Source organism: Pseudophryne corroboree, chromosome 6 (genome assembly GCF_028390025.1).
Source record: "Pseudophryne corroboree isolate aPseCor3 chromosome 6, aPseCor3.hap2, whole genome shotgun sequence".
In the NCBI taxonomy this organism is placed as follows: Eukaryota; Metazoa; Chordata; class Amphibia; order Anura; family Myobatrachidae; genus Pseudophryne; species Pseudophryne corroboree.
In genome coordinates, this window is record NC_086449.1 from 201,871,603 (window position 1) to 201,943,691 (window position 72,089).

The 72,089-nt window shown below is 47.5% G+C and overlaps 1 protein-coding gene across 1 annotated transcript; it reads right to left on the bottom strand.

Moving 5' to 3' along the window:
• Positions 1-814: 814 nt before the first annotated feature.
• PDCD7 (programmed cell death 7) lies at positions 815-52,106 on the bottom strand. Its single transcript, XM_063925636.1, has 5 exons — positions 49,886-52,106; positions 24,609-24,747; positions 16,945-17,181; positions 2,845-2,932; positions 815-1,121 (listed from the first exon to the last, which is right to left on the bottom strand). The coding sequence occupies exons 1-5, from the start codon at positions 52,052-52,054 to the stop codon at positions 995-997; spliced, it is 2,760 nt and encodes a 919-aa protein (XP_063781706.1). The 5' UTR covers positions 52,055-52,106; the 3' UTR covers positions 815-994.
• Positions 52,107-72,089: the final 19,983 nt, after the last annotated feature.

The window sequence follows — 72,089 nt, forward strand, 5'->3', positions numbered from 1 at the left end:
CTCTCCTGAGGGCACTTTTTTCTAAACTGACCTGTAGGAGGCGGTATAGAGGGGAGGAGCCAGCACACCCAGTTGAAGAAATTTAAAGTGCACTGGCACCTTTGGACCCGTCCATACCCCATAGTACTAATCTGCCCCAGTATCCCTTACGGATGCTAGAGAAATGAAGTTTCTTCAGTCTCCCCTTCACCCGGCCCCTTAGCCCTGCATGCTAATATGGATGATATTGTCCATATTGGCTTGCATGCATAAACGAGCCGGAACCAGCGATGAACGAGCGCGGGGCAGCGCATCGCTCATCGTTGGTGCATACACACTGAAAGATATGAACAATGGGGGTAATTCCAAGTTGATCGCAGCAGGAATTTTTTTTTAGCAGTTGGGCAAAACCATGTGCACTGCAGGGGGGGGGGGCAGATATAACATTTGCAGAGTTAGATTTGGGTGGGTTATTTTGTTTCTGTGCAGGGTAAATACTGGCTGCTTTATTTTTACACTGCAATTTAGATTTCAGATTGAACTCACCCCACACAAATCTCTCTCTCTCTGCACATGTTATATCTGCCTCCCTGCAGTGCACATGGTTTTGCCCAACTGCTATCAAAGTTCCTGCTGCGATCAACTCAGAATTACCCCCAATATCTCGTTCATTAATGAACAAGATCGTTCATATCCGTCAGTGTAATTGGCCAGTGTGTAGGGCCCATTAGCTGTGATAGTTGAAATGAACAAACACTTGATCTTGAAAGATTTAAATTTGTGACTGTAATAAAAGAAAACAGGTTGAAAAAAAAAAAAAGAAAAGAAACAGGAGCATTAGAAAAATTTTATTTTTTCAAAATAAATATAAATTCAATAATTACATTTTATCTGTCATAATGTTTAGAAGAGGCTCTACAGCGCAGCTGGACTGATGGTTGGTAAATATAAGCCGGACAGGCTGCCTCCTTTCCAGCTTTGTAATACAGACTCATTACTATCCGCTACAGCTCAGTCACTCCGCTTGCTTCAGCGCTGTGGCCCAGATGTCACTTGATGGTAATGTGGGACCTACCCATCCGCGAGGGATACTGCTGGCATCGGGATGCTCTGGCGGTGCCAAGAACTGATCCCACATGTGTCTGGAAAAGGAACATGTCAGAGTGAGTGACAGAACACATTGCTCAAATTTACTCATTTTCTTCAGCACAAAATTGAAACTGCAATTTTGGAAGTAATACCGCAAGTTCTCTCATCCCATTCCAGGAGCCTAATTACCTGAGGTCTGGTGGGTTCCCGATATCTAAATCCAGCACCGCTCTCTCACTCTAACAGGCAACATGCTGCAGGAGGGCAATAAGCTACTGGTATGAAATAACACTGGATGGCAGGAACACAGAGAAGTCTCCTGCGCTCCTCCTGCTAACCCAGGAATATTTCATACCGGCAGTGTGAGGACCCCCATGAAACGTTGCAAAAGTGAAGACTACCATGAAACATTGCCAAAATTAGCCCTACATGCAACTAGGAATGGCCACTGTGGTTTAAGCATCGATGGTACCACTGATGGTTAACCTTGATGGTGTAAAACATACATAGTTTCCCACCAAATGGTTACCCCAGCTTTACCATTCAGAGCCCAGGGGTTGACCTTCATGGGTACTTTGGCACTGTGACCAGATACCTTTGAGAGAAAAAAAAAAAAAAGTCAGTGCTTCGTTATCATCTATGGCGAGAGACCATGTGGTTCCTCCACCGATGGTAAAAGTATTCTACATCTGGCATAGACCATTAATTATTTAAATCATCAATGGTTGATGGCCATCCCTACATGCAACAATAAAAAAAAAGTCTGCACTCAAAAGTATTAGCAATCTTACTTAAAACATGAGGTGTACACAAGGCACTAATGCCCTCATTTATCAATGTATTTCGGTCTTAAAATATAAAGTGATAATTAGGTTTTTTTGTTTTTGTTTTGTTTGTTATTAAACCCCACAGCACTGTTTTTCATTTGTGCTATTTTTTGCTCACTGGCATACTCCCTCTGTTTGTAGCTATGGTAAGCTTTATCAATCAACTTTTTTGGATACGCTTTAGTGCTTGCTGCGCTGTTCTTACCTCGTCGGCTGTTTTCATCTGTTAAATAGGGCTGACGGCGCTATGTTGCGTGTCTCCATGGAAACTTATGGCTCGGCTCCCACAATCCCCCGCTCCTCCCAAATCACCATAGCAACCCTCTGTGAGGGCAGACACAGGAAACGGCTGCGTCGTAAGAAGTTCTTACTGCGCATGTGCCGATAATTGCTGAGGATTGCGCATGCGCACTAGGCAGTGATATTCTTCATTCGTCAGCGCTGCTGGAAAGTAAACAACAGCACTGACAAAGGAAATAACAATAATGCTCACCGTGGTATGACCTCATGTTAAATAGATGAGCTTAACATCAAAATACCACGGGGAAGTGAAAACGAAAAATATCACTTCACTGGAGGCAGAATGATAAATAAGGGCATAAATGTGCTCTGGAGACATTACTGTTATAATGCTTTGTTACATGATCACAAGAACAGATCACACATAGTCCTAGATAATGGTCTTCTTAGAGCAGTAGCCTACATCATCCCCCCTTCATACCATGGCTACTAGTTGGAGGAATATCGTGCAATACAATAAGCTAATGGATTCCACTTGATTTAATGAGTGCTACAGTCATCCAATCAACTGCCACTGGTCACAGTGTAACCCTGCCACAGAAGCAGAAATCCCTTAAAACGGAATACGGAGCCCTGAAGTCTCAATGTGGCTGCTCTTATGGGAGAAAAATGCATTAAAAACTTTTTTTGGTTATTGTGCCAGCCTTACCGAATTTGGACGAGTGACACAACCGAGTGTTCAGCTTGCAGGTAATACTGACGGAACGGCTGTAGAGGGTGCAGATTTGGCAGAGGGTCTAAGATTAGGAGTATAAAAGAAAAGGAAAAAAAAGGGAAGGGGTGAAAAAAAAAAAAATGGAACATGATTAACATTACCAAGACAGTAGTTGTTAATGAGCAAGAGTAAGATGAATGTTTCTGTACACAATGTTGTTAAGTATATATAGTAGGTGTGAATATGTTCTGATACCAACCAAATCTAGCATTATTAGCTGGTTTTTCTCTGCTGGCCCTTCTCTACAACTCCCTGCAAGTGCCTTATAAAGTGCTTTCCAATATTACCGCACTATCATTTCCAAATAATTCCCATGGTCCTGTTTGCTCATGTAACGGGCTCCATTGGCCTTCATCATATTCGCTCCTTTCCACTACCTTTAATAATCACAATGTCTCCCATTTCTCCACATATATTGTCGCAAAGCTCGCTACATGCAAACTTATTACCATACTGCCTGGCTCATACCATAACTGCTTGACTCTGCCCACAAATACATATTCTTTGCCATTCTTCTCCTACTCATTGGTTGCCTCCATCCCTCTGAGGTGGTAAGAATCCTGTATTTGAGGTGATGTAGTCTGTCGCCTCTGCAAGTCTCTGTACCCATTTATAATTACTTCTGTCTTTCACAATATGCTGATCATTTAGAAATAAAATATAACTTAAATAAGATAGATACAAAAGGTATTGATTTCATTATTGACTGTAGCCCAAGTATCAGAATTACAGAAAAAGAACATTCTACTCAAAGTACAGATTCTAGTAGTCTATCACATAAAGGGGCACATGACTATTGATTTAGTGCCATCTATCAATATACATACACCAGAGCTCGACAAATTTTTAAAAAATCTAGGAGCCAGACTATCCCCTGCACCCAAAATATATAAACATTTCTATAGAACACCACTCATGCCCCTTGGGCTTCCACACATGCCATCAAATCCCAATACATAGTATGCCATACCACAGTGTCCTTAATACATAGTATGCCACCACACCAAACATTGTTACTGAGCTGGAGCAGTACTGAGGGGCAAGGAGAGTGTTCTGGGTAGGCTGCACTAGGGATAGGGAGGTGGTAAGGGTAGACAGCAGCTGGAGCAGTACCGGGGACAAGGTGGGGCTTAGGGGTAGGCATTGCTGGGCATAGGGAGGGGGTAAGGGTAGATAGCAGCTGTGGATGTACAGAGGGCAAATAGGAAGATTTTGGTACTTACCAATAAATCCCTTTTTCAGAAGCCATAGGGGACACTGGGACGACTTCAAGACCGTCCGGGGACGGTCAGGCACCTCTCTCCCTGCAGCGCCTCCCCCCCCCCCCCCCCCCCCGCAGCCAGCTCCCCCCGTCGGCCGCCGATCACTGCGCCCCCCGCTGCACCGCTACTCTCACCTCAATCTGACTTGTTTTCAAGTCGGATTGAGTGTGTCAGAAAGGGGGCCAAAACCTGTCAGATTTGGCCCCATTTCCGTCAGAAGCACGTGGATCGGCGTCTATTCTGCCGATCCACGTGTTTTCCGACAAGTCGGTAATTCCCGACTTGTCGAAAAAAAACAGCCCCTATTGAATAGGTCGGAACCTGTTAGCTGCTATCTTTCCGACAAGACGGCACTTCCGACAGTTATTGAATTTATTGAATATACCCCCCCCCCCCCCCCCCGTGTTCTGGAGATGTGTCGAGGAAGCTGATGATTGAGTCGGGACGCCACGAGATACACCTCTGGACACCCCCAGCGTTGTGTCAGGGCGTCGAACACCTCTGGGTGTAGTGCCCATTCTCCCGGATGTAGATCCTGACGGCTGAGGTAGTCTGCTTCCCAATTGTCCACTCCTGGAATGAATACTGCAGAGAGGATTACAGCGTTGTGCTCTGCCAACTGGAGAATGCGTGTCACCTCTCACATCACCTAGCGACTGCGAGTTCCTCCTTGTTTGTTTACGTAAGCTACAGCAGTCGCGTTATCCGATTGAACCTTTATCGCCTTGAACTGAAGAATGTGAGCAGCTTGTACAAGCGCATTGCAGATCGCTCTCAGTTCCAACACATTTATTGGCAATAGTGATTCCTGTGGAGAACAGTGGCCAACACAACCGTGCCTCATCCCGAGGCTGGCATCTGTCGGTAGGAGGGTCCAGTTCCATACTCCAAAACGCTTGCCCGCAGTGAGATTCTGCAGCTGGAGCCACCAAAGAAGCGAAAGTCGTGTCTCTGGAGATAGATGAACTAACTGTTAAAGGTAGAGATGCAACCCCGACCATTGATGTAACAGGTCCAGCTGGAAAGGACGTGAATGAAAACGCCCCAACCCCAGAGTTTCGAAGGCAGCTATCATTTTGCCAAGCAAGCGAATGCATAGATGGACTGATACCTGTCGTGGCTTGAGAACAGCTTGGACCAGTTTCTGTATACTGAGAGCTTTGCTTTGTGGCAGAAAAACTTTCTGTACGTTGGTGTCCAAGATCACACCGAGAAACTGGATACGCTGTGACGGTTGAAGGTTGGACTTTCGAAAATTGATTATCCATCCATGATCTACCAACACATTGTATGTTAATAGAGCATGCTCCTTGAAAGGCTAACCATTTGTCCAGAAGAATTGGAAGACTTGTCGTACTATATTTCTTTGGCGGTAAAACTTCAAAATCTAACTTGGACCCTCGGGAGATGACTTTGCTTATCCATGCATTGTCTGATATTTTGAACCAGGCAGTTTGAAAATTTAGAAGCAACGCTCCCACCGTATTTGGGTCCCGGTGTGAAGGGAGATCGTCATGCCACAGTCTTTTCTGTAGGCTTTGGGTCCGGATGACGAGCAACAACTGGTTGCTTGCCGCGACCTCTGCCTCGCAAGGATGAATTTCTGCCACGTCCTCTAAAAGATTGAGTGGGACAAACGGACCGAAAAGATATTCCAGAATAAGAGCATTTAGGTTGTGGTGGAAGGGTCAGTAAAAAGGTAGATTTACCCCCCGCAGCTTGTGAAATTAACGTATCCAGTTATTTTCCAAAAAGAATGTCACCTGTAAAGGGCAGTGCCTCCCCTGCTCTCTTGGACTCCGTACCTACCTGCCATGACCTTAGGACTCTTCTGGCAGCAATAGCCGAAGCGGAGGTTCTTGAATTCACTTGGTCGATATCTCTAGCCGCTTTCCCTAAATATACGTCCGACTCCTTAATGTGTTTCGCTAGGATAACTACTACTTCTATCGGAGCTCCATTCTGTAAATCCATAATTAACTTAGTGGCCCAATGCTCCACTGCTTTGTTCACTCAAAAGCTCACCAAGGCTGGTCGAAGGGATACACCTGCAGCCGAATAAATGAATTTCAGCATGGTGTCCAGTTTCCGCTCAGACGGGTCTTTCAAAGAAGTTGCGCCCGGAACAGGTAATGCCATCTTCTTTGCCAGCCTGGAGAGAGAGAGAGGAGTCCACCCAAGGGGACTTTTCCCAGTTATCCGTCGTGGACGATGGAAACGGATAAATACTGAGGAATCTTTTAGGCATTTGAAACAGTTTGCCTGTGTTTTTCCATGCCTCAGTCAGCTGTTTTGAAAAAGGGTAAGTGGCTGATGATCGTTGTTTTCTACCAAATAAAGCAGTATCTGGTGAATCCGGTGCCGTAGTCTCGGAGATGTTCAAAACCTGTTTTATTGCTAAAATAATAGGCTCAACCCCTTGGGAAGATTCCGGAGAAACTTTGTCGACTGCGTCAGTAAACTCGCCCAAATCCAGTTGGTCTTCTTCAGCTTCATCCTGAGAGAGAAGTTCTTTTCCTGATCCATCGGACTGCAGAAGTAATGGTACTGGACGCTTCTTAGCCTTAGACACTGTCTGCGGCTGTTTACTGGACATGTCCAAGCGCTTTGCGAGACCCTCAACTGACTTGGCTAGCCCTGCCACCCAGTTCGGTCCCGTAGCAATAGAGGGAACATAATTTTGAGGGAAGTCCGTAACCGCCTCACAAATCTTCTGTAAAGCAGCCAAATCAGAATGTAATTGCGAAATAGTTCCTGTGAGCGCTACCGCCGAGGGGTAAAAATCAGCGTCTTGGGACGGATTAACTAATGTAGCCTCTGAAGCACATGCTTCACATAGGGAGGAGTCATCTGTGTGAGCTTTTTTGTTACACTTCGCACAGACAAATAATTTTTGTGACGCCTTGTTCGCTGGTCACCTGCCATGGTGACGGACAGCGTAGAGACGCATATAATTTACACCAGAACTCTCAATGAGAGAGAGAGAGAGAGAGAGAGAGAGAGAGAGAGAGAGAGAGAGATCAGAAGGATAGAAGGGGGTATATCAATGCATTACTCCCCTATACTAAACTCGGCCACCAGCCTGTATTCTATGTGCAGGCTTTAATATTCTGGTAGTTTGAAGAAGTGTGCACCTGTCTCTGTACACTGTGAAGAGAGAATAAACACTGTTGCCCGTGAAAGAACGGACTAGCTGAGGAGAGCTCCTTTTGGAGTGATTGACAGGCTGAAAAGCTAGCCAACTCCACCCCCATGTATTTGCACCAATCTCAACTATGTCCCTAAGCACCATCTTGAGTGGGTGATAATAATCAGTTTTAACTGCTGAAACAAACACATAATTGTACTCAATGGACACCAGTGGTACATTTGAATTAAGCATGCCTGCGCTTTAGCCTTCTAGGCTATGCAGCCTAAGGACTGGCGATCACTACGCAGGCTACTCATCTGCCGCCGCTCAACGCGGCTATCAGAGTCTCCCCACCACCTTTGCGCTGGGAGTCCACCTGCTCTCCCTCGAGACCGTGCCGCTGCGCAGCGCCGCCACAATCTCTCAAGCCACTTGCACCGGGGAACACGCCACTACAGCGCTAAACCGCAGCCTAATAGCAGAGGGTGGACGGACGGACACAAAGCCGTCGCGCAGAATGCAGGTGCTGTAAGGGATGATCACACTCACCCAAATGCTTCTGGACCTCAGGAGGATGCAGCCTCTGTGGACCTGTTTTCCTGTGCAGCGTGATGCTGCACCCGGACCTCACTTCTCTTACCTAAGTGGCAACGGGTCTCCTGAGGTCTAAGGAAACTAAGCCCCTTAAAATAATAAAATAAAATATAAAACTGAGCTGGAGTTCAGTAGGCTGTGATCGGCTCCCTCGGCACAAATTCAAAACTGAGGGATTATGGGGTATAGAGGAGAGGAGCCTGTTTCACTTCTTAGATTATTCAAAGTGCCAGCTCCCTGTAAACCACCATCATCAACCCACAGTCTTGAAATCGTGCCAGTGTGGCTGACAGAAAAATAGGTTTAGGGGCAGGAAGTACTGGTGTCATTTTCACTGTTACTACACAGGAACAAGTGGTAGTATAGCGGTCTCTATCTTCCCTACTGCATGCTATCAAAGTCCAGATGGTGCATTCTCCTCCAAGTCCCCTATGGATGCATCGGGTGCTGGTGGGTGCTGTGGTACAGTATGTGGAGAGAGTCCGGAACCGCAGAGCCAGTCAGATGTATCAGGTTTCGGCTCACCTCTTTCCTGTCTCAGATGGTACCAGGCGGTGTAGTGTGAGGAAGGAACCGTATATGCAGTGCTGGTGTTAAATGCGGCTCCTCTTCCCAACTTCCTGTGGGCGGAGAGCTGCCCATAGCTACACAGTAAGCGCTGGCAGGAGAGGGGGCAGGGGGGTTGGGCATTAATGCCCGAAGCTAAATTCTAGGCTCCAAGCTGGGGTGCTGGGGGGGGGATGGGGTCTTGGACACTGCTGCCTGTGGCTGGAACGTAAGCAGAAGTGTGTGTGTGGGGGGGGGAATCGAGCATACCTGCCCACGACTACAATGTAAGCAGGAGGGGGGGTAATAAGTTGGGCTGCAGCAAAATGGGTGTGGTATAGCTCATAGACAGTTAAAGATAGACAGTCATTAGACACCATATGGTCGACAATCAAAAGTCCATCAGACAGGGTCAAAAGTCAAACAATTTTTTTTTTTACTTTTTTTTGTGTGTTTTTAAACATTAACCCAAATTTGGTGAAATTTGTCCACTCGCCACAACTTTGCTAAAAGGTAATAGTTTGTGACATGGAGAGTAAATGAGGCAAAAGTTCTAAAAAGCACAGAAAAAAAAAACAAAAAAATAAGAATTTACTTACCGATAATTCTATTTCTCGTAGTCCGTAGTGGATGCTGGGAACTCCGTAAGGACCATGGGGAATAGCGGCTCCGCAGGAGACTGGGCACAAAAGTAAATCTTTAGGACTACCTGGTGTGCACTGGCTCCTCCCCCTATGACCCTCCTCCAAGCCTCAGTTAGGATACTGTGCCCGGACGAGCGTACACAATAAGGAAGAATTTTGAATCCCGGGTAAGACTCATACCAGCCACACCAATCATACCGTACAACCTGTGATCTGAACCCAGTTAACAGCATGATAACAGAGGAGCCTCTGAAAAGATGGCTCACAACAATAATAACCCGATTTTTGTAACAATAACTATGTACAAGTATTGCAGACAATCCGCACTTGGGATGGGCGCCCAGCATCCACTACGGACTACGAGAAATAGAATTATCGGTAAGTAAATTCTTATTTTCTCTGACGTCCTAGTGGATGCTGGGAACTCCGTAAGGACCATGGGGATTATACCAAAGCTCCCAAACGGGCGGGAGAGTGCGGATGACTCTGCAGCACCGAATGAGAGAACTCCAGGTCCTCCTCAGCCAGGGTATCTAATTTGTAGAATTTAGCAAACGTGTTTGCCCCTGACCTAGTAGCTGTTCGGCAAAGTTGTAACGCCGAGACCCCTCGGGCAGCCGCCCAAGATGAGCCCACCTTCCTTGTGGAATGGGCTTTTACAGATTTTGGCTGTGGCAGGCCTGCCACAGAATGTGCAAGCTGAATTGTACTACAAATCCAACGAGCAATAGTCTGCTTAGAAGCAGGAGCACCCAGCCTGTTGGGTGCATACAGGATAAACAGCGAGTCAGATTTCCTGACTCCAGCCGTCCTGGAAACATATATTTTCAAGGCCCTGACTACGTCCAACAACTTGGAGTCCTCCAAGTCACTAGTAGCCGCAGGTACCACAATAGGTTGGTTCAGATGAAACACTGAAAACACCTTAGGGAGAAAATGAGGACGAGTCCTCAATTCCGCCCTGTCTGAATGGAAGATCAGATAAGGGCTTTTACAGGATAAAGCCCGCCAATTCTGACACGTGCCTGGCCGAGGCCAGGGCCAACAACATGACCACTTTCCATGTGAGATATTTTAACTCCACAGATTCAAGTGGTTCAAACCAATGTGACTTTAGGAACCCCAAAACTACATTGAGGTCCCAAGGTGCCACTGGAGGCACAAAAGGAGGCTGTATATGCAGTACCCCTTTTACAGACGTCTGAACTTCAGGTAGTGAAGCTAGTTCTTTCTGGAAGAAAATTGACAGGGCCGAAATTTGAACCTTAATGGACCCCAATTTTAGGCCCATAGACACTCCTGTTTACAGGAAATGCAGGAATCGACCTAGTTGAAATTCCTCCATCGGGGCCTTACTGGCCTCGCACCACGCAACATATTTTCGCCAAATGCGGTGATAATGCTTTGCGGTTACATCCTTCCTGGCTTGACCAGGGTAGGGATGACTTCATCCGGAATGCCTTTTTCCTTCAGGATCCGGCGTTCAACCGCCCTGCCGTCAAACGCAGCCGCGGTAAGTCTTGGAATAGACAGGGTCCTTGCTGGAGCAGGTCCCTTCTTAGAGGTAGAGGCCACGGGTCCTCCGTGAGCATCTCTTGAAGTTCCGGGTACCAAGTCCTTCTTGGCCAATCCGGAGCCACGAGTATAGTTCTTACTCCCCTCCGTCTTATAATTCTCAGTACTTTTGGTATGAGAGGAAGAGGAGGGAACACATACACTGACTGGTACACCCACGGTGTTACCAGAGCGTCCACAGCTATTGCCTGAGGGTCCCTTGACCTGGCGCAATACCTGTCCAATTTTTTGTTTAGGCGGGACGCCATCATGTCCACCTTTGGTTTTTCCCAATGGTTTACAATCATGTGGAAGACTTCTGGGTGAAGTCCCCACTCTCCCGGGTGGAGGTCGTGCCTGCTGAGGAAGTCTGCTTCCCAGTTGTCCACTCCCGGAATGAATACTGCTGACAGTGCTATCACATGATTTTCCGCCCAGCGAAAAATCCTTGCAGCTTCTGCCATTGCCCTCCTGCTTCTTGTGCCGCCCTGTCTGTTTACGTGGGCGACTGCCGTGATGTTGTCCGACTGGATCAGCACCGGCTGACCTTGAAGCAGAGGTCTTGCTTGGCTTAGGGCATTGTAAATGGCCCTTAGCTCCAAAATATTTATGTGAAGTGATGTCTCCAGGCTTGACCACAAGCCCTGGAAATTTCTTCCCTGTGTGACTGCTCCCCAGCCTCGCAGGCTGGCATCCGTGGTCACCAGGACCCAGTCCTGAATGCCGAATCTGCGGCCCTCTAGAAGATGAGCACTCTGCAACCACCACAGGAGAGACACCCTTGTCTTTGGTGACAGGGTTATCCGCCGATGCATCTGAAGATGCGATCCGGACCATTTTTCCAGCAGGTCCCACTGGAAAGTTCTTGCGTGGAATCTGCCGAATGGAATTGCTTCGTAGGAAGCCACCATTTTTCCCAGGACCCTTGGCACTGATGCACTGACACCTGGCCTGGTTTTAGGAGGTTTCTGACTAGTTCGGATAACTCCCTGGCTTTCTCCTCCGGGAGAAAACACCTTTTTCTGGACTGTGTCCAGGATCATCCCTAGGAATAGAAGGCGTGTCGACGGGATCAGCTGCGATTTTGGAATATTGAGAATCCAACCGTGCTGCCGCAGCACTATCTGAGATAGTGCTACCCCGACTTCCAACTGTTCCCTGGATCTTGCCCTTATCAGGAGATCGTCCAAGTAAGGGATAACTAAAACTCCCTTCTTCCGAAGGAGTATCATCATTTCGGCCATTACCTTGGTAAAGACCCGGGGTGCCGTGGACAATCCAAACGGCAGCGTCTGAAACTGATAGTGACAGTTCTGTACCACAAACCTGAGGTACCCTTGGAGAAGGGTAAATTGGGACATGTAGGTAAGCATCTTTGATGTCCAGAGAGACCATATAGTCCCCTTCTTCCAGGTTTGCAATCACTGCTCTGAGTGACTCCATCTTGAATTTGAACCTTTGTATGTAAGTGTTCAAGGATTTTAGATTTAAAATTGGTCTCACCGAGCCGTCCGGCTTCGGTACCACAAATAGTGTGGAATAGTACCCCTTTCCCTGTTGCAGGAGGGGTACCTTGATTATCACCTGCTGGGAATACAGCCTGTGAATGGCTTGCAATACTGTCTCCCTGTCTGAGGGAGACGTCGGTAAAGCAGACTTTATGAAACGGCGAGGGGGAGACGTCTCGAATTTCTTGAGACGGGCCCCCACCGTGCCTGAGACCGCTTGTAAAGCCCCAGCGTCATGCTGAGGACTTTGCGGAGGCGGGAGAGGGCTTTTGTTCCTGGGAATTGGCTGTTTGCTGCAGCCTTTTTCCTCTCCCTCTGCCACGGGGCAGAAATGAGGCGCCTTTTGCCCGCTTGCCCTTATGGGGCCGAAAGGACTGCGCCTGATAATACGGCGTCTTCTTAGGTTGAGAAGCTACCTGGGGTAAAAATGTGGATTTTCCAGCCGTTGCCACCAGGTCTGTTAGACCTACCCCAAATAACTCCTCCCTTTTATAAGGCGATACTTCCATATGCCTTTTGGAATCAGCATCACCTGACCACTGTCTTGTCCATAACCCTCTTCTGGCAGAAATGGACAGCGCACTTACTCTTGATGCCAGTCGGCAAATATCCCTCTGTGCATCACGCATATATAGAAATGCATCTTTTAAATGCTCTATAGTTAGTATTATACTGTCCCTATCTAGGGTATCAATATTGTCAGTCAGGGAATCCGACCAAGCTACCCCAGCACTGCACATCCAGGCTGAGGCGATTGCTGGTCGCAGTATCACACCCGTGTGAGTGTATATACATTTTAGGATATTTTACTGCTTTCTGTCAGCAGGTTCCTTAAGGGCGGCCGTATCCGGGGACGGTAGTGCCACCTGTTTAGACAAGCGTGTGAGCGCTTTATTCACCCTAAGGGGTGTTTCCCAACGTGCCCTATCCTCTGGCGGGAAGGGGTATGATGCTAATAACTTTTTAGGAATTAACAGTTTTTATCGGGGGAAACCCACGCATCATCACACACTTCATTTAATTCCTCAGATGCAGGAAAAACTACAGGCAGTTTTTTCTCACCCAACATAATACCCTTTTTAGTGGTACTGGTATTATCAGAAATGTGTAAAAACATTTTCCATAGCCTCAATCATGTAACGTGTGGCCCTACTGGAAATCACATTCGTCTCTTAATCGTCGACACTGGAGTCAGTATCCGTGTCGGCGTCTGTATCTGCCATCTGCGGTAACGGGCGTTTTAGAGCCCCAGATGGCTTTTGAGACACCTGGACAGGCACAGGCTGAGTCGCCGGCTGTCTCATGTCATCAATCTTTTGTAAAGAGCTGACACTGTCACATAATTCCTTCCATAAGCTCATCCACTCAGGTGTCGACTCCCTAGGGGGTGACATCTCTGTTACAGGCAATTGCTCCGCCTCCACCTCATTTTCCTCCTCATACATGTCGACACAACGTACCGACATACCGCACACACACAGGGAATGCTCTGATAGAGGACAGGACCCCACTAGCCCTTTGGGGAGACAGAGGGAGAGTATGCCAGCACACACCAGAGCGCTATATATATATATATATATATATATATATATATATATATATATATATATATATATATATATATATATATATATACAGGGATAACCTTATATAAGTGTTTTTCCCCTTATAGCTGCTGTATTGTTATACTGCGCCTAATTAGTGCCCCCCTCTCTTTTTTAACCCCTTTCTGTAGTGTAGTAACTGCAGGGGAGAGCCAGGGAGCTTCCCTCCAACGGAGCTGTGAGAGAAAATGGCGCCAGTGTGCTGAGGAGATAGGCTTCGCCCCCTTCTCGGCGGCCTTTTCTCCCGTTTTTCTGTGGAATCTGGCAGGGGTTAAAATTCATCCATATAGCCCTGGGGGCTATATGTGATGTATTTTCGCCAGCCAAGGTGTTTTTATTGCTGCTCAGGGCGCCCCCCCCTAGCGCCCTGCACCCTCAGTGACCGAAGTGTGAAGTGTGCTGAGGAGCAATGGCGCACAGCTGCAGTGCTGTGCGCTACCTTGGTGAAGACAGGATGTCTTCTGCCGCCGATTTTTCCGGACCTCTTCTTGCTTCTGGCTCTGTAAGGGGGCCGGCGGCGCGGCTCTGGGACCGAGCTCCGAGGCTGGGCCTGTGTTCGGTCCCTCTGGAGCTAATGGTGTCCAGTAGCCTAAGAAGCCCAATCCACTCTGCACGCAGGTGAGTTCGCTTCTTCTCCCCTTAGTCCCTCGATGCAGTGAGCCTGTTGCCAGCAGGTCTTACTGAAAATAAAAAACCTAAAACTAAACTTTCACTAAGAAGCTCAGGAGAGCCCCTAGTGTGCACCCTTCTCGGCCGGGCACAAAAATCTAACTGAGGCTTGGAGGAGGGTCATAGGGGAGGAGCCAGTGCACACCAGGTAGTCCTAAAGCTTTACTTTTGTGCCCAGTCTCCTGCGGAGCCGCTATTCCCCATGGTCCTTACGGAGTTCCCAGCATCCACTAGGACGTCAGAGAAAAAAAACTTTTTTTTTTAATGTGTCTGACTGTTGACCATATAGTGTCTAACTAATGACTATCTTTTAACTGTCTGTCCCAGCAAAATACCCCCCCCCCCCCCCCCCCTTCCGCTTCCCACTGCCACACAACTAGTGACGTAAACCAAGCCACCAAAATCCACCGCCACCACTGGGCACAACACACAACTCCCCCAGCAATACTCGGCCATGCATAGACCTTCTTATTACAGAGCTCTATACGGTTGGAGTTGGGAAATAGGCCAGGACGGACAGGGTTCACAGCGGGCCAAGCAGTCACCACATGCACTCTTGTGCATGAAATGGCCGCTGCAAACATGCTCACGAGCTGGCTCTGCTTCATCCCTCACTGCATAATATCTGATTGCCAGGAAGCAGAATGTGGTCGCCATGCCGACCTGGCCCCCAGGATTTGTCGAGTGCTGCAGTACACTGTGATATGACTTATGTAGCTACATGTCTAAGAGACTGATAAAAAGGAACCTACATTATACTTTGTAGCGTCCCTGATACCTTCATCCTTCCTGCTCAGAACATGCCTATATACTTCACTAATACAGACATACACTTAGTTTCAGCGCATAGTCCATGGGATCTCCCTCCTTCTCTCTTCTGTTGTACCCCAATGCTAGTATTTTACATTTTAAAACAGAAAAAAGCTCAGAAATAGTGTGGGTTTTTTTTTAAATTTAATTAAGATCATATTTCTAAAAATTTATTTAAAGATGTTGTGCCTACCGGATTTCCTCTTTAACAACTGATGGGTGCAGCGGGATGGCATAGTCACATGGGGCCATGCCCTCCTTGAACCCATGGCAGTTAAATGGTCAAAGAGCGTGGACAATTAATATTATCTTCAATTTTTTTTTAGCTGTAAAAATAGTAGGCGTTGGAATCCTCTTGTCTGTAGTCAGGGTTTGATTCAGACCAGGAGCTATCTGTTTGCAGTTTATATGTTCTCTCCATGTTTGCCTGGGTTTCTTCTAGGTGTGGCAGGTTAATTCCTCATAACCAAATGAATGTGTGTATATGTAGGTTAGGTACTATCCATTTTAAAGCTTCTCTGGACTGATATAAAAAATGTAATATTCTTTGAAGAACGCTGAGCTATGTACAGACCCCATCTAAATAAAGGTTTCTAATCATAACAGAATAGGGGTCTGTTTACTAAGCCTTCGAGAGAGATTATCTCCGTCCACTTTCTCTCTCTCCAAGCCTCAGAAAATAGACCCCTAAAGTTGAGCATACACTATACCACAGGTTCTCAAACTCGGTCCTCAGGACCCCACACAGCGCATGTTTTGCAGGTCTCCTCACAAAATCACAAGTGAAATAATTAGCTCCACCTGTGGACCTTTTAAAAAGTGTCAGTGCGTAATTAATACACCTGTGCACCTACTCGGTTACCTGCAAAACATGCACTGTGTGGGGTCCTGAGGACCGAGTTTGAGAACCCCTGCACTATACAATTATCTGCCAGACCATCTGGTTGGAATGAAAATCTGGTAATGGATGGAAGCAAATGACCATTTGGTCCCAAACACTGGATAACAGACAAAAACTGTCGTGCAGACAAACTGGTTAAATCACGGATCAATTTGTCCGAACAACAGTTTTTGTCTGTTATCCAGTATTTGGGAACAAATGGTCGATGGCTCTTATCTATTACCAGATTTTCATTCCAACCAGCCAGATCTGACAGATAATTGTATAGTGTCTGCCCAGCTTAAGTCCAGTATCACATTTACTTTTGTAAATTAAGTTTTCTCCCAGCAACTGCAACTCACAGCCTATGAGAACAGAAAGCATCCTGAGCTATGGGACTGTACAGCATAACATATGTGGTACTGTAAGTATTGGCCATAACATTTTTTAAATAATTTTTACAAAGGCTTTTTAGATCATACGGACAGCTTTATATCATAAGTCACAGCTCAGTTCTGCACCAAATACAACTGTATCAACACAGCAGTTATCCCATTCTAGATGCTATAAAAGTTTTGGTGAAAAATATAGGCATAATCTGGTTTCTCATGGAACCCTAGCCGTGCGTGTTGTCAAGGTATCATCAGGAATAATTAGTGTCATCTGTAGATCTATTGTGTTAGCCAATTAACACAGCCTCAGCTAAATGATCTGGAAAACATGCACTGTTAGGGTCCCATGAGGACCGATCTAGACTGAGAGAGCAATATATGTAATAAATACTGCAATAGAGCAATTGAAAACCCTCTGTATGATGCATATAAGACACACACCTGGGTCTCCAAACAATATGGCGTCTAGTTCCCGTTGCTTTTGCAGGACCTTTTCTCTTTCCTTTTTCAGTCTCTTGTCTTTATCTCGCTGTCTTTCTTCTTCTTGCTCGCCTTCCAGTATAACTCTAAGGGCTCTCTCCTCCGCATCGTACAATGCCACGCGCTTGTGGACCATTGTTCTGAGCCTGTTGATGTGATTCTTGAATGTTTCATCTGCAGACGCTGGTGGAAATACACCTGTAAACAAGAAGATTAACAAATGTTCATTTACAGCAAAGACTTGTGCTAGGGTCCACCAGTCCTGCTTCCCTGGCATCACTGTGGTCCAGCAACATCTGCAGCGCCAAATGCTGCACAATACAACTAAACGCCATGCTTACGCGTCAGTTTAGAGATCACATATCCACTATCTTTATAATGTCATTCTGTGCAGACCATTAGCAAAGTCAAGGCGCAGTACCTACTACACTCATGCTTTCTATTACTCATATTTCCACACCTTTCCTAGCTTGGCCATGCTCACAATGATGTCACCTATATACCTAGCCACTAGGCTACCACAAGGTATTGTAATGTGGGGGTTAATACTGTATTTCTTTTCAATAAGAATAATAAAAAAAATAAGAATTTACTTACCGATAATTCTATTTCTCGGAGTCCGTAGTGGATGCTGGGGTTCCTGAAAGGACCATGGGGAATAGCGGCTCCGCAGGAGACAGGGCACAAAAAGTAAAGCTTTAGGATCAGGTGGTGTGCACTGGCTCCTCCCCCTATGACCCTCCTCCAAGCCTCAGTTAGGTACTGTGCTCGGACGAGCGTACACAATAAGGAAGGATTTATGAATCCCGGGTAAGACTCATACCAGCCACACCAATCACACTGTACAACCTGTGATCTGAACCCAGTTAACAGTATGATAACAGCGGAGCCTCTGAAAAGATGGCTCACAACAATAATAACCCGATTTTTGTAACTATGTACAAGTAATGCAGATAATCCGCACTTGGGATGGGCGCCCAGCATCCACTACGGACTCCGAGAAATAGAATTATCGGTTAGTAAATTCTTATTTTCTCTATCGTCCTAGTGGATGCTGGGGTTCCTGAAAGGACCATGGGGATAATACCAAAGCTCCCAAACGGGCGGGAGAGTGCGGATGACTCTGCAGCACCGAATGAGAGAACTCCAGGTCCTCCTTAGCCAGGGTATCAAATTTGTAGGATTTTACAAACGTGTTTGCCCCTGACTAAATAGCCGCTCGGCAAAGTTGTAAAGCCGAGACCCCTCGGGCAGCCGCCCAAGATGAGCCCACCTTCCTTGTGGAATGGGCATTTACATATTTTGGCTGTGGCAGGCCTGCCACAGAATGTGCAAGCTAAATTGTATTACACATCCAACTAGCAATAGTCTGCTTAGAAGCAAGAGCACCCAGTTTTTTGGGTGCATACAGGATAACAGCAAGTCAGTTTTCCTGACTCCAGCCGTCCTGGAAACATATTTTCAGGGCCCTGACAACATCTAGCAACTTGGAGTCCTCCAAGTCCCTAGTAGGTGCAAGGCACCACAATAAGCTGGTTCAGGTGAAACACTGACACCACCTTAGGGAGAGAACTGGGGACGAGTCCGCAGCTCTGCCCTGTCCGAATGGACAAACAGATATGGCTTTTTTGAGAAAAAAACCACCAATTTGACACTTGCCTGGTCCAGGCCAGGGCCAAGAGCATGGTCACTTTTCATGTGAGATGCTTCAAATCCACAGATTTGACTGGTTTTAAACCAATGTGTTTTGAGGAATCCCAGAACTACGTTGAGATCCCACAGTGCCACTGGAGGCACAAAAGGGGGTTGTATATGCAATACTCCCTTGACAAACTTCTGGACTTCAGGAACTGAAGCCAATTCTTTCTGGAAGAAAAATCGACAGGGCCGAAAGTTGAACCTTAATGGACCCCAATTTGAGGCCCATAGACACTCCTGTTTGCAAGAAATGCAGGAATCGACCGAGTTGAAATTTCTTCGTGGGGCCTTCCTGGCCTCACACCACGCAACATATTTTTGCCACATGTGGTGATAATGTTGTGCGGTCACCTCCTTTCTGGCTTTGACCAGGGTAGGAATGACCTCTTCCTGAATGCCTTTTCCCTTAGGATCCGGCGTTCCACCGCCATGCCGTCAAACGCAGCTGCGGTAAGTCTTGGAACAGACATGGTACTTGTTGAAACAAGTCCCTTCTTAGCGGCAGAGACCATAAGTCCTCTGTGAGCATCTCTTGAAGTTCCGGGTACCAAGTCCTTCTTGGCCAATCCGGAGCCATGAGTATAGTTCTTACTCCTCTACGTCTTATAATTCTCAGTACCTTAGGTATGAAAAGCAGAGGATGGAACACATACACCGACTGGTACACCCACGGTGTTACCAGAACGTCCACAGCTATTGCCTGAGGGTCTCTTAACCTGGCGCAATACCTGTCCCGTTTTTTGTTCAGTCGGGACGCCATCATGTCCACCTTTGGTAATTCCCAACGGTTTACAATTATGTGGAAAACTTCCCCATGAAGTTCCCACTCTGCCGGGTGGAGGTCGTGCCTACTGAGGAAGTCTGCTTCCCAGTTTCCATTCCCGGAATGAAACACTGCTGACAGTGCTATCACATGATTTTCCGCCCAGCGAAAAGTCCTTGCAGTTTTTGCCACTGCCCTCCTGCTTCTTGTGCCGCCCTGTCTATTTACGTGGGCGACTGCCGTGATGTTTTATCCCACTGGATCAATACCGGCTGACCTTGAAGCAGAGGTCTTGCTAAGCTTAGAGCATTATAAATTTACCCTTAGCTATATTTATGTGGAGAAAAATCTCCAGACTTGATCACACTCCCTGGAAATTTTTTCCTTGTGTGACTGCTCCCCAGCCTCTCGGGCTGGCCTCCGTGGTCACCAACATCCAAAACTGAATGCCGAATCTGCGGCCCTATAGAAGATGAGCACTCTGTAACCACCACAGGAGAGACACCCTTGTCCTTGGATATAGGGTTATCCGCTGATGCATCTGAAGATGCGATCCGGACCATTTGTCCAGCAGATCCCACTGAAAAGTTCTTGCATGAAATCTGCCGACTGGAATTGCTTCGAAGGAAGTCACCATTTTTTTTACCATGGCCCTTGTGCAATGATGCACTGATTTTAGGAGGTTCCTGACTACCTCGGATAACTCCCTGGCTTTCTCTTCCGGGAGAAACACCTTTTTCTGGACTGTGTCCAGAATCATCCCTAAGCACAGGAGACTTGTTGTCGGGATCAGCTGCGATTTTGGAATATTTAGAATCCACCCCTGCTGTTGTAACAGTATCCGAGATAGTGCTACTCCGACCTCCAACTGTTTCCTGGACTTTGCCCTTATCAGGAGATCGTCCAAGTAAGGGATAATTAAGACGCCTTTTCTTCGAAGAAGAACCATCATTTCGGCCATTACCTTGGTAAAAACCCGGGGTGCCGTAGACAATCCAAACGGCAGCGTCAGAAACTGATAGTGACAGTTCTGTACCACGAACCTGAGGTACCCTTAGTGATAAGGGCAAATTTGGGACATGGAGGTAAGCATCCCTGATGTCTCGGGACACCAGATAGTCCCCTTCTTCCCGGTTCGTTATCACTGCTCTGAGTGACTCCATCTTGATTTGAACCTTTGTAAGTGTTCAAAATTTTTTTAGATTTAGAATAGGTCTCACCTAGCCTTCTGGCTTCAGTACCACAATATAGTGTGGAATAATACCCCTTTTCTTGTTGTAGGAGGGGTAATTTAATTATCACCTGCTGGGAATACAGCTCGTGAATTGTTTCCCATACTGCCTCCTTGTCGGAGGGAGACCTTGGTAAAGCAGACTTCAGGAGCCTGCGCAGGGGAAACGTCTCGACATTCCAAACTGTACCCCTGGGATACTACTTGTAGGATCCAGGGGTCCTGTACGGTCTCAGCGTCATGCTGAGAGCTTGTCAGAAGCGGTGGAACGCTTCTGTTCCTGGGAATGGGCTGCCTGCTGCAGTCTTCTTCCCTTTCCTCTATCCCTGGGCAGATATGACTCTTATAGGGACGAAAGGACTGAAGCTGAAAAGACGGTGTCTTTTTCTGCAGAGATGTGACTTAGGGTAAAAACGGTGGATTTTCCAGCAGTTGCCCTGGCCACCAGGTCCGATGGACCGACCCCAAATAACTCCTCTTCCTTTATACGGCAATACACCTTTGTGCCGTTTGGAATCTGCATCACCTGACCACTGTCGTGTCCATAAACATCTTCTGGCAGATATGGACATCGCACTTACTCTTGATGCCAGAGTGCAAATATCCCTCTGTGCATCTCGCATATATAGAAATACATCCTTTAAATGCTCTATAGTCAATAAAATACTGTCCCTGTCAAGGGTATCAATGTTTTTAGTCAGGGAATCCGACCAAGCCACCCCAGCTCTGCACATCCAGGCTGAGGCGATCGCTGGTCGCAGTATAACACCAGTATGTGTGTATATACTTTTTATGATATTTTTCTAGCCTCCTGTCAGCTGGCTCCTTGAGGACGGCCCTATCTATAGACGGTACCGCCACTTGTTCTGATAAGCGTGTGAGCGCCTTATCCACCCTAAGGGGTGTTTCCCAACGCGCCCTAACTTCTGGCGGGAAAGGGTATACCGCCCATATTTTCTATCGGGGGGAACCCACGCATCATCACACACTTCATTTAATTTATCTGATTCAGGAAAAACTACGGTAGTTTTTTCACATCCCACATAATACCCTCTTTTGTGGTACTTGTAGTATCAGAAATATGTAACACCTCCTTCATTGCCCTTAACGTGTGGCCCTAATAAGGAATACGTTTGTTTATTCACCGTCGACACTGGATTCAGTGTCCGTGTCTGTGTCTGTGTCGACCGACTAAAGTAAACGGGCGTTTTAAAACCCCTGACGGTGTTTCTGAGACGTCTGGACCGGTACTAATTGTTTGTCGGCCGTCTCATGTCGTCAACCGACCTTGCAGCGTGTTGACATTATCACGTAATTCCCTAAATAAGCCATCCATTCCGGTGTCGACTCCCTAGAGAGTGACATCACCATTACAGGCAATTGCTCCGCCTCCTCACCAACATCGTCCTCATACATGTCGACACACACGTACCGACACACAGCACACACACAGGGAATGCTCTGATAGAGGACAGGACCCACTAGCCCTTTGGAGAGACAGAGGGAGAGTTTGCCAGCACACACCAAAAACGCTATAATTATATAGGGACAACCTTATATAAGTGTTTTCCCTTATAGCATCTTTTATATATTTCTAACGCCAAATTAGTGCCCCCCCTCTCTGTTTTAACCCTGTTTCTGTAGTGCAGTGCAGGGGAGAGCCTGGGAGCCTTCCCTCCAGCCTTTCTGTGAGGGAAAATGGCGCTGTGTGCTGAGGAGATAGGCCCCGCCCCTTTTTCGGCGGCCTCGTCTCCCGCTCTTAACGGATTCTGGCAGGGGTTAAATATCTCCATATAGCCCCCGGAGGCTATATGTGAGGTATTTTTAGCCAAAAAAGGTTTTCATTTGCCTCCCAGGGCGCCCCCCTCCCAGCGCCCTGCACCCTCAGTGACTGCCGTGTGAAGTGTGCTGAGAGGAAAATGGCGCACAGCTGCAGTGCTGTGCGCTACCTTAAGAAGACTGAGGAGTCTTCTGCCGCCGATTCTGGACCTCTTCTCGTTTCAGCATCTGCAAGGGGGCCGGCGGCGAGGCTCCGGTGACCATCCAGGCTGTACCTGTGATCGTCCCTCTGGAGCTAATGTCCAGTAGCCAAGAAGCCAATCCATCCTGCACGCAGGTGAGTTCACTTCTTCTCCCCTAAGTCCCTCGTTGCAGTGATCCTGTTGCCAGCAGGACTCACTGTAAAATAAAAAACCTAAGCTAAACTTTTCTAAGCAGCTCTTTAGGAGAGCCACCTAGATTGCACCCTTCTCGGCCGGGCACAAAAATCTAACTGAGGCTTGGAGGAGGGTCATAGGGGGAGGAGCCAGTGCACACCACCTGATCCTAAAGCTTTACTTTTTGTGCCCTGTCTCCTGCGGAGCCGCTATTCCCCATGGTCCTTTCAGGAACCCCAGCATCCACTAGGACGATAGAGAAAGAGCCATGAGAAGACCAAGATCACTGGCAAAAAAAAAACGAACAATGGTAGCTGGACTAAATTGTGAGCACAGCAGGCAGGGTTAACAGCTAGATAGAAAATATGTAAATCTTATAAGAAGAAGAACTACCAAACATTTAATATTAACATTAAATGCAATGTGAACATAAAAACATATAGGATTAGAATCACTTGAATAACAGCTGGAGAGTTGTCTGTTGGAGCAACTGTGGCAGCATGATCACCCTGTCCCATATCTAGATTTTTGGCTAGACAAAAGCTATCACAGGTACAGATAACATCGCACAGTCTCTCTTACGTCCTCCTCCCTCACACCTTCCCAACCACACTGAATAATACACCGAAACCTATAGGTCATATCCTCATGGCATCAAGACGCCTAATGGCACTTAACTGGGCACATCTTCCTCCATTACATGTTACTAAAGTTTGGCAAATATATAATCTTGAGCACATGACCGATCTCACCAATTTGATTATGCAGCTATACCATGCACAGAGTATTCTGAATTTAGTCCAACCCCTCAGCAAAGAGCAGATCCTCTACCCTGATTGATGTGTGTGGCCAATTCTTGTCTCCTCTTTCTCCTTTACCCTCCCCTACCTACTCTTTCTTCTTTACCAAGATCTCCCTGCCTTCCACCACACACTTTGGCTAAATACATAACACCTAGAAAGTTAGGAGCCTTTTACTCAGCAATGTATTGTTATTGCCTGACATTTTTACTTGTGTTCAAGTGATCACTCTGACGACCTCTACTTGCTTTAAACATTAAATGGTGCAAGAAGTGTTTGAAACATGTCAACACATCCAAAAGAATATGAGTATGCTCTCACTGGAAACAATGGATGAGTGTGGTATGACTTGTCGGCAGTCATCAGGGTTGAACTGTGGACATGCAGCATGTCTACCAGGATGATGTGTTGAATTGCCGACACATCGTCCCTAGTAGTAGAGTGGCTTCTTACCTTCTCCTGACGGCAGCGGTGCTGTGACTGTCACTTCCGCTATGGACCTCTTATGCTTCAGCATGCTGGTGAGTATTTTTCCCCCTATTCATAACCCTAGTGCCTAACCCTAACGCCTACCCCACCACCCCCGTAGCGCCTAACCCTAACCTCCTCCCCGCAGTGCCTAAACGTATCAGTTGCCATCCTGAAACGGGCGACATTTCAGATGTCAACAGTTTGAACCATTTTGACGTTCTGATGTCAACTTTATGAACATCTATATGGTTACTGTCAACCATTCGACCGGATACCGATTAGGTCACGCCCAATTAAATGTGTATTACCAACATGAAAAACATTATAAAAATGTGTACTAGACACAGATGAGGCTTTATACTGCAACTATATTAGAATCACTGACTCACAGTATTTTATCAGACAGCAAACAACAGATATTTGTTTTAGAACGCATTATGCGACTACACAGACTGTAGAAAAGCTACGAGCACCTTGTATACTACTGTAACATCTAGGCTTCATACCTTTCCGGCCAGCAGCCTCTTTTCTCAGTTTTCTTAACTTCTCCAAGGACTTCAAAACATCCAGCATTTTTTTGGTATCAGTCTGCTTTTTCCTCACCTCCGCAAGTACACTATCAGCAGCAGCTTTCAGCTCTCGCTCCTGAAATAAAAAGAATGAGAGCGCCTCAAGTAAAATAATTTGGATCTTCCGTAGGTAGAGGGCAGGGCCACGATGACAACACACTGTGGTTAACAAGTGTCACAAATTTACTTATATAGCAGTGATAAAAGTGTAAATAATATTACATGACATGTACCATACCAGTACTTACAGTTGAACAGTGCTGTAAAACCCTGTTTCTCTGACGTCCTAAGTGGATGCTGGGGACTCCGTCAGGACCATGGGGATTAGCGGCTCCGCAGGAGACAGGGCACAAAAATAAAAGCTTTAGGACTAGGTGGTGTGCACTGGCTCCTCCCCCTATGACCCTCCTCCAAGCCTCAGTTAGGTTTTTGTGCCCGGCCGAGAAGGGTGCAATCTAGGTAGCTCTCCTGAGCTGCTTAGAATAAAAGTATAGACTTAGGTTTTGTTATTTTCAGTGAGTCCTGCTGGCAACAGGCTCACTGCATCGAGGGACTAAGGGGAGAAGAAGCGAACTCACCTGCGTGCAGAGTGGATTGGGCTTCTTGGCTACTGGACATTAGCTCCAGAGGGACGATCACAGGCCCAGCCATGGATGGGTCCCGGAGCCGCGCCGCCGGCCCCCTTACAGAGCCAGAAGAGTGAAGAGGTCCAGAAATCGGCGGCAGAAGGCATCTTGTCTTCAAGAAAGGTAGCGCACAGCACTGCAGCTGTGCGCCATTGCTCTCAGCACACTTCACACTCCGGTCACTGAGGGTGCAGGGCGCTGGGGGGGGGGGGGGCGCCCTGAGACGCAATGAAAACACTATTTATGGTAAAAAATACATCACATATAGCTCCTGGGCTATATGGATGTATTTAACCCCTGCCATTTTACCTCATAAAAAGCGGGAGAAAGGCCGCCGTTAAGGGGGCGGAGCCTATCTCCTCAGCACAAAAGCGCCATTTTCCCTCACAGCTCCGCTGGAAGGACGTCTCCCTGACTCTCCCCTGCAGTCCTGCACTACAGAAACAGGGTAAAAAAGAGAGAGGGGGGGGCACTAATTTGGCATATAAAAACATATATAGCAGCTATAAGGGAGAAACACTTATTTATAAGGTTGTCCCTATACATGTATAGCACTCTGGTGTGTGCTGGCAAACTCTCCCTCTGTCTCCCCAAAGGGCTAGTGGGGTCCTGTCCTCTATCAGAGCATTCCCTGTGTGTGTGCTGTGTGTCGACATGTATGAGGAGGAAAATGGTGTGGAGGCGGAGCAATTGCCTGTATTAGTGATGTCACCCCCTAGGGAGTCGACACCTGACTGGATGGTCTTATTTAAGGACAGACACGGACACTGACTCCAGTGTCGACGGTGAAGAAACAAACGTATTTTCCAGTAGGGCCACACGTTACATGATCACGGCAATGAAGGAGGCTTTGCATATTTCTGATACTACAAGTACCACAAAAAAGGGTATTATGTGGGGTGTGAAAAAACTACCCGTAGTTTTTCCTGAATCAGAAGAATTAAATGAAGTGTGTGATGATGCGTGGGTCTCCCCCGATAAAAAATTGCTGATATCTAAGAAATTATTGCCATTATACCCTTTCCCGCCAGAAGTTAGGGCGCGTTGGGAAACACCCCCTAGGGTGGATAAGGCACTCACACGCTTATCAAAACAAGTGGCGTTACCGTCTCCAGATACGGCCGCCCTCAAGGAGCCAGTTGATAGGAAGCTGGAAAATGTCCTAAAAAGTATATACACACATACTGGTGTTATACTGCGACCAGCGATTGCCTCAGCCTGGATGTGCAGCGCTGGGGTGGCGTGGTCGGAGTCCCTGACTGAAAATATTGATACCCTGGACAGGGACAATATTTTATTGACTATAGAGCGTTTAAAAGATGCGTTTCTATATATGCGTGATGCACAGAGGGATATTTGCACCCTGGCATCAAGAGTAAGTGCGATGTCCATTTCTGCCAGAAGATATTTATGGACACGACAGTGGTCAGGTGATGCGGATTCCAAACGGCATATGGAAGTATTGCCGTATAAAGGGGAGGAGTTATTTGGGGTCGGTCTTTCGGACCTGGTGGCCACGGCAACAGCTGGAAAATCCACCTTTTTACCCCAACTCACCTCTCAGCAGAAAAAGACACCGTCTTTTCAGCCTCAGTCCTTTCGTCCCCATAAGGGCAAGCGGGCAAAAGGCCAGTCATATCTGCCCCGGGGTAGAGGAAAGGGAAAAATACTGCAGCAGACAGCCTCTTCCCAGGAACAGAAGCCCTCCACCGCTTCTGCCAAGTCCTCAGCATGACGCTGGGGCCTTACAAGCGGACTCACGTGCGGTGGGGGGTCGTCTCAAGAGTTTCAGCGCGCAGTGGGCTCACTCGCAAGTGGACCCCTGGATCCTACAGGTAGTATCCCAGGGGTACAGATTGGAATTCGAGACGTCTCCCCCTCGCAGGTTCCTGAAGTCTGCTTTACCAACGTCTCCCTCCGACAGGGAGGCAGTATTGGAAGCAATTCACAAGCTGTATTCCCAGCAGGTGATAATCAAAGTACCCCTCCTACAACAGGGAAAGGGGTATTATTCCACACTATTTGTGGTACCGAAGCCAGACGGCTCGGTGAGACCTATTCTAAATCTGAAATCTTTGAACACTTACATACAAAGGTTCAAATTCAAGATGGAGTCACTCAGAGCAGTGATAGCGAACCTGGAAGAAGGGGACTATATGGTGTCCCTGGACATCAAGGATGCTTACCTTCATGTCCCAATTTGCCCTTCTCACCAAGGGTACCTCAGGTTCGTAGTACAGAACTGTCATTATCAGTTTCAGACGCTGCCGTTTGGATTGTCCACGGCACCCCGGGTCTTTACCAAGGTAATGGCCGAAATGATGATTCTTCTTCGAAGAAAAGGCGTCTTAATTATCCCTTACTTGGACGATCTCCTGATAAGGGCAAAGTCCAGGGAACAGTTGGAGGTCGGAGTAGCACTATCTCGAGTACTGCTACAACAGCACGGGTGGATTCTAAATATTCCAAAACCGCAGCTGATCCGACGACACGTCTGCTGTTCCTAGGGATGATTCTGGACACAGTCCAGAAAAAGGTGTTTCTCCCGGAGGAGAAAGCCAGGGAGTTATCCGAGCTAGTCAGGAACCTCCTAAAACCAGGAAAAGTGTCAGTGCATCATTGCACAAGGGTCCTGGGAAAAATGGTGGCTTCTTACGAAGCGATTCCATTTCGGCAGATTTCACGCAAGAACTTTTCAGTGGGATCTGCTGGACAAATGGTCCGGATCGCATCTTCAGATGCATCAGCGGATAACCCTGTCTCCGAGGACAAGGGTGTCTCTTCTGTGGTGGCTGCAGAGTGCTCATCTACTAGAGGGCCGCAGATTCGGCATGCAGGATTGGATCCTGGTGACCACGGATGCCAGCCTGAGAGGCTGGGGAGCAGTCACACAGGGAAGAAATTTCCAGGGAACGTGGTCAAGTCTAGAGACTTCTCTCCACATAAATATACTGGAGCTAAGGGCAATTCACAATGCTCTATGCCTAGCAAGACCTCTGCTTCAAGGTCAGCCGGTGCTGATCCAGTCGGACAACATCACGGCAGTCGCCCACGTAAACAGACAGGGCGGCACAAGAAGCAGGAGGGCAATGGCAGAAGCTGCAAGGATTCTTCGCTGGGCGGAAAATCATGTGATAGCACTGTCAGCAGTGTTCATTCCGGGAGTGGACAACTGGGAAGCAGACTTCCTCAGCAGGCACGACCTCCACCCGGGAGAGTGGGGACTTCACACGGAAGTCTTCCACATGATTGTGAACCATTGGGAAAAACCAAAAGGTGGACATGATGGCGTCCCGCCTCAACAAAAAACTGGACAGGTATTGCGCCAGGTCAAGGGACCCTCAGGCAATAGCTGTGGACGCTCTGGTAACACCGTGGGTGTACCAGTCAGTGTATGTGTTCCCTCCTCTTCCTCTCATACCCAAGGTACTGAGAATTATAAGACGGAGAGGAGTAAGAACTATACTCGTGGCTCCGGATTGGCCAAGGAGGACTTGGTACCCGGAACTTCAAGAGATGCTCACAGAGGACCCATGGCCTCTGCCGTTAAGAAGGGACTTGCTTCAGCAAGGACCCTGTCTGTTCCAAGACTTACCGCGGCTGCGTTTGACGGCATGGCGGTTGAACGCCGGATCCTAAGGGAAAAAGGCATTCCGGAAGAGGTCATACCTACCCTGGTCAAAGCCAGGAAGGAGGTGACCGCACAACATTATCACCGCATTTGGCGAAAATATGTTGCGTGGTGTGAGGCCAGGAAGGCCCCCACGGAGGAATTTCAACTCGGTCGATTCCTGCATTTCCTGCAAACAGGAGTGTCTATGGGCCTCAAATTGGGGTCCATTAAGGTTCAAATTTCGGCCCTGTCGATTTTCTTCCAGAAAGAATTGGCTTCAGTTCCTGAAGTCCAGACATTCGTCAAGGGAGTACTGCATATACAACCCCCTTTTGTGCCTCCAGTGGCACCGTGGGATCTCAACGTAGTTCTGGGATTCCTCAAATCACATTGGTTTGAACCGCTCAAATCTGTGGATTTGAAATATCTCACATGGAAAGTGACCATGCTGTTGGCCCTGGCCTCGGCCAGGCGAGTGTCAGAATTGGCGGCTTTGTCTCACAAAAGCCCATATCTGATTTTCCATTCGGACAGGGCAGAACTGCGGACTCGTCCCCAGTTTCTCCCTAAGGTGGTGTCAGCGTTTCACCTGAACCAACCTATTGTGGTGCCTGCGGCTACTAGGGACTTGGAGGACTCCAAGTTGCTAGACGTTGTCAGGGCCCTGAAAATATATATTTCCAGGACGGCTGGAGTCAGGAAAACTGACTCGCTGTTTATCCTGTATGCACCCAACAAGCTGGGTGCTCCTGCTTCTAAGCAGACGATTGCTCGTTGGATTTGTAGTACAATTCAGCTTGCACATTCTGTGGCAGGCCTGCCACAGCCAAAATCTGTAAATGCCCATTCCACAAGGAAGGTGGGCTCATCTTGGGCGGCTGCCCGAGGGGTCTCGGCTTTACAACTTTGCCGAGCTGCTACTTGGTCAGGGGCAAACACGTTTGCAAAATTCTACAAATTTGATACCCTGGCTGAGGAGGACCTGGAGTTCTCTCATTCGGTGCTGCAGAGTCATCCGCACTCTCCCGCCCGTTTGGGAGCTTTGGTATAATCCCCATGGTCCTGACGGAGTCCCCAGCATCCACTTAGGACGTCAGAGAAAATAAGAATTTACTTACAGATAATTCTATTTCTCGTAGTCCGTAGTGGATGCTGGGCGCCCATCCCAAGTGCGGATTGTCTGCAATACTTGTACATAGTTATTGTTACAAAAATCGGGTTATTATTGTTGTGAGCCATCTTTTCAGAGGCTCCTCTGTTATCATGCTGTTAACTGGGTTCAGATCACAAGTTGTACAGTGTGATTGGTGTGGCTGGTATGAGTCTTACCCGGGATTCAAAATCTTTCCTTATTGTGTACGCTCGTCCGGGCACAGTATCCTAACTGAGGCTTGGAGGAGGGTCATAGGGGGAGGAGCCAGTGCACACCACCTAGTCCTAAAGCTTTTATTTTTGTGCCCTGTCTCCTGCGGAGCCGCTAATCCCCATGGTCCTGACGGAGTCCCCAGCATCCACTACGGACTACGAGAAATAGAATTATCGGTAAGTAAATTCTTATTTTTCTTTTCCTAAGATGCCACTGTTTCGCAGATATTTGTATAGTCATAGATTTGTTTTACTTAAGTACAGTGCATCCAGAAAGTATTCACAGCGCTTCACTTTTTCCACATTTTGTTAGGTTACAGCCTTATTCCAAAATGGAATAAGGAGATTTATGGTAAGAACTTACCCTTGTTAAATCTCTTTCTGCGAGGTACACTGGATTCCACAGGGAATAACATCAGGGTGTAGAGTAGGATCTTGATCCAGAGGCACCAACAGCTAAAGCTTTGACCTTCTTCCCAGGATGCATAGCACCGCCTCCTCTATAACCCCGCCTCCGTGCACAAGAGCTCAGTTTGTTAACCAGTCCAATGCAGTAGCAGGTAAGAGAGACGACAACAGTTAGTAGCCACAGACATCACAATCTCACGACAGGAGAAAGTATCAGCGGCTAATGCCTTACCTACCCAAAGAAACCAAGTGCGTCAGGGTGGGCGCCCTGTGGAATCCAGTCTACCTCGCAGAAAGAGTTTTAACAAGGGTAAGTTCTTACCATAAATCTACTTTTCTGCAGCGGGATACACTGTATTCAACAGGGAATAACATCGGTGATGTTCTAAAGCAGTTTTGTCTGTTATCCATGCAGCGGGCACAAGAACCCGGCGTCCAAAGGAAGCATCATGGGAGGCGAAAGTATCGAAGGCATAGAACCTTATGAACGTGTTCACTGAGGACCACGTAGCCGCCTTGCACAATTGTTCTAGTGTCACACCACGGCGGGCCGCCCAAGAGGGTCCAACAGACCGAGTAGAATGGGCTTTGATAGTAGCAGGAGCTGGAAGACCAGCCTGTACGTAAGCTTGTGCAATCACCATTCTAATCCATCTGGCCAGCGTCTGCTTATTTGCAGGCCAGCCACGTTTGTGAAAACCAAACAGTACAAAGAGAGAATCAGACTTCCGAATGGAGGCAGTTCTCTCCACATAGATACGGAGAGCCAGTACTACATCCAAAGACCGCTCTTTGGAGGACAATCGGGAGAGTTAAGGACTGGAACCGTAATCTCTTGGTTAAGGTGGAATGAAGACACCACCTTAGGAAGATAACCAGGGCGCGTTCGAAGAACTGCCCGGTCATGGTGAAAAATCAGAAAGGGAGACCTACAGGATAAGGCACCCAAGTCTGAAACCCGTCTAACCGAAGCAATAGCTAGCAAAAACAAGACCTTAAGTGTAAGCCACTTGAGGTCCACAGTCTCAAGAGGCTCAAAGTAAACGGAGCCTCTTGTAGGGCATTCAGCACAACCGACAAATCCCAAGGAGCCACAGGAGGCACGTAGGGAGGTTGAATCCGTAGAACACCCTGAGTGAACATCAGGAAGAGTCACAATTTTTCTCTGAAACCACACCGATAAGGCAGAAACATGTACCTTGAGGGAGGCCAGACGAAGGCCTGAGTCAAGGCCTCGTTGCAGAAAGGCCAAAAGATTGGCAGTACTGAACTTGAACGGATCGCAATTCCTACGGGCTCACCAGGTGAAATAGGAATTCCAGACCCTATGATAAATCCGAGCAGAAGCCGGTTTATGGGCCTTCAACATCATTTGAATAACCGCCTCAGAAAAACCTTTGGCCTTCACAACGGAAGCTTCAAGAGGCACGCCGTCAAGTCCTGGTAGACACAAAGGCCCTGAACGAGGAGGTCTGGGTGCTGTGGAAGTAGAAGAGGACACTAACTAGAGACCCTGGAAGTCTGAGAACCAATGTCGTCTGGGCCACGCAGGAGCTATTAGAAGTAGGATTCCTCCTTCTTGCTTTAACTTCCTTATTACCATGGGCAGGAGTGACACCGGAGGGAACACGTACAGCAGCTGAAAGTTCCATGGAATTGCCAGTGCGTCCACGAACGCTGCTTGAGGATCCCTTGTCCTTGCTCCGAAGACCGGAACCTTGTGATTGTGTCGAGACGCCATCAGGTCTACGTCTGGTAGGCCCCACTTGTCAATTAGGAGTTGAAATACTTCTGAATGAAGGCTCCACTCTCCGGCGTGTACATCCTGACGACTAAGGAAGTCCGCTTTCCAGTTGAGGACTCCCGGGATGAACACGGCAGATGGCGTTCCGCCAAGTGAAGAATCTTTGACACTTCCATCATTGCCATGCGGCTTCGAGTGCCGCTTTGATGATTTATGTACGCCACCGTGGTGGCGTTGTCTGACTGTACCTGAACAGGACTGTTCCGTACCAGAGGCAGGGTGAGTGCAAGGCGCGGATTGATAATGGAGGTTGCCAATAGCAAACCGCAGTTATTGCTGGTGCGACATGGCAATAGGAATATGCAGATAAGCATCCTGTATATCCAGGGATACCATATAATCCCCCGGCTCCAAAGCCAGAACAATAGAGAGGAGAGTAGCCATACGGAATTTGGATACCCACACCAATTTGTTCAAAGACTTGAGGTCGAGAATGGGCCGCGAGGACCCATTCGGCTTCAGGACTAGGAACAGCGTGGAATAGTACCTGCTGCCCCTCTGAGACAGGTGCACGGGTACTACCACTCCTGTGTCCAGGAGGGATTGTACCACCACTTGCAGAGCGTTTGCCTTTGTCAGATCTGAAGGGATGTCTGTTGAGCAAAACTGACGAGGGGGACGTTTCTTGAAGGAGATGGCGTGCCCTTGAGTGACGACTTCCTGTACCCAGGCGTTCGAAGTGGTCTTTAACCAAGCCTGATCAAACCCTAGAAGTCGGCCTACCACTCTGGGGTCCCCCAGAGGGAGGCCCGCCCCGTCATGCAGCCGGCTTCTCAGATTTGTAAGCGGGCCGACGGGTGGCCCAGGCTCGTTTAGGCTTGGGCTTACCGGGCTTGGTAGTGCAAGGCTGTTTCGAGTAACAATATGGGAGAGGCATTGTTTCGCATTGTCAGGAAAGTTGGACGGTAGTTCCTCCTCCACCTCCTGAACCCAGGCCGTAAATGCCTCGGCAGCTCATGAGGCCGCAATAGTGGGTCTATGCACTGCTCCTGCCAGAGTATAAATAGACTTCAAGCAGCCCTCAACACGTTTATCCGTCGGATCCTTCAGAGAAGTGATGGTAGTGACTGGTAGAGCAGAGGATACCACCATCCGTGCGACATGCGAGTCCACTGGAGGCGGTGTTTCCCAATTTTTAGTCAGCTCCGCAGAGAGAGGATAGCGAGCAAGCATCTTCTTATGAGGTGTAAACTTTTTCCCTGGATTTTCCCAGGATTCCTGACGTATGTCCACTAGGTGGTCAGAATGAGGTAAAACCAGTTTGGTCACCTTCTGACACTTTCACAAAAAACAAAAAACAAAAAAAAAAAAAAAACACGTTGTTGTCCTCCGTTTGGGGCGTTTTAAATAACTGCAGCTGTTTCCTTTATCTGCGGCAGATCAGCTCACACTGCCCAAATGTCAAACATGGGGAAAGAAGGATCAGATCAAAGAAAATCACAGCGCTGTTTCCAATAGGCCAAATCTCACAGGAAAGATATACAGTCCAAATTTCTTCACGTATATAAAGGACACTGTACCACATCGGTGTAGATAAAAGATAATCCTTACTTTTATTTCAAACATCCATTTAAAAGTCTTTTTGTGCAGACACAGGGCAATCTTGGCAAGAGAAGCGGTACAAGCGTTGGATTTCAGATATACGTAATGGAGCTCACCAGACCCTCAGGACGCAGTTGATAATCGCGGTGCTATCTGTTACAGGTTTTGCTCACCCGCAGTTGTTATCCGTACACCGCTAGCTGTCCTTCGGTCACGGACCCTCCAGGCGCTGCAGCCGCCTCCACACTCCTCCGCTCTCCCCTGTTAGATGCTCCCTGCTGCACGCGGTTAAATGACCAGGTTCACCTACGGCTGCCGACGCGTTTCTAGTCTTTCTACCCTCTGCGGGTCTTTGTCGAGGCACAGGTGAAACTGGTCAGTTTGCAGATTTTATACCATCCCCCAAGAGTCTGGTGTGCTCGTTCCTAGGTACTTTAATACAGATTACAGGGCTTACTTAAAGTCTCTCTATGAAATCCTTCTAAAAACACAAGCAAATATAAAAACATAGGGAGGTTTTCTTACAGGAACCATTTTATTTCAAAACTCCCGTTAAGGCCCCTCGGCTGTAGTGTCTTTAATTCTTGTATCCACCACATCTCCTTTCTAGCTAAGGCTGCAGCTACATCGTTTCTCCTCCAATTCCCTTTCACGTGGTCAATTATTTTACAGCTTATTATACTATCAACAAAACATTCATGAACTTCCCTACAATGTGCTGATAAACAATGATTTTCCAATCCTTTTTTAATGTTCTTAACGTGTTCACCCATCATTATCTTGAATGGGCGACTAGTTCTTCCCACATACTGTTTCATACATTTACACTGTATCAAGTAAACCACGTTGCTACTGCTGCATGTTACAAAGTGTTCAATTTTGTACTCTTTTTTTTGTAGTATTGGATACAAAGGTTTCTATTTTACCACCTTCCTTGCTCTAAAAGTGCCTACATCCTACACATAAACTGCATCTATAAAAACCTTTTGATTTAATCCTAGTAATCATGGTAGGTTTTGGTGCAATTGCACTTTTCACAAGGCATGATTTTAAATTCGGGGCCCGTTTATATATAACTCGCGGTTCATTAGGGAGTATTTTTTCTAGAGTGGGATCTGTTTTTAAAATACCCCAGTGTTTGTTCAAAATGATTTCAATGTCCCTGTACTCACTATTAAAATGTGGTTATATACGACACGTTCTTTTTTAAAGACACACTATGTACAGCGTCTAGGGACTGCGATGGGTACGAGATTCGCCCCCAGCTTCGCGAACATATTCATGAATATGTGGGAGGAGCAATATGTGTGGGGCGAGCTGGGGGCGGGTCTCGTACAATACCACCGGTACATAGATAACGTGATTTGTGTGTGGAGAGGTGGAGGGGAGTCTTTAAGGCATTTTCAGGATGAACTGAATAAGAATGATTTCGGTGTACTTCTAACATTCACTAACAGTGAAAAGCAAATTAATTATTTAGATTATACTGTTTATATAAAAGAACAAACCATTGCTACAAAGAATTATAATAAACCGACCGATAGTAACTCTTTTATTAATAGGATGAGTAACCATCACCCAAGCTGGTTCCGGGGGGTTCCGGGGAGCCAATTCCGACGCCTGAGGCGGAACGGTTCCGAGAATATGGTATATAAAGAACAATCATTGCAAATGAAGGAACAGTTTTTAACTAAAGGGTATAGTCGGGAGAGTTTGGATAATGCATTAAATGATGTAGAAAAAATAGAGAGGGATACCTTATTATGTAAGACTTCAAAGAAGAAAAGGGAAGATTACAATGTGTCGTATATAACCACATTTAATAGTGAGTACAGGGACATTGAAATGATTTTGAACAAACACTGGGGTATTTTAAAAACAGATCCCACTCTAGAAAAAAATACTCCCTAATGAACCGCGAGTTATATATAAACGGGTCCCGAATTTAAAATCATGCCTTGTGAAAAGTGCAATTGCACCAAAACCTACCATGATTACTAAGATTAAATCAAAAGGTTTTTATAGATGCAGTTTATGTGTAGGATGTAGGCACTTTAAGAGCAAGGAAGGTGGTAAAAAAGAAACCTTTGTATCCAATACTACAAAAAAAAAAAAAAAAAAAAAAAAAGTACAAAATTGAACACTTTGTAACATGCAGCAGTAGCAACGTGGTTTACTTGATACAGTGTAAATGTATGAAACAGTATGTGGGAAGAACTAGTCGCCCATTCAAGATAAGGATGGGTGAACACGTTAAGAACATTAAAAAAGGATTGGAAAATCATTGTTTATCAGCACATTGTAGGGAAGTTCATGAATGTTTTGTTGATAGTATAATAAGCTGTAAAATAATTGACCACGTGAAAGGGAATTGGAGGAGAAACGATGTAGCTGCAGCCTTAGCTAGAAAGGAGATGTGGTGGATACAAGAATTAAAGACACTACAGCCGAGGGGCCTTAACAGGAGTTTTGAAATAAAATGGTTCCTGTAAGAAAACCTCCCTATGTTTTTATATTTGCTTGTGTTTTTAGAAGGATTTCATAGAGAGACTTTAAGTAAGCCCTGTAATCTGTATTAAAGTACCTAGGAACGAGCACACCAGACTCTTGGGGGATGGTATAAAATCTGCAAACTGACCAGTTTCACCTGTGCCTCGACAAAGACCCGCAGAGGGTAGAAACGCGTCGGCAGCCGTAGGTGAACCTGGTCATTTAACCGCGTGCAGCAGGGAGCATCTAACGGGGGAGAGCGGAGGAGTGTGGAGGCGGCTGCAGCGCCTGGAGGGTCCGTGACCGAAGGACAGCTAGCGGTGTACGGATAACAACTGCGGGTGAGCAAAACCTGTAACAGATAGCACCGCGATTATCAACTGCGTCCTGAGGGTCTGGTGAGCTCCATTACGTATATCTGAAATCCAACGCTTGTACCGCTTCTCTTGCCAAGATTGCCCTGTGTCTGCACAAAAAGACTTTTAAATGGATGTTTGAAATAAAAGTAAGGATTATCTTTTATCTACACCGATGTGGTACAGTGTCCTTTATATACGTGAAGAAATTTGGACTGTATATCTTTCCTGTGAGATTTGGCCTATTAGAAACAGCGCTGTGATTTTCTTTTATCTGATCCTTCTTTCCCCACCTTCTGACACTTGAACCTAACAGGTTTCTTAGAAGCATCCAGAGGATCGGAATCGTCAGTGATCTGAAGAATCAGCCTGATGGCCTCCAGGAGATCAGGCACATCCACTTGAGAAACAGATTCCCCATCAGAAACATCAGTGTCTGAGGGATCAGTATATGCGCCGTCTTCGTCAGAAGATGTATCCGGCACAGGAGTGGTTTGAGAGGAAACAAGGGCCCGCTTAGAGGGCCCCTTGGCCTTAGGTGGGCGGGGGTCAGTTTTCTGTTTTGCCATAGTCTGATGAAATTGCTGTAACTGAGAGGACAGAGCATCTGCCCACGGTGGGTTAACGACAGGGACAAAATGTGGCTGCAGAGGAACAGGTGGTCCCATAGGGAGTGTGCTATTAGCCACCAGCTTACTCAGCAAGGCAGAGAAAGTAGCCCAAGGTGGGTCCTGATGGGCCCCCATTGCTACAATCTGACTGGGGGGCAAGGAACCCCCAGCAGTGGACCCCTCGGCTGCAATATCCTCTAATGGGTCCGTGACATCAGCACCGCGCACTGCGGGATCGTCCCCGAATCGTCACCCTGCGTAGCCGTCATGATATGGAGGCTAAACCCAGAGCAACACAGTACAAGAAATGCAGAAAGAAATACCCCACAAGATTCCCTGTGCAATGTAAAACACAAACAGAGGATCCAAGGGGTATGCGGTGACTGGAACACACAAGGAAAAATACTATTTCAGTATATCCTGTGAAACGCCTTAATTACACTAAAAACCCTGATGCACTTAGCGCGCGCGCCCCCCCCCCCCCCCAGGGTATAGAATATAGGGATAGCAGTAGGAGTGGGATACACGGAATAGATATATCACACAGCAGCTATATGCACACACACGCAGTCACATGTGGTTCCGGTATGAATGGTCGACCATGTTATGGTCGACAGTCATTAGGTCGACCACTATTGGTCGACATTGACATAGTCGACATGGACACATGGTCGACACATGAAAATGGTTGACACGTGAAAGGTCGACACATGAAAAGGTCGACATGAGTTTTTTAACTTTTTTTGGTGTCGTTATTTGCGTAAAGTGACTGGGAACCCCAATTAGTGCACCGCTTCGCTCGCCATGCTTCGGGCATGGTGCCTTCGCTCCGCTACCGCTTCGCTCGGCACAGATTACCGTTCCAATCGTAGTCCATGTGTATCGTAAAGTATGGAAAAGTTCCCCAAAAGAAAAAAAAAAAGAAAAAAAACTCATGTCGACCTTTTCATGTGTCGACCTTTCATGTGTCGACCATGTGTCAATGTCGACCTAATGACTGTCGACCATAACATGGTCGACCATGTGAACGGATACCGTCACATGTACAATGCAGAAATAATGACAAGCAATAAACTGCACTGGAGTAGCAATACTAAGTAATAACCAGTAAAGCTATATATGTCTAGAGATATAACAATGCACAGTAAAGACCAGGGGGTAAATTTACTAAGATGGGAGTTCTATTTAAGATGGGATGTTGCCCATAGCAACCAATCAGATTCTATTTCTCATTTTTCTAGCACCTTCTAGAAGATAATACCTGGAATCTGATTGGTAACTATGGGCAGCATCCCATCTTAAATAGAACTCCCATCTTAGTAAATTTACCCCCAGATGTATATCACAGGGGTACTTGTACAAAATAACCCTGACACAATGCACTATTTCTTAACTAACACTGCCAAAATGCATGTAGAATACTTAAGTGTCCTGTAAATGCACAGCGCTGTAGAACAGGCGGATTTACAGAGGATGATTTGCCCATGCCTCAGCATGTATTTATGCCGCCAAGCTGCAGCAGGAGGGGGGGGGGGGGGGGAGAGAGAGAGAGAGAGAGAGAGAGAGAGAGAGAGAGAGAGAGAGAGAGAGAGAGAGAGAGAGAGAGAGAGAGAGAGAGAGAGAGAGAGAGAGAGAGAGAGAGAGAGAGAGAGAGATAGCAGCTCCAGGGCGGGAACGCTTATGTAAAATGGCGCCCGGCGCTGGGGGAGGGGCTACAGGCCAGAGAACATCCCCCTTGCTGGGCTTCCACCACCAGGTACTGCGGGCCGCATGAAACGGGTTATTACCCGATCTGTGCCCTGCCCTGGTGGTCTAGTGGGGTCCCTGTACTAACACAGGGCGCGGACCGCGGTTTGCGGCGGGTCCCGCCTGGGGGACCCTCTTACCGCCTCCTTGTACGCGGCCACACGATCCTGAAGAGCTGTGGCGAAGTGTGTGTGTGCCTGACAGAAACCGGAGCCTCCGCCGCAAGTACCCGGCAACCCGGGCGCGGGAGTATGCGGCGCCGCTGGGAGAGGTGATGGAGCAGCAGCCAGCGATGTCAAACTGACACCCAGCACTGGCTGCTGCCCTTGAAGTCTTCTTTCTTCAAAGAAAAAGCTCTTGTCAGGGCTGCCAGGAGGAGCCCTGCTGTTGAGATGCCTGATAGTGCAGACACCAACTACAAACTGAGCTCCTGCGCACGGAGGCGGGGTTATAGAGGAGGTGGCGCTATGCATCCTGGGAAGAAGGTCAAAGCTTTAGCTGTTGGTGCCTCCGGATCAAGATCCTACTCTACACCCCAATGTTATTCCCTGTGGAATACAGTGGACCCCGCTGCAGAAATATTATTTTTTCCCCTCAAAATTCTACACACACTACCCCATAATGACAATGTGAAAAAAGTTTTTTGCTAATTTATTAAAAATAAAAAACTAAGAATTCACATGTACATAAGTATTCACAGCCTTAGCCACCAAGCTCAAAAATGAGCTCAAGTGCATCCTGTTTCCACTGATCATCCTTGAGATGTTCCTACATCTTAATTGGATTCCACCTGTGGTAAATTCAGTTGATTGGACATGATTTGGAGAGGCACACACCTGTCTATATAAGGTCCCACACTTGACAGTGCATGTCTGAGCACAAACCAAGCATGAAGTCAAAGGAATTGTCTGTAGACCTCCGAAACAGGATCGTCTCGAGGCACAAATCTGGGGAAGGGTACAGAAAAATATCTGCTGCTTTGAAGATCCCAATGACCACAGTGGCCTCTATCATCCGTAAATGGAAGAAGTTCGGAACCACCAGGACTCTTCCTAGAGCTGGCCGGCTGTCTAAACTGAGCGATTGGGGGAGAAGGGCCCTTGTCAGGGAGGTGAACAAGAACCAGATGGTCACTGTCAGAGCTACAGCATTCCTCTGTGGAGAGAGGAGAACCTTCCAGAAGGACAACAATCTCTGCAGCAATCCACCAATCAGGCCTATATGGTAGAGTGGCCAGAAGGAAGTCACTCCTTAGTAAAAAGTAAATGGCAGCCCATCTGGAGTTTGCCAAAATGCACCTGAAGGACTCTCAGACCATGAGAAACAAAATAATGGTCTGATGAGACAAAGATTGAACTCTTTGCCGTGAATGCCAGACGTCATATTTGGAGGAAACCAGGCACCGCTCATCACCAGGCCAATACCATCCCCACAGTGAAGCATGGTGATGGTAGCATCGGTATCCGGTCTCTAGGTCGACCACTATTGGTCGGCAGTAACTAGGTCGACAGGTCAAAAGGTTGACATTAGTTTCACAATTTTTTTATTTTTTGAACTTTTCCATATTTAACGATCCACGTGGACTACACCTGGGAATAGTAACCTGTGCCGAGCGCAGCGAGGCACCTTGCCCGGAGCATGGCAAGCGAAGCGAGCCATGCGAGGGGACATGGTGCACTAATTGGGGTTCCTGGTCACTGTACGGAGAAAAAGACACCAAAAAAAAAAAAACAAACCCTCATGTCAACCTTTTGACCTGTCAACCTAGATCATGTCGAACTAGAATCCATGTCGACCTAAGTGTGGTCTACCTTCCATACCACACCAGGCAGCATCATGTTGTGGGGATGTTCTTCAGTGGCAGGAACTGAGAGACTAGTCAGAATAGAGGGAAAGATGAATGCAGCAATGTACAGAGACACAGCGGATGAAAACCTGCTCCACTCTTGACCGCAGAGTGGGGCGACTGTTCATCTTTCAGCAGGACAACAACCTTGCAAGACTGTAATGGTTAGCATTACTGCGTCACAGCACTGAGATTCTGGGTTCAATACCCATCATGGCCCAAACTGTGTGGCGTTTGTATATTCTCCCTGTGCTTGCATGGGTTTCCTTCCACAATCCAAAAATATACTAGTAGGCTAATTGGCTCCCAACAAATAAATTAACCCTAGCGTGTGTGCGCATGTACATGAGCAGACTAGATGGGTAAAGTGTTTCTTATCTGCTGTCAAATTCTATGTTTCTATGATTGTTCTGAAGGTGCTCAACTATTACGAGGAATTTAACTCCCCCGCGGAAAGATTGAAGCTCAAAGAAATGCATTTATTTCCCTCTAATAGTGGTCACATAAGGGCAGATCCTGTAGCAAGAAGACTGGGTTGGGGCTGAAATGCTGGTGGCAGGAATGACAGTGGTCAGAATACCGACCACGGCACCCTGCTGTTTAGAATACAAACAGGGGTCGGGTAAGCATTGGATCGGGATCACAGCTGTCGGTATGCCGGCAGCAGCATTGTGATCTCCATTTGGGATGCCGGCATTCTGTCAGTGTCGGGATGCCAGCGTCGGTATTTCGATAGCCAGGATCCCGGAGTCCACGTGGGGGACAAAGCTGGATGAGATGCAGCCGTTCTGAGCTTTGGTCAAAAGCCTGGACCAGAGGATGCCTTCCCCTCCCAAACTATTTTCCAACATTTTAAAAGTACTTAAAATTATGGAGGTTAGGCACTAGGGGTGGGGGGGATTTGGAGTTTAGATTTAACACTAGCTGCCACCCCAGGAGAGTTATGATTATGTGCGTGTGGTTTTGGAGAGTTGCTTGTGTGTCCATCACATAAGCAAGCCACCATTTCTTGCTTATAAGTATAGACTATTTCCCAAATGTTTTTTATTTTTTACTTTTTTGGCAGTGCACTTTTGGAGATAATCATGATCAAAAATTTCAGTTTCAATTTGGAAAAAGGTTTTCCTCACAAAGCCTATGGTGTTGTAAATCATAGGAAAGGGCATTAAAAAAAAAAAAAAAAGGTAAAATAAGAATTTACTTACCGATAATTCTATTTCTCGTAGTCCGTAGTGGATGCTGGGACTTCCGTAAGGACCATGGGGAATAGCGGCTCCGCAGGAGACTGGGCACAAAAGTAAAAGCTTTAGACTAGCTGGTGTGCACTGGCTCCTCCCCCTATGACCCTCCTCCAAGCCTCAGTTAGGATACTGTGCCCGGACGAGCGTACATAATAAAGGAAGGATTTTGAATCCCGGGTAAGACTCATACCAGCCACACCAATCACACCGTACAACCTGTGATCTGAACCCAGTTAACAGTATGATAAACGTAGGAGCCTCTGAAAAGATGGCTCACAACAATAAACAACCCGATTTTTTTGTAACAATAACTATATACAAGTATTGCAGACAATCCGCACTTGGGATGGGCGCCCAGCATCCACTACGGACTACGAGAAATAGAATTATCGGTAAGTAAATTCTTATTTTCTCTGACGTCCTAGTGGATGCTGGGACTTCCGTAAGGACCATGGGGATTATACCAAAGCTCCCAAACGGGCGGGAGAGTGCGGATGACTCTGCAGCACCGAATGAGAGAACTCCAGGTCCTCCTCAGCCAGGGTATCGAATTTGTAAAATTTTGCAAACGTGTTTGCCCCTGACCAAGTAGCTGCTCTGCAAAGTTGTAAAGCCGAGACCCCTCGGGCAGCCGCCCAAGATGAGCCCACTTTCCTTGTGGAATGGGCTTTAACAGATTTTGGCTGTGGCAGTCCTGCCACAGAATGTGCAAGCTGAATTGTACTACAAATCCAACGAGCAATCGTCTGCTTAGAAGCAGGAGCACCCAGCTTGTTGGGTGCATACAGGATAAACAGCGAGCCAGATTTCTGACTCCAGCCGTCCTGGAAACATATATTTTTAGGGCCCTGACTACGTCCAACAACTTGTAGTCCTCCAAGTCCCTAGTAGCCGCAGGCACCACAATAGGTTGGTTCATGTGAAACGCTGAAACCACCTTAGGGAGAAATTGAGGACGAGTCCTCAATTCTGCCCTGTCTGAATGAAAAATTAGGTAAGGGCTTTCATATGACAAAGCCGCCAATTCTGAGACACGCCTGGCTGACGCCAGAGCTAACAGCATGACCACCTTCCATGTGAGATATCTTAATTCCACAGTGGTGAGTGGTTCAAACCAATGTGATTTTAGGAACCCTAAAACTACATTGAGATCCCAAGGTGCCACTGGTGGCACAAAAGGAGGCTGTATATGCAGTACCCCCTTGACAAACGTCTGAACTTCAGGCACTGAAGCCAGTTCTTTCTGGAAGAAGATCGACAGGGCCGAAATCTGAACCTTAATGGATCCTAATTTTAGGCCCATAGACAGTCCTGCTTGCAGGAAATGCAGGAAACGACCCAGTTGAAATTCCTCTGTGGGGGCCTTCTTGGCCTCACACCACGCAACATATTTCCGCCAAATGCGGTGATAATGTTTCGCGGTTACATCCTTCCTGGCTTTGATCAGGGCAGGGATGACTTCATCTGGAATGCCTTTTTCCATCAGGATCCGGCGTTCAACCGCCATGCCGTCAAACGCAGCCGCGGTAAGTCTTGGAACAGACAAGGTCCCTGCTGGAGCAGGTCCTTTCTTAGAGGTAGAGGCCACGGGTCCTCCGTGAGCATCTCTTGCAGTTCCGGGTACAAAGTTCTTCTTGGCCAATCCGGAGCCACGAGTATAGTTCTTACTCCTCTCCTTCTTATGATTCTCAGTACTTTGGGTATGAGAGGCAGAGGAGGGAACACATACACCGACTGGTACACCCACGGTGTTACCAGAGCGTCCACCGCTATTGCCTGAGGGTCCCTTGATCTGGCGCAATATCTGTCCAGTTTTTTGTTGAGACAGGACGCCATCATGTCCACCTTTGGTTTTTCCCAACGGTTTACAATCATGTGGAAGACTTCTGGGTGAAGTCCCCACTCCCCCGGGTGGAGGTCGTGTCTGCTGAGGAAGTCTGCTTCCCAGTTGTCCACTCCCGGAATGAACACTGCTGACAGTGCCACCACATGATTTTCCGCCCAGCGGAGAATCCTTGCAGCTTCTGCCATTGCCCTCCTGCTTCTTGTGCCGCCCTGTCTGTTGACGTGGGCGACTGCCGTGATGTTGTCCGATTGGATCAATACCGACTGACCCTGAAGCAGAGGCCTTGCTTGACTTAGGGCATTGTAAATGGCCCTTAGTTCCAGAATTGCATGGAATCTTCCGAATGGAATTGCTTCGTAAGAAGCCACCATTTTTCCCAGGACTCTCGTGCATTGATGCACTGACACTTGGCCTGGTTTTAGGAGGTTCCTGACTAGCTCGGATAACTCCCTGGCCTTCTCCTCCGGGAGAAACACCTTTTTCTGGACTGTGTCCAGAATCATCCCCAGGAACAGTAGACGTGTTGTTGGAATCAGCTGTGATTTTGGGATATTTAGAATCCACCCGTGCTGACGTAGCACTACCTGAGACAGTGCTACTCCGAACTCTAACTGTTTCCTGGATCTTGCCCTTATCAGGAGATCGTCCAAGTAAGGGATAATTAAGACGCCTTTTCTTCGAAGAAGAATCATCATTTCGGCCATTACCTTGGTAAAGACCCGGGGTGCCGTGGACAATCCAAACGGCAGCGTCTGAAACTGATAATGACAGTTTTGAACCACAAACCTGAGGTACCCCTGGTGAGAAGGGAAGATTGGGACATGGAGATAAGCATCTTTGATGTCCAGAGATACCATATAGTCCCCTTCTTCCAGGTTCGCTATCACTGCTCTGAGTGATTCCATCTTGAATTTGAACCTTTTTATGTAAGTGTTCAAGGATTTTAGATTTAAAATTGGTCTCACCGAGCCGTCCGGCTTCGGTACCACAAACAGCGTGGAATAATACCCCTTTCCCTGTTGTAGGAGGGGTACCTTGATTATCACCTGCTGGGAATACAGCTTGTGAATAGCTTCCAATACTGCCTCCCTGTCGGAGGGAGACGTTGGAAGAGCAGACTTCAGGAATCGGCGAGGGGGAGACGTCTCGAATTCCAATTTGTACCCCTGTGATACAACCTGCAGGATCCAGGGGTCCACTTGCGAGTGAGCCCACTGCGCGTTGAAATTTTTGAGACGGGCCCCCACCGTGCCTGAGTCCGCTTGTAAAGCCCCAGCGTCATGCTGAAGACTTGGCAGAAGCGGGGGAGGGCTTCTGCTCCTGGGAAGAGGCTGCCTGGTGCAGTCTTTTTCCCCTTCCTCTGCCCCGGGGCAGAAATGAGTGGCCTTTTGCCCGCTTGTTCTTATATGAACGAAAGGACTGAGTTTGAAAAGACGGTGTCTTTTTCTGCTGAGAGGTGACCTGGGGTAAAAAGGTGGACTTTCCAGCCGTTGCCGTGGCCACCAGGTCTGATAGACCGACCCCAAAAAACTCCTCCCCTTTATACGGCAATACTTCCATATGTCGTTTGGAATCTGCATCACCTGACCACTGTCGCGTCCATAACGCCCTTCTGGCAGAAATGGATATCGCACTCACTCTTGATGCCAGGGTGCAAATATCCCTCTGTGCATCTCGCATATATAGTAATGCATCCTTTAAATGCTCTATAGTTAATAAAATACTGTCCCTATCCAGGGTATCAATATTTTCAGTCAGGGAATCCGACCAAGCCACTCCAGCACTGCACATCCAGGCTGAGGCGATTGCTGGTCGCAGTATAACACCAGTATGTGTGTATATACCTTTTAGGATATTTTCCAGCCTTCTATCAGCTGGTTCCTTGAGGGCGGCCGTATCAGGAGACGGTAACGCCACTTGTTTTGATAAGCGTGTGAGCGCCTTATCTACCCTAGGGGGTGTTTCCCAACGTGCCCTAACCTCTGGCGGGAAAGGGTATAGTGCCAATAATTTGTTAGAAATCAGCAGTTTTTTATCGGGGGAAACCCACGCTTTATCACACACCTCATTTAATTCCTCTGATTCAGGAAAAACTACTGGTAGTTTTTTCACACCCCACATAATACCCTTTTTTGTGGTACTTGTAGTGTCAGAAATGTTCAATGCCTCCTTCATTGCCGTGATCATGTAACGTGTGGCCCTACTGGACATTACGTTTGTCTCCTCACCGTCGACACTGGATTCAGTATCCGTGTCTGGGTCTGTGTCGACCATCTGAGGTAACGGGCGTTTTAGCACCCCCGACGGTGTCTGAGACGCCTGAACAGGCACTAACTGATTTGCCGGCTGTCTCATGTCGTCAACAGTTTTTTGCAAAGTGCTGACATTGTCACGTAATTCTTTAAATACGACCATCCAGTCAGGTGTCGACTCCCTAGGGGGTGACATCACTAACACAGGCAATTGCTCTGCTTCCACATCATTTTCCTCCTCATACATGTCGACACAATCGTACCGACACCCAGCACACACACAGGGAATGCTCTGATAGAGGACAGGACCCCACTAGCCCTTTGGGGAGACAGAGGGAGAGTTTGCCAGCACACACCAGAGCGCTATATATATACAGGGATAACCTTATATAAGTGTTACTCCCTGTTATAGCTGCTGTATTTATATATTAGCTGCCAATAGTGCCCCCCCTCTCTGTTTTACCCTGTTTCTGTAGTGCAGGGGAGAGTCAGGGAGCCGTCCTTCCAGCGGAGCTGTGAAAGAAAATGGCGCTTGTGTGCTGAGGAGAAAGGCTCCGCCCCCTTCACAGCGGCCTTTTCTCCCGCTTTTTTCAGGAAAACTGGCAGGGGTTAAATGCATCCATATAGCCCAGGAGCTATATGTGATGCATTTCTTTAGCCATATAAGGCTTTACAGTGTTTTATTGCGTCTCAGGGCGCTCCCCCCCAGCGCCCTGCACCCTCAGTGACCGGAGTGTGAAGTGTGCTGAGAGCAATGGCGCACAGCTGCAGTGCTGTGCGCTACCTTATTTGAAGACAGGAACGTCTTCTGCCGCCGATTTCTCCGGACCTCTTCGCTCTTCTGGCTCTGTAAGGGGGCCGGCGGCGCGGCTCCGGGACCCATCCAGGCTGAACCTGTGATCGTCCCTCTGGAGCTAATGTCCAGTAGCCAAGAAGCCCAATCCACTCTGCACGCAGGTGAGTTCGCTTCTTCTCCCCTTAGTCCCACGATGCAGTGAGCCTGTTGCCAGCAGGACTCACTGAAAATAAAAAACCTATTTAAACTTTTACTTCTAAGCAGCTCAGGAGAGCCACCTAGCATGCACCCTTCTCGTTCGGGCACAAAAATCTAACTGAGGCTTGGAGGAGGGTCATAGGGGGAGGAGCCAGTGCACACCAGCTAGTCTAAAGCTTTTACTTTTGTGCCCAGTCTCCTGCGGAGCCGCTATTCCCCATGGTCCTTACGGAAGTCCCAGCATCCACTAGGACGTCAGAGAAAAAGGTAAAATTAAACCACTCCCACCTCTCTAGATTAATTAGGAGAACTGCTATGGCGATTTGAAAATATTATGATTGTGCGTTTTTCACAGATTTTTGGAAACTTTACATAGCCATAATTTTGGAAACATCACGAGATATTTAAATAATATTTTGTATTTTTCTTAAGGTGCATACAAACGATGAGATTCGGGCTAACCCCGATTCTCACTAGGCACAGGGACTGTGCTTGCGATACTGACTATGGGGGTAATTCCAAGTTGATCGCAGTAGGAAATTTTTTAGCAGTTGGTCAAAACCATGTGCACTGCAGGGGAGGCAGATATAACATGTGCAGAGAGAGTTAGATTTGGGTGTGGTGTGTTCAATCTGCAATCTAATTTGCAGTGTAAAAATAAAGCAGCCAGTATTTACCCTGCTCAGAAACAAAATAACCCACCCAAATCTAACTCTGCAAATGTTATATCTGCCCCCCCCCCTTGCAGTGCACATGGTTTTGCCCAACTGCTAAAAAAATGTCCTGCTGCGATCAACTTTGAATTACCCCCATTGTTCATATCTTTCAGTGTGTATGCACCAACGATGAGCGATGCGCTGCCCCGCGCTCGTTCATCGCTGGTTCCGGCTCGTTTATGCATGCAAGCCAATATGGACAATATCATCCATATTAGCATGCAGGGCTAAGGGGCCGGGTGAAGGGGGGAGTGAAGAAATTTCATTTCTCTAGCACAGAAATAAAATAACCCACCCAAATTAACTCTTTCTGCACGTTATATCTGCCTCCCCTGCAGTGCACATGGTTTTGCCAAACTGCTAAAAAATTTCCTGCTGCGATCAACTTGGAATTACCCCCTATGTGCGATATTGGCTAAGTGTCAACTTTGACTATCTTTTCTACAATATAGTCAAAACTGACTTGCCTGCACAGTCTATCTAGGCTTGCGATACTGACTGCACATCGGCATCGGGCGATCTGCACTAACTTTTCTTACGACCACCGGCACCCCGAACACCAGGATATCATACCCAACCCATAATTACAATGGTGATTCATACACAATAGATGTTTGACACTATTCAGTGACCATAAATTAAAACACAGAATTAGGGGTATATTTACATACAGATGTGTCCACTGATATCTAGCCTCCATGCACGTTAAACAGCCCTTCTAGTCATGCCATGCCGTGATTTTGTAGCGCTGAGCGATTTTACACGATTAAACGGATATGTGGCATGCCTATATTCTATGTACAACCGCGGCTGTATCTGCATACGAAATAATACCATATTGTATGCAGATACAAGCGCAGTGGAAAACAGAATATACAGTAGGCATTCCGCCTATCATTTTACTTAGCAGAGTCTGTTTGTGCGTCTTAGTTGCATAGCAATGCAAATAGGACATTTAAAAAAAAAAAAAGATACCCAATGCCAACAAAATTTCACGGGACCTGAAGCTCACTCACACCAGGCATCTAACGCTACTTGGCATATTGAGGCAAGATGTATGAGGACACATCTGTAGTTTCTTAAAATGAAACCTGGTGGTGTTGCCCATAGCAACCAGATTCTAGCTGTCATTTGTATATTGCATCCTAGAAAATGATAGACAGAACAACACAACTTTTCAGTCTTAGAAGCTTTAGTAAATCTACCCCTGGGTGTCTATACTCCCTTATTTTTTCCAACACAGCAACTTGCATAACTCACAATTTTGAGTGAGCAGCCGCCTCACCAGCTGATCTCAAGAAAAGAGCAAAACTAATCTTAAAACTCAGCAGTCGCAGATTTATTTTCCCAGAAATACTTAGAAACTACTTCCTCAACCCTGGATGTAAACAGTGTACTGCATCTGAATCTGCGCCAAAATAACTAGTACGCTAGGATAAGGGTGTGTGGGAGGGGGGAGGGGAGAGATTTTAGGATTAGGATTCCCAGCTGCAGTCCTCTTCTGCACTCACAGAGATTAGGTTCTAAATAAATGGAATGTGCCTCTTGAAAGCTGTACACCAACTAAAAATACAATATCATGTGTATACAGCAATTCAGACAACATGAAGCTAATGTAACATTACAACTCCTCTTTAATTCTGTATCTCAAAAAGTTTGACCTTAAAAATTGTGTTTCATTCCAGGTTATGACAATCCATAATAATTTAGTGGAATGCTTCAGAACCACCTCCAATGAGGCACAAGTCTCATACTCACCCTTTTCTTCTCCTCTACCGCTTGGATACATTGTGTCCTCCATCTATCAATAGCGGCCTCCTTTTCGGAAGCACGCTCCATAGCCTGCTTTTCCTCCTCCTCGGTCGCTTGTCTTCTCCGCTGCCAGCGAAGTCTTTTCTTACGTACTCTATCTAGTTTCTTCTTCACATCTTGAATATATCCTGGCTTCTCTATGTCCTTCAGTTTCCTCTCAAGCGCTATACGAATATCACTTGCCTTTTCATAATCCAGAGTCCAAGACTCTCCTTCCTCGTTTCCATTTTCTAGAGTCTGGCACAAGGAATCGAGCTGTGACACTAGTTGCACAGCACCATATATAAGCCCACGAGCCTCTGTGATAGAAACAGACTGACTTGCACAAGTCTTGGGAGGAGGTTTCTTTCTCCGATGCGTAAAAAAGCTAGACAGCCACTGCTGAAAGCTGTCCTTATGCATTTCCCCATCTGTCCCAGATAGCGGTGCACTTTGTCTATTCAAATGCATTAAGCGGTCATCAACCTGTAGGTCTGGATTGTTATGGAGAACAAATGGGCCACCATGTTCACTAAATCTATGCTGGTTCACTAAATGTGGGTCTCTTTGCAGATCTGGTATCTCTTGATGCAAAAAAGTGACATTATGTTCATAGAAACTGTCATTTTGACTAGGAGGCTTATTCTGCACAGCTACCCTTTCAGAAGGCACATGTCCATGTCTTGGATCTTGCAGAAAATGACCATCTCTTTGATGCAAATTAAACAGATCTCGATTCTCAAACCTATCATCCTTCTGCATCGTAAGCCGATCCTGGTTGAAAACATTTTGGGGCTCATGAACTTGTGTCTGAAGAGGAGGGACTTTCAGATCACTCTCCTTATGATATCCACTAAAAACAGAGCCCATTGGAGGAGGTGCAGGGAAGGAAGGATTGGAGAGGTTTCCATGAAAAGGAGGAGGAAAGTTATGATGGCCTTGAACTACGTTATCTACAAATGGACTGATTTGTGGTGGCACAGGTTGTAATGGTGTGGAGCATTGTTGGATGATACCTGGAGATGGTGCCCTAAATGGAGTGATTTGTGGTGGCACAGGCTGTAATGGTGTGGAGCATTGTTGGATGATACCTGGAGATGGTGCCCTATAGTGGGATGCATCATTTAGCACAGGTCTGTTCACAGATGCCCTTGTATTGAATATTTCAGTCTGGGAACCTCCAAAAGGAGATATACCAGGCTTATGATCACCAAACCAGTGTGCATTTTGCTGGGGGTCACCATGTAGCAACACGCCTGTAAACGAAGCTCCATGTTGAGAACCATCTAACTGGTATCCGCGTGGTTGAGCGTCTTTTTGTTCTGAGAGGTCATGATGTAGTGAGCCATGTTGTAGAACACCAAAGTGAGCGCCTCTTGACAGGGAATTCCCAGGTTGGGACATGCCAGGTTGCTGAGTATCATGCGGAGACACTGTTACCCCGAAGCCTCTATGCTGGGCAATATCAGGCAGCCTTTCCCTTTGGCAGGATAAGTCTTGCTGAAGATTTCTGTCCTGAGCCATGCCTTGGGTTTCCCTTCTGTACTCCATTAGGCTTTGCTCGGGAACTCTGGCGTGCGGGATTCCAGTACTCGCTTTTGTATAATCCAGCATGCTCTGCTGGGGTCTCCCATGCTGGAATACACCAGAGCTTCCCTCTGAGATGCTGTTGAAGTCATGCTGCTGGCTGCCATGTTGGAGGAGATCCCTCTGCCCCCCTCTTTGCTGGGATATATTGGGCAGGGGACCTCCATTCTGCCACACAGAAGATGGCCCTCCATGCTTGGGATCACCATGTACGTTCGTTTGCAGGACGCCTGAGTGAGGGGAGATGAGCTGTTGCGGCCGCACACTTTCATGAGGTAGACCTCCATGCTGTGCGCCGCTCTGGAGCCGCTCCTCCTGCGGATGCATCCTATACTGCGGCGCCCCATGCTGGCTGAGGCCCTGCCGGGTATCTCCGCTATGCTGTGTGCGGCCCTGTGGTGGTCTGCTGTGCCGGGGCCCTCCACTGCTCCGGGCTGTCGGATACTGGGAGGCCTCACCATGAAACGTAGCCGGAAGGTTTGCCTGAGAACCGCCATAGCGGGGCCTATCCCACTGCTCGCAGCCCGTCAGCCGCTGCCTCCTCTCCATGACAACGAGGAAATGAAGAGAGGAAGAAGTCGGAAGTCACACACAGACAAACTGCAGGCTACATAGTTTGCAGCAGCGACACCTGCTGGATGGCGGAATTGCATCGGATTTTGTGCCGTTTACTTACAGAACATGCACTTTCAAGCAATTGTGACTCCTATATTTGCGTATGTCTATGTTTGTATGTATTTATTAATTATTATTATTATTTTTAATAATAAATATTAATATTAATAATAATAATGTTATTTATATAGCACTTCTCACCCAGTAGGACTCAATGGAGGAATTCAATTGATATTGCTGCCCAATCTCCCGTCTAAAGTGACGGGAGAACACAGGGACGATATTTAATTGAAGCGGTTTGTGGCACCGATTAGTGTCGGGTTTAGCCGTGTAATGCAACTAAATCCAACTTAAGTAATGGGCGTAATCGCGAAAAGTGCAGCTTGGGCACCTAAATGGGTCACTTTTTACACATTTCAGCTCGCCAGCACAGAGAAATTGCTCCGTTGGGCGACATCTAGTGGCGGCCCCGGGGAGAAACAGTTGAATTCCCCCCAAAGGGATTTACATTTGCATCTAAGAACACAAGATACACACAATAAGGTTAACAGAAGACAGGACAGAGGGGTCTGTTTACTAAGTCTTGGAGAGAGAAAGTGGACGCAGATAAAGTACCAGCCAACCAGCTCTCGTCATTTTTAAAACCTAGCCTGTAACATGGCAGTTAGGAGGTGATTGGCTGGTACTTAATCTCCGTCTGCTTTATCTCCATCCAACGCTTAGTAAATAGACCCCTAAGCATTTAAGTTGTGGTTTTTTGTTTGTTTTTTACTGTTTAACGGACACATTTTTCCCCCATAAAACTGGTGAGACACTATCTTTTTTTATTTAATAAAGTTTAAAATGTATTTTTTAAAAATTATTAAAATATTTTATTTAAAAAATACAATATTAGGGAGTGTTTTGTTGCATCCCCCAGCCAAAAAACCAAAGTGATAATCATATGCTCCCCCCTCCCCGTGATAGCGCCTCCCCCTCACCTTATTGCAGAGCACAGTACAGTGTGGGTCGGAGGGGACTGATGCAGCTGATCTCTGCACAGGCAGAGATCAGCATAGTTGTGCTGCAAGGGGACAATATTCCCCTCCTTGCACTTTTAGCTCCAGCGCATACGCCCCAGAAAACCTCTCACACAACAGTCTGGGGCGTGATTTCAGGAGTAATGTCGGCATTGCATTCCGCAACATCACCCCTAGAAGGCCGCAGCATGATGAGGAAGTCTGTTCTGCACTTGTGCTGAACAGATTTCCTCCACACAGAGAGGGTGCACAGCGGGTCAGCACGCACAGACGTATGGGATATGACATGGCCCAGGTAACGCACTCCTGGCTGCGGTGGCAGGGCTGCCACCAGAAATTGTGGGGCCCGGGACTGAAATCTCCCCCTCCGAATCTGCCTATGCAGGTATATATATATATATATATATATATATATATATATATAGTCCCTCTATTGCTGAATAAGCAAATGGCACGTCACTCCAGGTTACTGAAAAAAGGATTTTAATCCATGACAAAATTACATGGTCAAGCAATGGTTAAATGTGCAGCATGGCAAATTCTCAACAGCTCGTTTCAAGGGGTGGTCTTCTGTTTGCCGGCGGTCGGGCTCCCGGCGCTCAGTATACCGGCGCCGGGAGCCCGACAGCCGGAATACCGACAATTATTTTCCCTCGTGGGGGTCCACGACCCCCATAGAGGGAGAATAAAATAGTGTGGCGCGCATAGCGCGCCACCGTGCCCGTAGCGTGGCGAGCGCAGCGAGCCCGCAAGGGGCTCATTTGCGCTCGCCAAGCTGTCGGTAAGCCGGCGGTCGGGCTCCCGGCGCCGGGATGCTGGTCGCCGGGAGCCCGACCGCCGGCCAGCCGTAGTGAACCCGTTTCAAGACCTAGTCTCGTCTTCAGGATTTATTGCCGCTGCTTGTGTGCTACATGGCTGAAAAGAGCATAAAATGCTGCAGAAAGCACTTGCTTTCTGCAGCATTTTATGCTCTTTTCAGCCATGTAGCACACAAGCAGCGGCAATAAATCCTGAAGACGAGACTAGAGGCGTGTACACACGGTGGGATCCTTGCTATGTCCGATTTTGACTATGTGATTTCCCTTGAACTCCCCCAGAGCCCAGATAGCACAGATTGTACAGATATTGACTATCTGTGCTTTAGATTTTGTCTATGTACGATTTTGACTAAGTGCCAATTTTGACTATACTTTGTACTGGATAGTACACTAGATAGTCAAGATTGACTTGCCTGCACAGTCTATCTAGCCTTACGATACTGACCCCACGGGAGCGCGCATCGGGATCGAATCTGTATCGCAAGCTGCCTAACACCTTGAGATATGCACTAACTTTTCATAAGATTTTGACTATATAGTCAAAATCTTACCGATTTATCTCATCGTGAGTACACACCTTAGGTCTTGAAACGAGCTGTAGAGAATTTGCCATGCTGCACATTTAACCATTGCTTGACCATGTAATTTTGTCATGGATTAAAATCCTTTTTTCAGTAACCTGGAGTGACGTGCCATTTGCTTATTCAGCAATAGAGGGACTATTTAAATATAGCAAGGGCACCCAGGCCACTGTTCTTTTTCCCATATCAGGAGTGCCGGATGATTTAAAGATTATATATATATATAGATATATATAGATATATATAGCTCTATACTAGTGGGGCAGCCCTATATGTTTAGACACAGACACATATATTCAGGGTCAACATTTTTAATTATGACATAACATACTTTTTTTCTGGATGGCAGCGGTCAGGCTCCTCAGTAGTCAGTCCTCAAGCAACGCAGAGTCGCAGACTGCTCACACATCCGCAGGAAGCTCCCTGTGTCCCGTCCCTCCTCCTTCCTCCCTCTTCCCATCCCAGCATGCAGTGCATGACCAGCCCCAGCCGCAGACGTGAAGGGTGATGATTGAGCTCATCACCCTTCATTGATTTAATGATGCCGTAGCGTAGCTGCGAGATCCCTGCTGGCGTGCCCCTTTCTTCCCTCCATCACCGCTGGTGCGGCCAATGGCACAGTGCTGGGCAGACTCATTATAATGCTACCGGCTGAGCCTCTTAATTGCGCTGGGCCCCAGTGCATTGCATCGGTTGCACTGGCACTAAATCCGCCACTGCCCTGACATTTGAAGCCACCGCCAGCAGCGCCGGGTCATCCAAGCAGCAGCAGCACTGACTGAGTTGAGAGACAGCCCACTGCCACCGCTGAGACTCTCAGCAGCAGTGGTGGAGGGCGGACTCTCACACTCGGTCAGTGCTGCTGCTGCTCGGACGGCACGGCCCACGGAAGTACAGGCGTGGACCCGGCGCCGCTGGCGGTGGCTTCAATTCTTAAATGTGATGGGCAGGTGTACACGGGGCGGGGGGGGCGATCGCCCTTTCCGCCCCCGTTTAAATCCTCCACGCAGCCGGCCAGCCGTAGTTAGTGTCACCGGCGGCGGCTACCGCCAGGAATATCCACGGCTGGCTGTGTGTGCAGCCCGGGCCCTCCACTCTGTCAGAGTGGCCGGGCCCGGGACAACTGTACACAGGGCACCCCCTTGATGGCAGCCCTGTGCGGTGGTATGCATATCCTATATGTTAGTGCCAGTTAAGTGGTTAAACAATCTGCAGTGAGGTGTGTGGCAGAGCAGGCTGGGTGCAGTGTGTTTATAACTAATAATAGGATTTTAATTACCTACCAGTAAATCCTTTTCTCGTAGTCCGTAGAGGATGCTGGGGTCCACAGTAGTACCATGGGGTATAGATGGGTCCACTAGGAGCCATTGGCACTTTAAGAGTTTGAGAGTGTGGGCTGGCTCCTCCCTCTATGCCGCTCCTACCAGACTCAGTCTAGAAACTGTGCCCGAGGAGACAGACATCTTCGAGAGAAGGATTTTACACAGATAGTGGCGAGATTCACACCAGCTCACACACAAGGCAAACCAAGCTAACTAGCGTGAAACATCAGCAAAGGCTGAACAATATTACTTACCAAGTAACAAAACAGTACTTAACCAAGAACTAAGCAGTACTGAAGTAAGTAACCACTGCAGGATCACGAAGTGTTGGGCGGGCGCCCAGCATCCTCTACGGCAGAGGTTCTCAAACTCGGTCCTCGGGAGCCCACACAGTGCATGTTTTGCAGGTAACCCAGCAGGTGCACAGGTGTATTAATTACTCACTGACACATTTTAAAAGGTCCACAGGTGGAGCTAATTATTTCACTTGCGATTCTGTAAGGAGACCTGCAAAACATGCACTGTGTGGACCCCCGAGGACCGAGTTTAAGAACCTCTGCTCTACGGACTACGAGAAAAGGCTTTACCAGTAGGTAATTAAAAACAGGATTTTAATACCTACCAGTAAATCCTTTTCTCCTAGTCCGTAGAGGATGCTGGGGTCCATTTCATGACCATGGGGCATAGACAGTTCCGCAGGAGCCATGGGCACTCCAAAACTTTTCAAGGGTGTGAACTGGCTCCTCCCTCTATGCCCCTCCTCCCAGAGTCGGCCTTAGGCATAGGCAAACTAGGCAATTGCCTAGGGGCACAAGCAGCTTCTGCTGATTAAAATGATATGCGGCATGCCTATATTCTGTGTGCAGCATTTTGTATGCAGATACAGCCACAGTCGCACACAATATATAGGCATGCTGCATATAATTTTAATCAACAGAAGCTGCTTGTGCATCCTAGCCACATAGCAATGCAAATAAGATGCATTTTCATAAAAAATAGGCACCCGACGTTAGCAGAGCTGCCAGATGACTCACGCCAGGAACTATATGTGTCATTATTTGTATAAGGGCATTAATAATGTGTAATATATGTGTAAGGGGCACTATGTGTGTCATTATGTGTATAAGGGCACTAATAATGTGCAGCATATGTGTAAGGGACATTATGTATGTCATTATGTGTATAGGGGCATTAACAATGTGCGGCATATGTGTAAGGGAATTTATGTGTATAAGGGCATTAATAAGGGTTGGCATAATGTGTAAGGTGCACTATGTTTATAAGGACATTAATAATGTGTGTCATATGTGTAAGGGGCATTACTGTGTGGTATTATGTGTATAAATGCATTACCAATGTTTGGCATTATGTGTATAAGGTGCTCTACTATGTGGTGTAACGTATAGAAAGGGCACTACTGTGTGGTCTAATGTGAATAAAGAGCAATATGGTGTGGTGAAATGTGAATAAGGAGCAATATGGTGTGGTGTAATGAGAATAAAGAGCAATATGGTGTGGTGTAATGTGAATAAGGAGCAATTCAGTATGATGTTATGTGAATGAGGGGCACTACTGTGAGAAGTAACATATATAAGGTAAATTGGTACTACTGTGTGATGTAATGTGAATAAGGGACACTATTGTATGACAAATTGTGAATAAAGTTGCACTACTGTGAGGCATAATTTGAATTGGGGGTACTATTGTGTGGCCATGCCCCTTGCCAGCAAAAACACATACCTTTTTGGGCTGTGCGCCGAATGTGCACACTGTTCCTATTTAAATTACAGGGGATAGGAAAACAAAAAAAAGGACTGCTATGGGTGGGGGTGATGGTGCTGGGAAAGGGGTGCAGGGTCAGAGGCGGAACTAGCAGTAGTGCTGGGGGCACTAGCCAAAATCTTGCCTAGGCATCATATTGGTTAGGGCCAGTTCTGCCTCCTCCAGACCTCAGTTATAGGAACTGTGCCCAGGGAGATGGACATTTCGAGGAAAGGATTTACATTTATACTAACGGTGAGAATCATACCAGCTCACACCTCAACCATGCCGCACAACATGGCATTCAACATAACACACGCCAACAGGGATGAACCATTTACAGCAACATGCTGAAAACAAATGTAACACAACTTGTGTAACTAACTGAACAAAACTGCAGGTAAAGTACACACTGGGTCGGGCACCCACAATCCTCTACGGACTAGGAGAAAAGGATTTACCGGTAGATATTAAAATCCTGTTTTCTCATACGTCCTAGAGGATGCTGGGGTCCATTTCATGACCATGGGGTTTATACCAAAGCTCCAGTACGGGCGGGAAAGTGCGGATGACCCTGCAGCACCGATTGACCAAACTTGAGGTCCTCATCGGCCAAAGTATCAAAATTATAAAATTTAGCAAAAGTGTTTGACCCTGACCAAGTAGCTGCTCGGCAAAGTTATAAATGCTGAGACCCCCCCCGGGCAGCCGTCCAGGACGAGCCCACCTTCCTAGTAGAATGGGCCTTCACCGATTTCAGCAACGGCAACCCAGTCGAAGAATGAGCGTGCTGAATCGTACCTCTGATCCAGCGCGCAATGGTCTGCTTGGAAGCAGGACACCCAATCTTGTTGGGAGCATACAGGACAAAACAGAGCCTCTGTTTTCCGTATCCGAGCTGTTCTAGTGACATAAATCTTCAAAGCCCTAACCACATCTAGAGACTTTAACTCAGTGAACGTGTCAGTAGCCACTGGCACCACAATAGGTTGGTTTATGTGGAAAGATGAAACCACCTTCGGAAGAAAATGTTGTCGAGTTCTCAACTCCGCCCTATCTTCATGGAAGATCAGGTAAGGGCTCTTGTGAGACAAGGCCCCCAACTCAGACACCCGCCTTGCGGATGCCAAGGCTAAAAGCATCACCACTTTCCAAGTGTGAAACTTCAACTCTATCTCCTGTAGAGGTTCAAACCAACTCGATTGAAGGAACTGCAACATCACATTAAGGTCCCATGGTGCCACTGGAGTCACAAATGGAGGCTGGATGTGCAAAACCCCTTTCACAAAGGTCTGAACTTCTGGAAGAGAAGACAATTGTTTTTGAAAGAAAACTGATAAGGCCGAAATCTGGACCTTGATTGACCCCAATCTAAAGCCCGCATCCACACCAGCCTGCAGCAAATGGAGAAAATGTCCCAACTCAAACTCTTCCGTAGGAGCCTTCTTGGATTCACACCAAAACACATATTTTCTCCAAATACGGTGGTAATGTTTAGACGTTACTCCTTTCCTGGCCTGAATAAGAGTGGGGATGCCTTTCTTTGGAATACCCTTTTCAGGCTAGGATCCGACTCTCAACAGCCATGCCGTCAAACGAAGCCGCGGTAAGAGGAGGAAGAGGCCGATGATCTTCTATGAGCATCTCCTGAATATCTGGAAACCAAGCCCTCCTTGGCCAGTCTGGGGCAATGACGATTGCTCAAACTCTTGTTCTTCTTCTTATTTTGAGAACTTTTGGAATCAGTGGAAGTGGAGGGAAAACATATACCGACCGAAACACCCACTGGGTCACCAGTGCATCCACTGCTATTGCTTGAGGGTCTCTCGACCTGGAACAATATCTCTGAAGCTTCTTGTTTAGACGAGATGCCATCATGTCTACTTGAGGAACTCCCCAAAGACTTGTCACCTCTGCGAAGACTTCTTGGTAGAGGCCCCACTCTCCTGGATGGAGATCGTGTCTGCTGAGGAAGTCTGCTTCCCAGTTGTCCACTCCCGGAATGAAAATTGCTGACAGAGCTCTAACATGTCTTTCTGCCCAGAGGAGAATCCTTGTCACCTTTGCCATTGCCGCTCTGCTTTTCGTTCCGCCTTGCCTGTCTATGTACGTGACTGCTGTTACATTGTCCAACTGGATCTGCACAGGATGATCTTGAAGAAGATGTACCGCTTGTAGAAGGCCGTTGTAAATTGCTCTCAATTCCAGAACGTTTATGTGAAGGCAGGCTTCCTGACTTGACCATTTTCCTTGGAAGTTTTCCCCCTGAGTGACAGCTCCCCAGCCTCGGAGACTTGCATCCGTGGTTATTAGGACCCAGTCGTAAATCCCAAACCTGCGTCCCTCTAGTAGGTGAGAACTGTGTAGCCACCACAGGAGCGAAATCCTGGCTTTGGGGAACAGGATTATTTTCCGGTGCATGTGTAGGTGGGATCCGGACCACTTGTCCAACAGGTCCCACTGGAATACTCTGGCATGAAATCGGCCAAACTGTATGGCCTCGTAGGCTGCTACCATTTTCCCCAACAACCAAATGCATTGATGGATCGACACGCTTGTTGGTTTCAATATTTGTTTGACCATTTTCTGGATTTCCAGAGCCTTTTCCACTGGAAGAAACACTCTCCGTACAACTGTGTCCAGAATCATCCCTAAAAAGGACAATCTTGTCGTCGGTTCCAACTGCGACTTTGGAAAATTCATGATCCAACCGTGTTGTTGGAGTATTGACAGGGAGAGTGCGATGTTCTGCACCAACTATTCCCTGGATCTCACTTTTATCAGGAGATCGTCCAGATAAGGAATTATATTGACTCCTATTTGATGAAGGAGGACCATCATCTCCCCCATCACCTTGGTGAATACCCTCAGTGCCGTGGAGAGTCCGAACGGGAACGTCTGGAACTGGTAATGGCAATCCTGTACTGCGAATCTCAGATTAGCTTGATGAGGAGGATAAATGGGAACATGCAAGTAAGCATCCTTTATGTCTACTGACACCATGAGGTCCCTCTCCTCCAGACTGGAAATCACTACCCTCAGGGATTCAATCTTGAACTTGAACCTTTTCAGGTAGAGATTCCGATTTTTCAGGTTTAAAAATCGGTCTGACCGAGCCGTCCGGCTTCGGAACTACGAAGAGGCTTGAATAAAAACCTTCTCCTTGCTGTGACAAGGGTACCAGGACAATGACCTGATCCTGACATAATTTTTGAATTGTCATTGTTAATGCCTCTCTTCCTGGAAGAGAAGCTGGCAAGGTCGATTTGAAAAATCGGCATGGGGGGACGACTTGAAACTCTAGTTTGTACCCATGGGACACTATTTGTAAGACCCATGTGTCCAGGCCAGATTGAATCCAGATTTGGCTGAAAAGTTTCAGACGTGCTCCCATCCGAGCGGACTCCCGCAAGGGAGCCACAGCGTCATGCTGCAGATTTGGCAGGAGCAGGGGTTGATTTCAGCTCCTGGGATCCTGGAGACGCTGCGGACTTCTTTCCTTTTCCCCTTTCCCTACCTCCCAAGAAGGGGGAACCTTTGGCCTTTTTGTATTTGTTGGGCCGAAAGGACTGCATGTGAGAGTGATGTGTCTTTTTTGCTGGTGCAGGAGGCAAGAATGTCGACTTACCTGCGGTAGCCGCCAAGACTAACGAAGAGCATGGGCATCCAGCCCATCACCAAACAAGGCCTCACCTTTATACGGGAGAGCCTCCATATTTCTTTTGGAATCTGCATCAGCATTCCACTGGCGAATCCACAACGCCCTCTGAGCCGCTACTGCCATGGTAGCGGTTCTTGATCACAAGAGACCAATATATTTCATGGTTTCTAGCACAGCAGCGTCTTTGATATGACCTAACGTTAGGAGTATCTCGTCTCCATCTATTGTGTCAATGTCTAATGACAAGTTTTCTGACCACTTTTCAATAGCACTACTCACCCACGCACAGACAATGGTAGGCCTGAGTAGTGTCCCATTGGCCACATTAATAGATCACCTCACTCACTTGCGGTCTGTCGGCTGCTTAAGTGAAGCCATTCCAGGTGCAGGGAGAAACACCTTTTCTCTTTTATGACAGGGCACTGTCTAAAATGCGTGGTGACTCCCACCTTTTGGAAAAAGGTAAGTTGCCTGAATTCCTTTTGGGAATCTGAAATTTCTTTTCAGGTTAAATCAGACTCCCTCCAAAAGAGACTGTTCAACTCCTGAGGTGGAGGGAAAATTACATTACTTCTTTACTAAAGTAAACCGTCTCCTTGTGGTAAAAGAGGGGGCTTCGTAACTTCTAACACCTCCTTTATAGCTAAAACATGTTTTGAATGCTTTTTGCTAACTTAGGACCTATTCCCCTGGAATCATTAGTGTCGACACAGGAATCAGAGTCCGTGTCGGTATCAGTTTGTACCACTTGTGCAAATTTGTATGTGACCCAGAGGGGTCCCTGTGGATGAAAGGCAGAACTATTAAAAATCACATCTTCAACAGATTATATACAGTTTTCTGTATGAGATTCAGTAGTGATTCACAGAATCATGTAACCTTTCACCCAGTCAGGCTCTTGGTGTCATATTACACCTCTGTGTCTCTAATACCCCTTTCACACCAGATATGCAGGGGTCTTACCCGGGAATACGGTCCCTGGATCATGCAGGGACATTCCCGAGTAAGACCCCTTGCATACCGCAGTCAGTAGCCCGGCATATTGCCGGGTTGCTGACGTCAGCGGTGACGCGGCGGGGGCGGCGCAAGAGATCACATGATCTCCAAGCGAAAGTGAACAGGAGCCGGGGCGCATTGACCCGGCTTCCGTTCACACAGACCAGGTTCCCGGGAGGATCCCGGGACCAACCCTGGTCGATTGCAGGGTTGAAATGCCGGGGCAGGAATCCCGGGATTTTGACCCTGTACCCTTTCACACCGAGAAATTTCCCGGGTTGGTGCGCGTTCATGTGCAATAACCCGGGAAATTTTGGGCTGTGTGAAAGGGGTATAACATGTCTCCCACAGAGGAAGAGTTCACTGCCTCAGACATGTCACATGCACAACCACACCACAGACACTCCGGGACTTATAGTGGACAGACCCACAGTAAAATCTGTCAGAGGGACACAGATAAAATTTGCCAGTTCACAACCCAGCGCCAGTAACACAATGTCTGTGAACACAAAATGCCCACTGACATGCAGCGCTTTTATAATGCTAATCACACAATTATATAGTACCAAATTCACTGTGGCTCCCCCTGTTTTGCACCCTGATACTTGTTCAGTAGTGGAGGAGGATCAGCGTTGTCTTTGCAGCCTGAGGAGAGAGAGAAAATGGCGCTAAGCAGTGTGCTGGCTGAGGAGGAAGCTCCACTATTCAATGGCGTGTTTCTCCTCAGCTTTTATGAGGTAAATTTTTTTATACTGGCGGGGGTAGGACTGTGCCTTAGCAACTTATGCCCCTTATTTATGCCAGTTTCCATAGGTTTCATGCTGCCCAGGGCACCCCCCCCCACCGCACCCTGCAGTGCCTGTGTATGTGTGGGCAACATGGCGCACTGCGCTCCCGCCAGCCGCATGGTACCTTTAGCTGGCACTATGTTGATTGAAGATCTTTCTTCTAACACTCACCTGTCTTCTGACTTCTGGCTCTGTGAGGGGGGTGATGGCGTGCTGTGGGAGTGAGCATCTAGGCACGGCTAGCGTTCAGTTCCCTTCAGGAGCTAATGGTGTCCTGTCAGCCAGAAGCAGAGCCATGAAACTCTTTAGGAAGTTGCTTCCTACTTCTGCCCCCTCAGTCCCACGAAGCAGGGAGACTATTGCCAGCAGTTCTCCCTGAAAATAAAAAACCTAATATAAAGTCTTTTCAGAGAAACTCAGTAGAGCTCCTCTGGAGTGCATCCAGTCTGCCTGGGCACATTTCTAAAACTGAGGTCTGGAGGAGGGGCATAGAGGGAGGAGCCAGTTCACACCCTTGAAAAGTCTTGGGAGTGCCCATGGCTCCTACGGAACCGTCTATGCCCCATGGTCATGAAATGGACCCCAGCATCCTCTAGGACGTATGAGAAATCCTATTTTCTCTTACGTACTAGAGGATGCTGGGGTCCACATTAGTACCATGGGGATGTACCAAAGCTCCCAGAACGGGAGGGAGAGCACGGAGGCTCCTGCAGAACTGATTGATACTTTGGTCTTTGAGGACCTGAAGTTTGGTCAAACTTGTAGAACTTTGCAAACGTGTTCGACCCAGACCGAGTAGCCGCTCGGCAAAGCTGTAAAGCCAAGACACCCCAGGCTGCCGCCCAGGAAGAACCCACTTTACGAGTAGAGTGGTCCTTAACAGACGTAGGACACGGCAATCCTGCCGTAGAATACGCATGCTGGATAATGAACCTGATCCAGCGAGAGATTGTCTGCTTAGAAACAGGACACCCAAGTTTCTTGGGATCATACAGGACAAACAAGTCCTGTATGACAAGTCCGATTTTCTGTGACGAGCAGTCCTCTTCACATAGATTTTCAGAGCCCTTACAACATCCAAGGACTTTGATGAAACTGAGGAGTCAGTAGCAACTGGCACCACAATAGGTTGGTTGATATGAAATGCTGACACAACCTTCGTAAGGAACTGCGGACATGTCCGGAGCTCAGCTCTATCTTCATGGAAGATCAAGTATGGACTTTTACAAGACAAAGCCTCCAACTCCGACACACGTCTAGCAGAAGCTAAGGCCAACAAAGTGACAGACTTCCTCGTGAGAAATTTGACCTCAACCTCATGTAGAGGTTCAAACCAGTCTGATTGGAGGAACTGCAACACCACGTTAAGATCCCAGGGCGCCGTAGGCGGCACGAAGGGAGGCTGGATGTGCAGAACTCCCTTCAAAAAGGTCTGAACCTCAGGGAGGGCAGCCAATTGTTTCTGGAAGAAAATGGATAGGGAAGAAATCTGGACCTTTACAGAACCTAATCTCAGGCCCATATCCACACCTGCTTGGAGGAAGAGGAGAAATCGTCCAAGTTTAAACTCCACCTTAGGAAACTTCTTGGATTCACACCAAGACACATACTTTTTCCAAATGCGATGGTAATGCTTTGACGTTACTCCTTTCCTAGCCTGTATCAGGGTAGGAATAACCTTGGCCCTCATTCCGAGTTGATCGCTCGCAAGGCGATTTTAGCAGAGTTACACACGCTAAGCCGCCGCCTACTGGGAGTGAATCTTAGCTTCTTAAAATTGCGACCGATGTATTCGCAATATTGCGATTACTAACTACTTAGCAGTTTCAGAGTAGCTTCAGACTTACTCTGCCTGTGCGATCAGTTCAGTGCTTGTCGTTCCTGTTTTGACGTCACAAACACACCCAGCGTTCGCCCAGACACTCCCCCGTTTCCCCGGCCACTCCTGCGTTTTTTCCGGAAACGGTAGCGTTTTTTCCCGCACGCCCATAAAACGGCCTGTTTCCGCCCAGTAACACCCATTTCCTGTCAATCACATTACGATCGCCGGAGCGATGAAAAAGCCGTGAGTAAAAATACTATCTCCATTGTAAAATTACTTGGCGCAGTCGCAGTGCGAATATTGCGCATGCGTACTAAGCGGAATTTCACTGCGATGCGATGAAAAATACAGAGCGATCAACTCGGAATGAGGGCCCTTGTTCGGAATACCCTTCCAAGCTAATATCTGGCATTCAACCTCCATGCCGTCAAACATATCCGCGGTAAGTCTTGATAAGTGAACTGCCCCTGCTGCAGCTGGTCCTTCCGAAGAGGAAGAGACCTCGGCTCTTCTAGCAGTAGGTCCAGAAGATCCGTGTACCAAGCCCTTCTTGGCCAGTCCGGAGCAATGAGGATTGTCTGAACTCTTGTTCTCCTTATGAGTTTTAGAACTCTTGGAATGAGTGGAAGTGGAGGAAACACATACACCGACTGGAACACCCACGGAGTCACTAGGGCGTCCACCGCCACTGCTTGTGGGTCCCTCGACCTGGAACAATATCGCTGGAGCTTCTTGTTGAGACGAGAGGCCATCATGTCTATTTTGGGTACACCCCAAAGATCTGTTACCTCCTTGAACACCTCCAGATGGAGACCCCACTCTCCTGGATGGAGATCATGTCTGCGGAGGAAAACCGCTTCCCCGTTGTCTACTCCCGGAATGAAGCTTGCCGACAGCGCGTGTTTTTCCGCCCAGAGGATGATTCTTGTTACCTCTGATATTGCAGCTCTGCTCTTCATTCCACCCTGTCGGTTTATGTAAGCCACTGTCGTTACATTGTCCGACTGTACTTGATTTCTCAGAAGATCGTTGTAGACGGCTCTTAGTTCCAGAATGTTTATCGGCAGGCCGGCTTCCAGACTTGACCACCTTCCTTGGAAAGTTTCCCCTTGAGAGACTGCGCCCCAGCCTTACATCCGTGGTTAGAAGGATCCAGTCCTGAATCCCGAACCTGCGGCCCTCCAGGAGGCGAGGTGATTACAGCCACCATAGGAGTGAGGTCCTAGCCTTTGGCGACAGACGTATTCTCTGGTGCATGTGTAGATGAGATCCTGACCATTTGTCCAGGAGATCCAGTTGGAAGGACCGAGCATGAAATCTCCCGTACTGCAGAGCCTCGTAAGAGGCCACCATCTTCCCCAGAAGGCGAATGCACTGATGAACCGACACCCGGGCTGGCTTCAGGACATCCCAGACCATTGTTTGTATCACCAACGCTTTTTCCTCTGGAAGAAACACCCTCAGTACCTCCGTATCGAGGATCATTACCAGAAATGACAACCTCCTGGTTGGTTCCAAATGTGATTTTGGAAGATTCAGGATCCAACCATGTTCCCTGAGAAGCTGGGTCGTGAGAGCTGTGGACAGTAACAGCTTCTCCTTGGACGATGCCTTTATCAGCAGATCGTCCAGATATGGAATTATGTTCACCCCCTGTCTGCGGAGGAGAATCATCATTTCCGCCATCACCTTGGTGAATACCCTCGTGCTGTGGAGAGGCCGAATGGTAGGGCCTGGAATTGAAAACGACAGTCCAACAGTGCGAATCGGAGATAAGCTTGATGTGGCGTCCAAAACGGAATGTGGAGGTACGCATCCTTGATATCCAGGGATACCAGGAATTCCCCCTCCTCCAGGCCTGATATCACCGCCCTTAGAGACTCCATCTTGAACTTGAACTCCCTCAGAAAGGGGTTTAGTGATTTTAAATTCAGAATGGGCCTGACCGAACCATCCGGTTTCGGTACCACGAAAAGGTTCGAATAGTAACCTATGTTTTGCATCTGTGGAGGAACTGGTACCTGTGCCTCCACCAACTTCTGGATGGCTCCCTGTAGGATAGCCCTGTTTGCCGGCAAAGCTGGCAAGCCTGATTTGAAGAACCGGTGAGGGAGATCTTGAAATTCCAGCCGGTACCCCTGGGACAATATATCTTGTACCCAGGGATCCAGGCCGGACGACACCCAAATGTGACTGAAATGTCTGAGTCTCGCCCCCACCAGCCCTATCTCCAGGCCGTGCGGTTCACCGTCATGCAGAGGACTTTGGCGTACCTGACGCAGACTTCTGTTCCTGAGAACCCGCAGCAGCAGGCTTCTTGGATTTTGGTCGACCTCCTCTAAAGGTGTTGGACGTTTGGCGTCTCCTGGTTTAGCAACCCAAATGGACTGTGATGCAGCTGAAGAAAAAGGTTTCTTCGTAGCAGGTGCAGCTGAGGGAAGAAAAGGTGACTTACCTGACCTGTGTAGGGTAGGGTCTCCACACCTCTCCTGGATTCCGCGTCGGCAGACCACTGGCGCAGCCAAAGTCTCCTACGAGCTGAGACAGAAATAGAAGATAACCCTGCAGCCATGGAACCCAGGTCTTTCATGGATTCCACCATAAATCCTGCAGAATCCTGAATGTTACGTAAAAACAATTCAATGTCACTTTTTTTCCATTGTATCCAAATCCACAAGTAATGTGCCTGACCACTTTACTATAGCTTTGGAAATCCATGCACAGGCAATAGTGGGACGTAGAACTGCCCCTGAAGCCGTGTATATGGATTTGAGCGTAGTATCACTCTTGCGATCAGCAGGCTCCTTTAAGGCGGTAGATCCTGGAACAGGTAAAACCACCTTTTTCGAGAGTCTGGATACAGATGCGTCTACTATGGGTGGGTTTTCCCATTTTTTCCTATCCTCCTCAGGGAAGGGGAAAGCAACTAGAAATTTTTCTCCGGGTTTTCCCAGGCTTTCAAAAAATTGGATTTTGGTACTTACCAGGTAAATCCTTTTCTTTGAATCCATAGGGGGCACTGGAGTACTCTTGGGATATGGACGGCTTCCACCGGAAGAAGGCACTGAATAAATTAATTTTGAAACTACTCCTCCCCTCCATATCCTCGAGCACCTCAGTGTTTTTTACTGAGCCGAACAGGATCGATAGAGAGATTGACAAAAGGAGAATTACATATAACATAACGGACAACAATAAAGTTGACACAAAACGTAACTGACAACTAAACAGTTGACACCATAACCGATTAGCACTTGTTAAATTTGAACCAGTCGGTGAGAGTGTGTTACCATAAGATCTACTGAACTTACTCCAAACCAGGTAAACTGCTCTGGGTGGGCGTCCAGTGCCCCCTATGGATTCAAGGAAAAGGATTTACCTGGTAAGTACCAAAATCCTATTTTCTTTTTCATCCACTAGGGGTCACTGGAGTACTCTTGGGATGTACCAAAGTTTCCGCCGTGGGCGGGAGAGCTGTTTGGCACCTGTAACACCAGGCGGCCAAAGCTAGATGCTGGTGCCGCAAACGTATCAAACTTGTAAAAGCGCACAAACGTGTGCACTGAAGACCAAGTAGCCGCACGGCAAAGCTGTGTTGTAGAAGCTCCACGACTCGCTGCCCATGATGTTCCCACAGCCCGTGTGGAATGAGCGGTTACTGACGTAGGCGGCTGTAACCTAGCATGAAGGTAAGCCTGACGTATGGTCAGTTTAATCCATCTGGATAAGGTCTGCTTAGAGGCTGGCCAACCCATCTTGGCCGCATCATAGAGAACAAACAACGTATCCGTCTTACGAACTGTAGACGTTCGGGATACATAAACGCGTAATGCGCGTACCACATCCAACGTTCCAGAATTTCCTGTTAATACCGGAACTACTATTGGTTGATTGATGTGAAAATACGACACTACCTTTGGTAGGAAAGCGGGATTCGTCCGAAGTTCCGCTCTGTCATCATGAAAAACTAAATACGGTGACTTGCACGACAAGGCACCCAAATCTGAAACACGCCTTGCCGAAGCTAAGGCTAAAAGAAAAATCGTTTTCCAAGTGAGAAATTTAATATCCACTTGTTGTAAGGGTTCAAAGTAAAAGGACTGTAAGAAATCTAAAACCAGATTCAAGTCCCATGGCGCTGTAGGTGGAATGAATGGAGGCTGTACTCTGAGTACACTCTGCAGAAACGTATGTACCGACGGCAACAAAGCCAATTTCCTTTGAAAGTAAATTGACAATGCAGATACCTGCACCTTTAGTGTGGATAGACGTAGTCCTCCATCTAACCCCATCTGTAGAAATAACAAAAGACGGGATAACTTGAAAGATGATGTCGGAAACTTCCGAGCTTCACACCAACCTATATAAGTACGCCAGATTCTGTAATAATGAGCTGCCGTAACCGGCTTCCTAGCTCGTACCATGGTTGGTATAACCGACTCAGGAATGCCTTCTCTTCTTAAGATGGCCTTTTCAACAGCCACCCCGTCAAACGCAGCCGCACTAAATCGGGGTAAAGGAACGGCCCCTGTTGTAACAGGTCCGGACGTAGTGGGAGCGGCCAAGGATCGTCTGCGAGTAGTCCGCGGAGATCCGAGAACCAAGTTCTCCGAGGCCAATGAGGCGCTATTAGTATGACTGTGACGGACCCTCTCTTGATCCGTTTTAGCAACAGCGGGAGCTGCGGAAACGGTGGAAACAGATACACGAGGCTGTACGGCCACGCGGCTGTGAGAGCATCCACCGCCACTGCCTTTGGATCTCTCGTTCTGGACACATACTGTGACACTTGGTGATTGTGGCGAGATGCCATCAGATCCACCTGAGGGTAACCCCACCTCTGGACCAACATATGAAACACTTCTGGATTTAATGCCCACTCTCCTGGATGAAAATCCCGACGACTGAGAAAATCTGCCTCCCAGTTGTCCACTCCCGGAATGAACACTGCCGACAATATCACCTGGTGATATTCGGCCCACCTGAGGATCCGAGCTACTTCCCGCATTGCCATGCGGCTTCTCGTTCCTCCTTGTTTGTTTATGTATGCGACCGCCGTCGCATTGTCTGACTGCACCTGAACAGTCTGAAACCGAAACATGTGCACTGCTTGTCGTAGCGCATTGTAAATTGCCCGGAGTTCCAGGACATTTATAGATAGCAATCTTTCGTGATCTGCCCAGAGGCCCTGGAGCCGATAACTCTGAACTACAGCTCCCCAACCTCTGAGACTCGCGTCTGTCGAAAGAATTATCCAATTCCAGACGCCGAACCGTCTCCCTGCAGATAGATTGTGTATCTTTAGCCACCAGAGAAGAGACACCCTGACCTGTGGCGACAACCTCACCCTGTGGTGAATCTGCAGATGCGAGCCCGACCACTGTGCTAGCACCTCCAGTTGAAAAGGACGTGAGTGAAATCTTCCGAACTGAAGCGCTTCGAAAGCCGCCACCATTGTGCCTAAAAGGCGAATGCACAAATGTACCGAGACTGTGCGTGGCTTGAGCACTAATTGCACCAGACGACGAATGACCTGTACTTTCTGTTGTGGTAGGTAAATTCTTTGATTTACTGTATCGAGAATCATCCCTAGGAATTGAAGTCGTTGAGACGGAATTAGATGTGATTTCTTGAAATTGACTATCCAACCGTGCTGAACTAGTACATTGTACGTATAGCAACGCATGTTGGAGGAGCATCTGTTGAGACGGAGCCTTGATGAGCAAATCGTCCAAATACGGAACAATTATTACTCCTAGGGATCTGAGATGAGCTATCATCACGGACATCACCTTGGTGAAAACTCGAGGCGCTGATGAGAGGCCAAACGGCAGAGCCTGAAACTGGTAATGGTCTCGCCTTATTGCAAACCTCAAGAACCTCTGATGAGGTGGCCAAATCGGAATGTGTAGGTACGCATCTTTGAGATCCAGCGCAATCATGAATTCCTGTGGCTCTAAACCTGCAATTACTGACCGGAGAGATTCCATCTTGAATCTGTAGTAAGTGACGTATTGATTGAGACCCTTTAAGTTCAATATTGGCCTGACTGAGCCATCCGGCTTTGGTACCACAAACAGACTGGAATAATAACCCTGCCCCTGTTCTTGCACAGGGACCGGAATCACAACTGCAGCATTCAGCAGAGACTGAATGGCAACCTGCAGAACCGCCTTCTTGTCGTCCGACACAGGCAGTCCTGTCTTGAAAAACCTCCTTGACGGAAGACAATCGAACTCTATTTTGTAACCCTTTAACACTAAATTGCGGATCCACCCATCTGTGGACGTCTGAAGCCACGCCCCCTGAAAGCTCTGAAGGCGTGCTCCCACAATTGGAGATCCGAGATGGGCTGGGAGCCCGTCATGCCACTGGCTTGTTAGTGATCTTAGCGTCTTGACGACGTGCGTTGGATTGTTGGGCACCACGTCCCCGACCTCTTCTACCAAGCGTGGCCGCTCCTGTGCCCCGCCCACGAAAGGACTGAGTTCTAAAGGATTTGAACGCTGGACCAGAAAATTTACGTTTAGGTACCGTTGTAGGCGATGGTAGAAACACAGACTTTCCTCCCGTAGCCTCAGAAATCCATCTGTCCAATTCAGGACCGAAAAGCTTCTCGCCACCGTAAGGTAATGCCTCTATACCTTTTTTAACCTCCGCCTCCGCTTGCCAAGAACGTAGCCAAAGTGCTCGTCGTGCTGTGACTAGCGATGAAGAAAGGCGAGAAGTAAGCGGACAGACGTCAGTAGAAGCTGTACATAGATATTCAGCAGCTTCCCAGATTTGATCCGCGAGAAGTATAAGATGATCATCCTGTAGAGCCGACTTGAGCTCCTTTATCCATACCATTAATGCTTTAGTAACCCAAATGCCAACCAACCCAGGTCTCAGCAGCACTCCTGCTGCTGTATACATGGACTTTAGCATAGTTTCTATTTTACGGTCTGCAGGGTCTTTAAGCGTAGTAGCAGTAGGTACTGGTATGGTTAACTTCCTTGTAAGTTTAGATACGGACGAATCCACCAATGGCGGATTCTCCCATGTAGCTGTCATGGACTCTGGAAACGGGTAACTCGACTTAAATCTGCGAGGTATAGAAAACCGTTTATCCGGATTCTTCCGTGCTTCCAGTAACATTTTATTAAGAGATTCCGAAACAGGAAAACACATCGGAGATCTCTGTCGTTTAGTAAAGACTACT

What these genes read in the sequence shown, in the direction of transcription:
- PDCD7 (XM_063925636.1), bottom strand. Translation starts at nt 52,054, where the DNA reads ATGGAGAGGAGGCAGCGGCTGACGGGCTGCGAGCAGTGGGATAGGCCC. An exon ending in CGGTAGAGGAGAAGAAAAGG is followed by an intron (nt 24,748 to 49,885) that starts GTGAGTATGAGA and finishes TTTTTATTTCAG; the next exon opens with GAGCGAGAGCTGAAAGCTGC. An exon ending in GTGTCACTCGTCCAAATTCG is followed by an intron (nt 1,122 to 2,844) that starts GTAAGGCTGGCA and finishes TTCCTTTTCCAG; the next exon opens with ACACATGTGGGATCAGTTCT.